Source organism: Oncorhynchus kisutch, linkage group LG27 (assembly GCF_002021735.2).
Source record: "Oncorhynchus kisutch isolate 150728-3 linkage group LG27, Okis_V2, whole genome shotgun sequence".
Lineage (NCBI taxonomy): Eukaryota > Metazoa > Chordata > Actinopteri > Salmoniformes > Salmonidae > Oncorhynchus > Oncorhynchus kisutch.
Window position 1 is genome coordinate 33,849,835 of NC_034200.2, and position 72,089 is coordinate 33,921,923.

General features: G+C 42.2%; 4 protein-coding genes across 6 annotated transcripts in view; 2 read left to right on the forward strand and 2 right to left on the reverse strand.

Moving 5' to 3' along the window:
• The first annotated feature begins 22,646 nt into the window (after window positions 1-22,646).
• LOC109871831 (neuromedin-U receptor 1-like) lies at window positions 22,647-32,100 on the forward strand. Its single transcript, XM_020462846.2, has 3 exons — window positions 22,647-22,877; window positions 29,239-30,136; window positions 30,493-32,100. Exons 1-3 carry the CDS (start codon window positions 22,800-22,802, stop codon window positions 30,900-30,902), a joined length of 1,386 nt encoding a protein of 461 aa, XP_020318435.2. The 5' UTR covers window positions 22,647-22,799; the 3' UTR covers window positions 30,903-32,100.
• An 8,803-nt stretch (window positions 32,101-40,903) lies between these two features.
• Window positions 40,904-57,964, reverse strand: cpdp (CPD photolyase). The gene is made up of 10 exons (XM_031806688.1): window positions 57,756-57,964; window positions 57,197-57,564; window positions 56,598-56,749; window positions 54,939-55,121; window positions 53,502-53,660; window positions 52,861-53,059; window positions 52,235-52,387; window positions 48,095-48,216; window positions 45,452-45,611; window positions 40,904-43,274 (listed from the first exon to the last, which is right to left on the reverse strand). Exons 1-10 carry the CDS (start codon window positions 57,764-57,766, stop codon window positions 43,126-43,128), a joined length of 1,656 nt encoding a protein of 551 aa, XP_031662548.1. The 5' UTR covers window positions 57,767-57,964; the 3' UTR covers window positions 40,904-43,125.
• On the forward strand, window positions 57,362-66,396 carry LOC109871995 (UAP56-interacting factor). 2 transcript variants are annotated; one of them, XM_020463060.2, is made up of 10 exons: window positions 57,362-57,695; window positions 58,254-58,343; window positions 58,822-58,959; window positions 59,603-59,775; window positions 60,019-60,224; window positions 60,996-61,065; window positions 61,183-61,247; window positions 61,419-61,493; window positions 64,274-64,412; window positions 65,832-66,396. In XM_020463060.2, exons 2-10 carry the CDS (start codon window positions 58,271-58,273, stop codon window positions 65,928-65,930), a joined length of 1,038 nt encoding a protein of 345 aa, XP_020318649.1. In that variant the 5' UTR covers window positions 57,362-57,695; window positions 58,254-58,270; the 3' UTR covers window positions 65,931-66,396. The 2 variants fall into 2 exon arrangements, with proteins under 2 accessions (XP_020318649.1, XP_031662549.1); XM_031806689.1 differs by lacking the exon at window positions 57,362-57,695 and adding an exon at window positions 64,894-65,078 and having other exon boundaries at window positions 58,049-58,343.
• A 5,352-nt stretch (window positions 66,397-71,748) lies between these two features.
• Window positions 71,749-72,089, reverse strand: part of LOC109871943 (TSC22 domain family protein 2-like) — a 22,608-nt gene continuing 22,267 nt past the window's right edge. For both annotated transcript variants that reach the window (XM_020462981.2, XM_020462980.2), the window contains one exon: window positions 71,749-72,089. This exon is cut by the window's right edge and continues 1,369 nt beyond it. The gene's annotated coding sequence lies outside the window, so the exon portion shown is untranslated.

Genomic DNA, 72,089 nt, shown 5'->3' on the forward strand with positions numbered 1-72,089 from the left:
GTGATGATCCGACCACATTATGTCCTTTATCAACACTTTTTAAAGTTTTGGTGCCAGAGAGAATGACATTAGAAGGTAATCAAGACAACTAGCTTGATTAAGCCTCTGCCATGTATATCTCACTAGGTCAGGGTATTTAAGCCTCCATATGTCCACTAATTCCAATATATCCTTGACATTCATGATTTCCTTAAATGCCTGAGGGTGATAGTTTGTAGTGTGATTTCCTTTAAGGTCCATAGAGGTATTTAAGATCATATTAACATCTCCCACCAAAATAATAGAGTCTAGTGTTGCTTGTAGAGATGATAAATTCTTATATATATTTTAAAAGAAGCTTGGATCATCATTATTTTGACCATATAGGTTAATAAGCCATATGTTTATTGTCCAATAATATATTTAAAATAATCCATCTAACTTGATGATCTGTTTGGGCAATTTGCACATTTGGATCAAAAATTACTGTTAATTAATATCATCACCCCTTTTGAATTTCTTTGCCCATGGGAGAAATATATTTCGCCCCCAGTCCTTTTTCCACAAAACTTAATCTAAAATTCTTGAATGAGTTTCCTGTAAACAAAATATATTATATTCCTTTTCTTTTAGCCAGGTAAATACTGATCGTCTTTTCATATTATCTGCTAAGCCATTACGATTATAACTGTCTATACTTATTTCACCACTTACCATAATGAGACACAACTTTCAATTCAATTTATAAAAATATATGTTTGTAAACGTACCATTAGAACGTAACATGATGATGGAGTGTCTATATAGCTGTACCATGATATTTGCATTGCTACTAAGTAAACCTCCAATTGGTCCCTATTATTCCACCCGCTAAAAGCCCTCCTCATCCTGAGTTGTGTTGTCATCCCAATGCCCGGCAGACCACCCCCGACCCCCCGGATCCCATAGCCCCGGAGAGAGAGGGACCCCTCCTTCGAAAAGAGCACACAGTGCCACCCACAGAACAGAAGTAGATCAACCGCCAAATGCATTTCCATCACCCTCACCTCCATTTGTATTATATATAGCCATCAAAAAATATATATTTAAAAAATCCTGTTTATCTTATTTTCCATAATTAGCTATTAATATTTCTAGTAATGTAGGCAATTTATGCAAAGGATTTTTACCTCTCACCAGTCTCGCCATGACCAAAATGACATTATTACAAGCAATTATTATATTAGTAAACAATTATTGTGAATCATCCTATATTGTCCATAACATCTTTTACTCCTTCGCAACAGTTGTGGGATACACACACACCCACACATACACACTCAACCCTTTCCCCCACAATAAACATAGACTCAGATTCTCAACAGTTGCACCATCCCAGAGCCCAACTCAAGAAATGTCTTGATTTAAGAATGCATATACAGTTGCAGCTGTATGAGAAGGCCTGCAAAACTGTGCATAAAAATGGGCAGAAATGGGGAGATTTGATTAACCAGCACTGCCACTGCCTGGGTGGGGACACCCCACCGGAATCCCCACCGGCTAGGTACAAGGTCATCAAGGTTCTCATTAGCAGCTTTGAGAATTTCCTTGTATATTATGCTCTCCCTTCAGGGGGCTTCAGGACCAAACCTGCCAAAGCAGGCTCAGAATCTTGAGGGGGCAGTGCTGCTCTAGAAACTCTCTGACCGCATTTTGGCTTCATACAGGCCACTTACAGCAGGCCCATAAAAACAGACAGGGACTTCTCCTTAGTATCTGGGTCCTACATTTTAAAAAATGTAGTTCCCCATGATAGGACAATACATAAATAAATAAGATGTATAATTCATTATAAAATGTATACCCCTCATCTGAACAACATTGAAAGCTCTCTCACAACCCCTGCTCACAGAAATACATTGGTTCTGGGATATTCAACCATTTCCTTTCTCACTCAATGCCACACTTTCCCAAACACCAAAAAACTCACACCACACCATCCACCCCCTGCTCGCCTAGCGTAGTAGTGACTACCGAACGGCAACCTGACTCACCTATTGCTGCTCTTTTGACCCCATGATCACTCGGCTACACAGCTGATGCTCCCTGGACTGTTTCAGTAACACGGTATCTCATTTTGTTTACCTGTCGGCCCCAGCCTCGAACACAGGTCCTGTATGTACCTAACTGACGCGCTCTGCCCATTCATCGCCATTTACCTGTCGGCCCCAGCCTCGAACTCAGGTCCTGTATGTACCTAACTGACCCGCTCTGCCCATTCATCGCCATTTACCCGTTGTTGTCTTAGCTCTTCTGATCAACACCTGTGATTGCTTTATGCCTCTCTCTAATGTCAGTATGCCTTGTCTACTGCTGTCTCGGCTAGTTCTTGTTGTTTTATTTCACTGTAGAGCCCTCAGTCCCGCTCAAAATGCCTTAGATAGCTCTTTTGTCTCACCCCACACACAGGTGGAGACCTCACCTGGCTTAACTGGTGCCTCCAGAGATGAAACCTCTCTCATCATCACTCAATGCCTAGGCTTGCTACCACTGTACTCACATCCTACCATACCATTATCTGTACATTATGCCCTGATTCTATTCTACCATGCCCAGAAATCTGCTCCTTTTATTCTCTGTCCCCAATGCACTAGACGACCAGTTCTTATAGCCTTTAGCCGTACCCTTATCCTACTCCTCCTCTGTTCCTCTGGTGATGTAGAGATTAACCCAGGCCCTGTAGCCCCCAGTTCCACTCCTATTCCTCAGGAGCTATCATTTGTCGACTTCTGTAACTGTAAAAGCCTTGGTTTCATGCATGTTAACATCAGAAGCCTCCTCCCTAAGTTGGTTTTATTCACTGCTTAAGCACACTCCGCCAACACTGATGTCCTAGCCGTGTCTGAATTCTGGCTTAGGATGGCCACCAAAAATTCTGAAATTTACATCCCCAACTACAACATTTTCTGCCAAGATATAGAACTGCCAAAGGGGGTGGAGTTGCAATCCACTTTCCAGAAATAAGTCTCTGACTGTTGCCGCTTGTTATAGACCCCCCAGCCGTGCCCTGGACACCATATGTGAATTCATTGCCCCTCATTTATCTTCAGAGTTTGTACTGTTAGGTGACCTAAACTGGGATATGCTTAACACCCTGGCCATCCTACAATCTAAGCTAGATGCCCCCAATCTCACACAAATTATCAAGGAACCTACCAGGTACAAACCTAAATCCGTAAACACGGGCACCCTCTAAATAAACCTCTGCTGTCTTCAACCAGGATCTCAGTGATCACTGCCTGCGTCTGTAATGGATCCGCGGTCAAACGACCACCCCTCATCACTGTCAAACGCTCCCTAAAACACTTCAGCGAGCAGGCCTTTGTAATCGTATGCTGGAAGGATATTGACCTCATTCCGTCAGTAGAGGATGCCTGGTTATTCTTTAAAAGTGCTTTCCTCACCATCTTAAATAAGCATGCCCCATTCAAAACATGTAGAACTAGGAATAGATATAGCCCTTGGTTCACTCCAGACTTGACTGCCCTTGACCAGCACAAAAACATCCTGTGGCGTATTGCATTAGCATCGAATAGCCCCCGCGATATGCAACTTTTTAGGGAAGTTAGGAACCAATATACACAGGCAGTTATGAAAGCAAAGGCTAGCTTTTTCAAACAGAAATTTGCATCCTGTAGCACAAACTCCCAAAAGTTCTGGGACACTGTAAAGTCCATGGAGAATTAGAGCACTTCCTCCCAGCTGCCCACTGCACTGAGGCTAGGAAACACTGTCACCACCAATAAATCTACGGTAATCGAGAATTTCAAGAAGTATTTTTCTACGGCTGGCCAGGCTTTCCACCTGACTATCCTTATCCCTGGTCAACAGCTCTGCACCCCTCACAGCAATGTGCCCAAGTCTGCCCCATTTCTCCTTCACCCAAATCCAGATACAGTGCCTTGCGAAAGTATTCGGCCCCTTTGAACTTTGCGACCTTTTGCCACATTTCAGGCTTCAAACATAAAGATATAAAACTGTATTTTTTTGTGAAGAATCAACAACAAGTGGGACACAATCATGAAGTGGAACGACATTTATTGGATATTTCAAACCTTTTTAACAAATCAAAAACTGAAAAATTGGGCGTGCAAAATTATTCAGATCCTTTACTTTCAGTGCAGCAAACTCTCTCCAGAAGTTCAGTGAGGATCTCTGAATGATCCAATGTTGACCTAAATGACTAATGATGATAAATACAATCCACCTGTGTGTAATCAAGTCTCCGTATAAATGCACCTGCACTGTGATAGTCTCAGAGGTCCGTTAAAAGCGCAGAGAGCATCATGAAGAACAAGGAACACACCAGGCAGGTCCGAGATACTGTTGTGAAGAAGTTTAAAGCCGGATTTGGATACAAAAATATTTCCCAAGCTTTAAACATCCCAAGGAGCACTGTGCAAGCGATAATATTGAAATGGAAGGAGTATCAGACCACTGCAAATCTACCAAGACCTGGCCGTCCCTCTAAACTTTCAGCTCATACAAGGAGAAGACTGATCAGAGATACAGCCAAGAGGCCCATGATCACTCTGGATGAACTGCAGAGATCTACAGCTGAGGTGGGAGACTCTGTCCATAGGACAACAATCAGTCGTATATTGCACAAATCTGGCCTTTGTGGAAGAGAGGCAAGAAGAAAGCCATTTCTTAAAGATATCCATAAAAAGTGTTGTTTAAAGTTTGCCACAAGCCACCTGGGAGACACACCAAACATGTGGAAGAAGGTGCTCTGGTCAGATGAAACCAAAATTGAACTTTTTGGCAACAATGCAAAACGTTATGTTTGGCGTAAAAGCAACACAGCTCATCACCCAGAACACACCCTCCCCACTGTCAAACATGGTGGTGGCAGCATCATGGTTTGGGCCTGCTTTTCTTCAGCAGGGACAGGGAAGATGGTTAAAATTGATGGGAAGATGGATGGAGCCAAATACAGGACCATTCTGGAAGAAAACCTGATGGAGTCTGCAAAAGACCTGAGACTGGGACGGAGATTTGTCTTCCAACAAGACAATGATCCAAAACATAAAGCAAAATCTACAATGGAATGGTTCAAAAATAAACATATCCAGGTGTTAGAATGGCCAAGTCAAAGTCCAGACCTGAATCCAATCGAGAATCTGTGGAAAGAACTGAAAACTGCTGTTCATAAATGCTCTCCATCCAACCTCACTGAGCTCGAGCTGTTTTGCAAGGAGGAATGGGAAAAAAATTCAGTCTCTCGATGTGCAAAACTGATAGAGACATACCCCAAGCGACTTACAGCTGTAATCGCAGCAAAAGGTGGCGCTACAAAGTATTAACTTAAGGGGGCTGAATAATTTTGCACGCCCAATTTTTCAGTTTTTTATTTGTTAAAAAAGTTTGAAATATACAATAAATGTTGTTCCACTTCATGATTGTGTCCCACTTGTTGTTGATTCTTCACAAAAAAATACAGTTTTATATCTTTATGTTTGAAGCCTGAAATGTGGCAAAAGGTCGCAAAGTTCAAGGGGGCCGAATACTTTCGCAAGGCACTGTAGCTGATGTTCTGAAAGAGCTGCAAAATCTGGACCCCTACAAATCAGCTGGGCTAGACAATCTGGACCCTCTCTCTGAAATTATCTGCCGCAATTGTTGCAACCCCTATTACTAGCCTGTTCAACCTCTCTTTCGTATCATCTGAGATCCCCAAAGATTGGAAAGCTGCCGCGGTCATCCCCCTCTTCAAAGTAGGAGACACTCTAGACATAAACTGTTACAGACCTATATCTATCCTACCCTGCCATTCTAAAGTCTTCGAAAGCCAAGTTAACAAACAGATCACCGACCATTTCGAATCCCACCGTACCTTCTCCACTATACAAAATGGTTTCCGAGCTGGTCATGGGTGCACCTCAGGCACGCTCAATGTTCTAAACGATATTATAACCGCTATCGATAAAAGACAAAACTGTGCAGCGATCTTCATCGACCTGGCCAAGGCTTTCGACTCTGTCAATCACAGCATTCTTATCGGCAGACTCAACAGCCTTGGTTTCTCAAATAACTGCATCGCCTGGTTCACCAACTACTTCTCAGATAGAGTTCAGTGTGTCAAATCGGAGGGAATGTTGTCCGGACCTCTGGCAGTCTCTATGGGGGTGCCACAGGGTTCAATTCTCAAGCAAACTCTTCTCTCTGTATATATCAATGATGTCGCTCTTGCTGCTGGTGCTTCTCTGATCCACCTCTACGCAGACGACACCATTCTGTATACTTCTGGCCCTTCTTTGGACACTGTGCTAACAAACCTCCAGACGAGCTTCAATGTCATACAACACTCCTTCCGTGGCCTCCAACTTCTCTTAAATACAAGTAAAACGAAATGCATGCTCTTCAACCGATCGCTGCTTGCACCCGCCCGCCCATCTAGCATTACTACTCTGGACGGTTCTGACTAAGAATATGTGGACAACTACAAATACCTAGGTGTCTGATTAGACTGTAAACTCTCCTTCCAGAATCACATTAAGCATCTCCAATCCAAACTTAATCTAGAATCTGCTTCCTTATTTCAAAACAAAGCCTCCTTCACTCATGCTGCCAAACTTACCCTTGTAAAACTGACCATCCTACCGGTCCTTGACTTCGGCGATGTAATTTACAAAATAGCCTCCAACACTCTACTCAGCAAATTGGATTTAGTCTGTCACAGTGCCAACCATTTTGTCACCAAAGCCCCAAACACTACCCACCACTGCGACCTGTATGCTCTCGTTGGCTGGCCCTCGCTTCATATTCGTCGCCAAACCCACGGGCTCCAAGTCATCTATAAGTCTTTGCTAGGTATAGCCCCGCCTTGTCACAGCTAACTGGTCACCATAGCAACACCCACCCGTAGCATGCGCTCCAGCAGGTATATTTCACTGGTCATCCCCAAAGCCAACTCCTCTTTGGCCACCTTTCCTTCCAGTTCTCTGCTGCCAATGACTGGAACGAATTGCAAAAATCACTGAAGCTGGAGTCTTATATCTCCCTCACTAACTTTAAGCATCAGCTGACAGAGCAGCTTACCAATCATTGCACCTGTACACAGCCCATCTGTAAATAGCCCACCCAACTACCTCATCCCCATATTGTTATTTATTTTTCTCCTTTGCACCCCAGTATCTCTACTTGCACATTCATCTTCTGCACATCTATCACTCCAGTGTTAATTGCTAAATTGTAATTATTTCGCCACTATGGCCTATTTATTGCCTTACCTCCCCAATCTTACTACATTTGCACACACTGTATATAGATTTTTCTATTGTATTATTGACTGTATGTTTGTTTATCCTATGTGTAAGTCTGTGTTGTTTGTGTCGCACTGCTTTGCTTTATCTTGGCCAGGTCGCAGTTGTAAATGAGAACTTGTTCTCAACTGGCCTACCTGGTTAAATAAAGGTGAAATAAAAAATAAATCCACACATACTGTGCCTTCTGTTTACTGTGTTTTTATCTCCACCGTTGTTGAATTAGTGCTTTTGTGTTCCAATTAGTTATATTTGTTATATATATTTTTTGTTATTACAATCCAAAACAGGGCTAGAATTGTATGTTTCATTATATGCCTCCTCTATGACAACTTTGTCATTTTTAAAATAGCCATGGGGTAGTCTTTGTGTCTCTGAACAACTGGTTATCAATATATAGTTTATAGATGACGAGAGCTATGCGTTTCCCTTTCAATCTATTTTCCTTGAAAATTGGATACAGAACTTTACGCCGTTCATGCCTATTTTCGTGCCAGCTAGTCTTTTACCAAGGTTTTTAACCATTATTTATCTTTAAAGAAAGCTAATTTGGCAACGATTGGGCGTTCAATCCTCTGCCCTCTTTGTCCAAAGTGGTGTACACAATCGAGTTGGATTTTGTCGATAGCTTCACGTGGGATCTGAAGAGCTGCAAGAAGGAACTGTCACACTACAGATTCAGGAACTTCTCCTTCTTTCTCTTGGATACCTGTAAGTACCAGATTCTCCCTGAAGGATCTAGTCTGTTTGTCAAGTAAGGCTTCTCTCAGAACGACGTTCTCCTTTTGAAGTAACTTTGGTTTCAGTCTTATTGACTGTGTCTTTTAGCTTGTTTGTGTCTTTCTCCAATGTCGCAGCTTTTTCGTCACTCATCTCAAGACTTGCCTTTAACTCTTTTATATCCTTACTGACTAGTTCAAGTATACCCAGTTTGTCATTTATTGATTTTAACAGATGGTTTTCAACCTTTACCATTCCCGGTGGTGAAAAAAATTAATTGTCTGTAGAAGAGTCCCGTTATTCGTTTTGAAATAGGTTCCCCTGTCTTACTCACAGTCATGTTTGGGTGTTGCTTGTCTTCGTAATATTTGTCAATGAATTTCTCTAGTCTTATGATTTGTTTTGTGTTATTATCCAGATTGAAGGTTATTACCCAACAGTTTGTGTAGTGCTAATATTTAGTCTAACTTACCGAAATAGAATATTACGTTTTTATCTTGAGGTGGTCTACATAACTGTGGTCAGTCCGCCATCTTCAGTAGCGGTAGATGGGCCAGCGTGTACAGTCATGGCCAAAAGTTTTGAGAATGACACAAATATTAATTTCCACAAAGTTTGCTGCTTCAGTGTCTTTAGATTTTTTTGTCAGATGTTACTATGGAACATGGAACAATACTGAAGTATAATTACAAGCATTTCATAAGTGTCAAAGGCTTTTATTGACAATTACATGAAGTTGATGCAAAGAGTCAATATTTGCAGTGTTGACCCTTCTTTTTCAAGACCTCTGCAATCCGCCCTGGCATGCTTTCAATTAACTTCTGGGCCACATCTGACTGATGGCAGCCCATTCTTGCATAATCAATGCTTGGAGTTTGTCAGAATTTGTGGATTTTTGTTTGTCCATCCACCTCTTGAGGATTGACCACAAGTTCTCAATGGGATTAAGGTCTGGGGAGTCTCCTGGCAATGGACCCAAAATATCAATGTTTTGTTCCCCGAGCCACTTAGTTATCACTTTTGCCTTATGGCAAGGTGCTCCATCATGCTGGAAAATGCATTGTTCGTCACCAAACTGTTCCTGGATGGTTGGGAGAAGTTGCTCTCGGAGGATGTGTTGGTACCATTCTTTATTCATGGCTGTGTGCTTAGGCAAAAATTGTGAGTGAGCGCACTCCCTTGGCATGACACAGGACTGATATTTTTTTCATTTTTTTTCAGGATGCCCCAAACAATCGGAAAGGGGATTCATACCTTTGCAGAATATCAGTCCGTCCCTGATGTTTTTCCTGGAGAGAAGTGGCTTCTTTGCTTCCCTTCTTGACACCAGGCCATCCTCCAAAAGTCTTCACCTCACTGTGCGTGCAGATGCACTCACACCTGCCTGCTGCCATTCCCGAGCCAGCTCTGTACTGGTGCTGCCCCAATCTCACAGCCGAATCAACTTTAGGAGACAGTCCTGGCGCTTGCTGGACTTTCTTGGGTGCCCTGAAGCCTTCTTCACAACAATTGAACCGCTCTCCTTGAAGTTCTTGATGATCCGATAAATGGTTGATTTAGGTGCAATCTTACTGGCAGCAATATCCTTGCCTGTGAATCCCTTTTTGTGCAAAGCAATGATGACGGCACGTGTTTCCTTGCAGGAACCATGGTTGACAGAGGAAGAACAATGATTCCAAGCACCACCCTCCTTTTGAAGCTTCCAGTCTGTTATTCGAACTCAATCAGCATGACAGAGTGATCTCCAGCCTTGTCCTCGTCAACACTCACACCTGTGTTAACGAGAGAATCACTGACATGATGTCAGCTGGTCCTTTTGTGGCAGGGCTGAAATGCAGTGGAAATGGTTTTTTGAGATTCAGTTCATTCGCATGGCAAAGAGGGACTTTGCAATTAATTGCAAATCATCTGATCACTCTTCATAACATTCTGGAGTATATCCAAATTGCCGTCATACAAACTGAGGCAGCAGACTTTGTGAAAATGTATATTTGTGTCATTCTCAAAACTTTTGGCCACGACTGTACATGCACATTTCCAGATGTCATCAGAAGTAATACAATCAGTTTGCATGGCAGAGGCCAGGGAGAGATCTGCAGTGTTGATTTTTTATGACATTTGAACGTGCATCAGATGGCAACAAGATCATATTGTACAGCAATTTCATTAGATAACATGAATACAAAGCCGGTGAGAGGTGGTTAGAATAGGATGGGAGGCCAAGAGTCTGTGTATCCAATAGAGAGTCCGAGTCCCGAGTGTGGGAACAAACATATTCAATCCCACGGTTGGGTAAACAAGCAAGTTCATAGTCAACAAAGCACTCAGGAGTCATGAGACACAGCTAGCCATTGTAAGTTCAAGAAGTCACTTACCCCAACAAAATAATTTGATAGAGTAGCTCTCTATGAGTCCAGTAGGTTATAAAAGTATGTGTTTAAATAAATAAATAGCAGGCCTATACTAGTTAATTAAAGTGTTTTGAGTAAGATCAAATAATAACAAATAATAACAAGTTAATTAGCCTAGCTAATATTCATATCAGTTGCTTCTCTAACACTCTGTCACAGCAGACATGGACCAATACAGTGAGGCAGACAGAGGCAGTGAACAATGTCCTGTGTTACAGGATAACCAGTGAAGTTTACTTTAAAGGACACATTTAGAGTGAGCTGCTCTGTCAACAATCACATTTGTCTAGTACTTGAAAAAGTAGGGTCTGTTCCATCTCATGATTTATAATCAGGGTGAAAAAAAAACATGGTTTGTAGATGTGTGATTTATGTGGAATGGAAATGGAAAGGTTGAGCATCACATACAGTACCAGTGGACACACGTACTCATTCAAGGGCTTTTCTTTATTTTGACTATTTCCTGCATTGTAGAATAATAGTGAAGACATCACAACTATGTAATAACCCATATGGAATCATGTAGTAAGCAAAAAAGTGTCAATATACATTTTATATTCTTCTAAGTGACCACCCTTTGCCTTGATGACAGCTTTACACACTCATTCTCTCAACCAGCTTCATGAGGAATGCTTTTCCAACAGTCTTGAAGTTCCCACATATGCTGAGCACTTGTTGGCTGCTTTTCCTTCACTCTGCGGTCCAACTCATTCCAAACCATATCAATTGGGTTGAGGTCGGGTGATTGTGGAGGCCAGGTCATGTGATGCAGGACTCCATCACACTCATTATTGGTCAAATAGCCCTTACACAGCCTGGAGGTGTGTTTTGGGTCATTCCAGCAAAATGCTGTGGAAGCCATGCTGGTGTGCCTTGAATTTTAAATAAATCACCTACGGTGTCCCAGCAAAACACCCCCATACCATCACACCTCTTCCTCCATGCTTCACGGTGGGAACCACACATGTGGAGATCACCCGTTCACCTACTCTGAGTCTCACAAGACATGACAGTTGGAACCAGAAATCTCAAATTTGGATTCATTAGACCAAAGGACAGATTTCCACTGGTCTAATGTCTATTGCTTGTGTTTCTTGGCCTAAGCAAGTTTCTTCTTCTTCTTGGTGTCCTTTAGTAGTGTTTTTTTTTGCAGCAATTTGACCATGAAGGCCTGATTCACGCAGTCTCCTCTGAACAGTTGATGTTGAGATGTGTCTGCTACTTGAACTCTGTGAAGCATTTATTTTGGGCTGCAATCGGAGATGCAGTTAACTCTAATGAACTAATCCTCTGCAGCAGAGGTAACTCTGGGTCTTCCTTTCCTGTGGCGGTCCTCATGAGGGTTAGTTTCCTCCTAGCGCTTGATGGCTTTTGCCACTGCCCTTGAAGACCTTCATCTCTTAAAGAAATTATGGACTGTCGTTTCTCTTTTCTTATTTGAGCTGTTCTTGCCATAATATGGACTTGGTCTTTTACCAAATATGGCTATCTTCTTCTGTATACCACCCCTACCATGTCACAACGCAACTGATTGGATAAATTCCACAAATGAACTTTTAACAAGGCACACCTGTTAATTGAAATGCATTCCAGGTGACAACCTCATGAAGCTGGTTGAGAGAATGTCAAGAGTGTTCAAAGCTGTCATCAAGGCAAAGGGTGGCTACTTTGAAGAATATTTTTTTAACACTTTATTGGTTACTACATGATTCCATATGTATTATGTCATAGTTTTATGTAGGAAAACAAAGAAACCCCCTGAAAAGAGCAGGTGTATCCAAACCTTTGACTGGTACTGTATTTCCACCTTTATACATCAGTACAATAACCTTGTTATGTTACAGCCTTATTCTAAAATGTATTTAAAAAAATCTTTCCCCTCAATCTACACACAATACCCCATAATGACAAAACAAAAACAGGTTTTTAGATTTTATGGCAAATTTATGAAGATAAAAAAGCTGAAATATCACATTAACATAAGTATTGTCTTCCTACACACCTGGTTTCAATCCCATTCATTACCTGTTGTGTATTTAACCCTCTGTTTCCCCTCTTGTCTTTGTCAGAGATTGTTTGTTATTCAGTGTTGCATTGAGTTTGTATTGGTGCGCGACGGGTCCTCGTACCCACTTTGTTTATTGTTACATTTAGTGTTTGGAATATGTTTTGTTTATTTGTTATTAAATAACTACATTACACCTGACTTCCCTGCCACCTATACACACACAACTCTGACAACAGCCTCGAGTCTTCTTGGGTATGTTGCTACAAGCTTGGCACACCTGTATTTGGGGAGTTTATAGACCCTGAAAGAGATTCTAGTTGTTAGATAACTTTTTGTTATCACTTTTTGAGAACAAGTCTTCTCACTCACATCTACCCCAACCCTGCCTGCACTGACACCTGTCTCCTTACGGTTGCTTGCCTCATCACAGCAAACATGGACATTTACACTGAGTGTACAAAACTATGGCAATCCTTCCTAATATATTCAGTTGCACCCCCTTTTGCCCTCAGAACAGCCTAAATTCGTCGGCGCATGGCCCATCCCACAGTTGTGTCAAGTTGGTTGAATGTCCTTTGGGTGGTGGACCATTCTTAATACACAAGAGAAACTGTTGAGCATGAAAAACCTAGCAGCATTGCATTGACACACTCAAACCGGTTTGCCTGCCACCTACTACCATACACCGTTCAAATCACTTATCTTTTGTCTTGCCCATTCACCATCTGAATGGCACATATACACAGTCCTTGTCTCAACTGTCTCAAGGTTTAAATAAAACATTTTTTTCATCTACACTGATTGAAGGGGATTTAACAAGTGACATCAAGAAGGGATCATAGCTTTCACCTGGATTCACCTGGTCAGTCTTTTTCATGGAATGAGCAGGTATTCCTAATGTTTCGTACACTCCGTGTACAGTGAACCAGACAGAGACATTGAACAATAACCTGTGTCACTGGATAACATATTAAGTTTACTTTCAAAAGGAAACATTTAAAGTGAGTTTCTGTGTCAACGATCCCATTTGACCAGGACTACATGATTCCTTCAAGCTATCCACAATGTAAATGTAGGGCCTGGTTCCATCTCATCAATTTTAACCTGGGTAAAGAAAGAGTATTAAAAGGGTATTAAATGCACTATGCATTATGTGGGTTGAATGCTATAACACAGAATACCCATGACGGTAGTGACTGCCCGTTACTGCGTATCACTTATTACAATCTGGATGGTTCGAACCCTGAACACTGATTGTCTCAAAGCCGTGGTGTATGAGACCATATACCGCGGCTATGACAAAACATTTATGTTTACTGCTCTAATTACGTAGGTAACCAGTTTATAATAGCAATAAGGCACCTCTGGGGTTTGTGGTATATGGCCAATATACCACGGCTAAGGACTGTTTTCAGGGACTCGTGCATAAGAACAGCCCTTAGCCATGGTATATTGGCCATATACCACACCCCCTCGTGTGTTATTGCCTAATTAACAATAATTTACGTCAATAAAATATTTGTTTAATTACAGTTCATCTTTATAGAGCTGCTGAGCATTCTGTCTGACAAAAATCACAATTTTAGTAGTTATTCAAAGTAAATAAGGCAAACTTTTATGACTACTGAATATCAACTATCAATCACTTAGAACATATCTATATTTTCAGGCAGGCGAAGCAGCTCCTTCCATCCTGCGTTCTCTCTTTCTCTTATGTTTTTCTGGATGTCGAGCCCGCATTTTCCATACTTGATGCATATGTGCTGCACTTTTCATCTTGCTAAAAAACTAGCTAGTTGGAGTCTACTTCCTTTGGGACCGATACACGGTAAAACAACACATAAGTTAAAATATTGAACTAATGTGGTACACAGAACGCACCGCAGCCCAGTGCTGCACTCCCAACATAGCCTTGCAGACTGCTCCATTGAAAATGTATGACTTCCACCAGAACACAAAGAGAGTGATGCATCCGGTGGACATGAGGCATCAGTCTCCGTGTCTGCTCCGCACAGGCCGGACAAGTTTAAGCAGGAATGGATTATGGTCATTGTAGTTAACTACCAGATCGCATTTGTTAAATGAGAACTTGTTCTCAACTGTCCTACCTGGTTAAATGAAGGTGAAATAAAAAAATAAGAAATCATTTCATCCTTCTCTAGCCTACTATTAAATACATTATCTTTTTCAACGGGTTTCTGTTTCATGACAGGCCAAAGCTGCAACAGTGGGTAGAAAATATCAGGTGGATGTATTGGGAACCCACCCAACACTCCAACTCTGTGCCCTTCACTTTGAAGATGAGTGTTTTTGACCGTGGTGACATGGGAAGAGTCAGCCTCACTAGACTGCTGTGCATTGTGTCCTTTTCCAGATCATCTACAAAAGCGATCACAAGACCCCAGGGAAAAACAAAGGAGTAAGGTAAGTACAGAGGTAATTGGCCATGTTTATCATGCTACACATGATCACATGTACAGACACACGCATACGCAAACAAGCGCTAGCACACGCACTGTACACACACACATACATTGTAATATTGTTGTATGGTGGTATTATACATTTTGTATTGTACATTTTGTATTGTAGATATGTAGCGGTGTAGTAATGTTATATGATGTACTGTTTTATCTTTTGGTTTATGTGTGCTGTAAGTGCCTATAATGTGTTTGGACCCCAGGAAGAGTAGCTGCAAGGCAGCAGCTAATGGGGATCCTTAATGAATACAAATACACAAACTGTGCTGAGGTTGAGGATCTTGATGGGGTAGCTGATAATGACGAAGCGACATCACTGTGATACTGGGTATGCATGAGGATATTACTTTTGTGTCAGATGTATGGTTACATCACAATGATATATCTGTGACGGTGGATGTATTTGAGGAAAATGTGGTGTCAGACTATCGATCGTGGTTATGCCGTTCAGGAAACCACTTGTGTTCCTGAACACAACTACAATGTGATGGAATTACCCAGAACACTGAACCGTAACTTGAGGTCAGTAGGAGACAAACTGTAAACATTTAGAAATAAGTAAAAAATTGTAGAAGGAAAAAACACATTTTCACTTTGTTACGTTTAGATTTGTTGAATGTGCACCAATGACGGCATCCTTCGTTCCACTGGTCTCTTTACTGCATGTTATATTCTTAACTAACATCGTCTTTGTCTGCTGACAACCCACTCATTGTCGGTACCTTGACGCGGTGAGTGGGGTTCAAACCAAGACAGACCATTCATTTATCATTTCTTTAAAATGCTCACATAATCACCTGTGTGTGTGTGCCATTTCCCTCTCCCTTCTGCAGGTGTGACTGTCACAGCTGCAACATAACTATTCAACATGACAGAGTTATTGGAAATTGAGTGTGAATTGAACTATGAACTATGAATACGGCTCCAGTGTTAATGTTATTGTGTGCCACTGGATGTGCTGTGTTTTGGTAGCTTTCATTATATTCAGGTGACCTGACTCGGACACAGTGGCAGCCCTACCCACCTGGTGGCCTGTAATTGGCTGGTATCTTATCTGCAATAAGAATGGAGGCAACAGAGACAATGGCAGGACGCCTCCCAGGAGGAAGCCCTGTAAAGAGGGACACATTTTATCCATACTTGCTCATTGGCGTGACTGTCATGTAGCATTTCTGTTCACATGCCACTTATCTGAGATCCTCGTGTGTATTCCAGTCTCATGACATCCAAAGCAACACTGCAACCACTGCTGCACCTTCAGACAACCCTTCACTAGCTACTCACGTAAACAGGGATGACCTTTTCATATTCCTTCATTAGTGGGACAGCTAACGTTGTTAATCACATGCCATTTATCCTATTCCACTTGTGTGTTCTAGGCTGCCTGTCGTGATTTATCTAAAATTCAATGAACACTTAACCAGCATGGCTACCACAGCATTCTGCAGCTATATGCCATCCTATCTGGTTTGCGTTTAGTGGGACTATCATTTGTTTTTCAACAGGACAATGACCTATCACACCTCCAGTCTGTAAGGGCTATTTGGCCAAGAAGGAGAGTGATGGAGTGCTGCAAGAGATGACCTGGCCTCCACAATCACCCACCTCTACCCAACTGAGATGGTTTGGGATGAGTTGGACTGCAGAGTGAAGGAAAAGAAGCCAAGAAGTGCTCAGCATATGTGGGAACTCCTTCAAGACTGTTGGAAAAACATTCTGGGTTCTGCTGGTTGAGAGAATACCAAGAGTATGCAAAGCTGTCAAGGCAAATGGTAACTACTTAAAGAATATAAAATATATTTTGATTTGTTTAACACTTTTTTTGGTTACTACATGATTCCATATGTGTTATTTCATATTTGTGATGTCTTCACTATTATTCTACAATGTAGAAAATATATTTTTTTTTTTATGGAAAAACCCTTGAATAAGTAGGTGTCCAAACGTTTGACTAGTACTGTAGATTAAAAAAACTACCAGCCACTCAGATTTGTTATCCCCTTCCCCCCACACAAAACAGAAAGATGAGTCTGCTTTCTAATGTTTCTAAAACAGAAGTAATGTGGTATTATTGCTTCATTTTTCTGATCTTTTAATCATTGTATGTTCAATTAAATAATTTAGATACAATAGTAAAAACAGATTAACAGTTCTACAACTGAACATCAAGAATCAACAAAGTGCCTACCGTGCCATTTTTTTAAGGAGTACATGATGTGATCATAAGTAGAAATATAGAAGTACACTAATAAATCTAGGAGAACAATTCAAGTATTTGAGTATGTTAACTAAAAGTGAATGAATAACATTTTTCGTGGGTAATCCATGCTTACTCAAGCACTATCAGTAGGTGGGACAAAAATGTTCCGCTGCTGGCTGTTACCACGGTAACTTGGGCACTTGCTTGTCTGTGATGGACTGTGTTGCCATGTTTGAGATTTTCGGGCGAATTGGGCTACATTGAAAAGGATGTCACGGGTGAAAATGTATTGGTCACGGGTTGCGTTTTTTTGTGGTTATTTCTAAGTTGCACCGTGGCCGCTATGGCATTTCTCATAAAAGTATATATATTTGACTGTGACCTGCTGTCAGGCAGCTGTTGCTGAGTGAGTGATTGGTGGGGAGGGCCAGAGGGTTGTGTGTATGGGGGGTGATTCAGGCCATAATTTAGCCTAGTGAAGCTACTGATACCTCTCACCAAGTCAGCTAACGTCTTCCTAGCGCCATAAGATACCGCCATGAATTAACATGGACTGCCAATGGAGAAAAGTTTTTTAAGGCGTCAAACTGCCGAAGCTTTCGCGTCACGTTCATGTCACGTGACACATAGTGTTCACGTTGTGCAGCGTGGCACTGACATGTCACTGTCAGTTGTGTGTAAGTTTATTATGAAAGATCTCAGCATGAATGCCTTGAACGTCTACATGACATCTACATCGGCTTTCACTTTGTGTACAAGCGACATTTACGCGTCATGTGTAAGTGATGGTTTAGTTTATTCTTAAAGATCTGACCATGAACGCCTTGAAATCTACATGTTCATTATTTTGTAAAAAATATTTTCCAGAGTAATCGAATCAATTTCATTTCTCAATTTAGCTAAAACAGACATCACCTCAAAACAAAAATGATTAGGCTAGTTGATTTGCAGCCAGATACCATTACTGTGTAGATATACCTATTTCTCACATCAATACAGGCACAAGGGCTTCTTTGTTGGAGGTAGCCCTATTCAGAGATGAGGTAGCCTAGGTCTCTAGTGGCGCATTCAGAACAACTTGGAACTCTGCAATCTCTGACATCAGTGTATTTCAGACAACTGTGAACTCAGGGGAAAAATTCGCTTAGACTGGGATTACTTTTTTTGTAACAGTCATTCAACTCCGAATTCCAATTCAGAAACACCTTTCTCTGACTTTCTGACCTGAAAATCACTGATGTCGTGAAAAGACCTATACCCCCCCCCCCCCCTTGTGTCACTGGATTTAGATACATAAAAATGGTCTCCATGAGTTAATCTGACTAGGTAAAGGGCCTCATTGCCCAAATCAATATGACACATAGCCTGGCAGTTATACTAGACCGAACGCTACGTTCACCACTGGTCTGGTTTAACCAGGCTAAGTATGACGTATCACGACTAGAAATTCCATAAAACTTATGCAAGAACCCCCTATTAAGTCTAGAGCTTCTAAGACATTATCCAGGCTAGAGAAGTTGCAGCCAGGAAAAGGACACGCTCCTTACTGTGATTTCACTCTGCCCAGTAGGGCTATGAGTGCCTGCAAACACAAGTCTTGTTATCTCCACTCACCATCAGTTCTGTACATAGTTACGTGTATTCAATCACTAGGTCTTAATCCTGTGCTGCAGTCGAGTCAACATTTATTTATCCAGGCAAGTTAATTCACTTATATTTACAATGATGGCCTGGCCATTAAGTGGCTTCCGTCGGTACTTGAGGCAACAGGAAAACAGGAAGAGAGAAACATAGGATAATTTCTTAGAAGCTCTAGACTTAATAGGGGGTTCTTGCATAAGTTTTATGGAATTTCTAGTCGTGATACATTTATACAGTATAAATAATATGGGAATAGTCATATTTTTACATCCATTTTCATGTATGTGTGTCCCCTCCTGTACTCCCTGTTCACTCATGACTGCACAGCCAGGCACAACTCCAACACCATCATTAAGTTTGCTGATGACACAACCAACAGTGGTAGGCCTGATCACTGACAACGATGAGACAGTGTATAGGGAAGAGGTCAGAGACCTGACCGTGTGGTGCCAGGACAACAACCTCTCCCTCAACGTGATGAAGACAAAGGAGATAGTGCACTACAGGAAAAGGAGGACCAAGCACGCCCCCATTCTCATTGACGGGGATGTAATGGAGCAGGTTGAGAGCTTCATGTTCCTTGGTGTCCACATCACCAACAAACTAACATGGTCCAAGCACATCAAGACAGTCGTAAAGAGGGCATGACAAAACCTATTCCCCCTTAGGAGACTGAAAAGATTTGGCATGGGTCCTCAGATCCTCAAACGTTCTTACAGCTGCATCAGAGAGCATCCTGATGGGCTGCATCACTGCCTGGTATGGCAAATGCTCGGCCTCCGACCACAAGGTACTACAGAAGGTAATGCGTTTGGCCCAGTACATCACAGAAGCCAAGCTTCCTGCCATCCAGGACCTCAATACCAGGCGGTGTCAGAGGAAGGCCCTTAAAATGGTCAAAGACTCCAGCCACCCTAGTCATAGACTGTTCTCTCTGCTACCACACGGGAAAACGGTACCGGAGCGCCAAGTCTAGGTCCAAGAGGCTTCTAAACAGCTTCTACCGCCAAGCCATAAGACTTATGAACATCTTAATCAAATAGCTACCCAGACTATTTGCATTGCCCCTATTCAGCGCATGTGTCTAATAGAATTTGATTAGATTTGTTTTGAAGAATGGGAGAAACTCAACGTCTTTCAACAGAGTACTGATTAAAAGGTTTGAATACTTAAGCTCCAAGGGGCTTCTAAACAGCTTATACCCAAACCATTAGACTCCTGAAAAGCTAATCAAATAGCTACCCAGACTATTTACACCCCTCCGCTGCTGCTACTCTCTGTTATTATCTATGCATAGCCACTTTAATAACCTTACCTGCATGTACATAATTACCTCAATATTACCTTGACACCGGTGACCTCGCACATTGACACTTCGTCTCTGTACCGGTACCCCCTGTATAAAGCCCCGCTATTGTTATTTATTGCTGCTCCTTAATTATTTGTTTTTCTTATCTCTTACTTCTTTGGGGGGTATTTTCTTAAAACTGCATTGTTGGTTAGGGGCTTGTAAGTAAGGTAGTTCTAGACCTGTTGTATTCGGCGGATGTGACAAATAAATGTGTTATTTGATATGAAGGAAGTTAAGAGGTTGTTTTTTTAGAACCTAAGCTAACTAGCATTAGCGCAATGACTGGAAGTCTAGAGGAACAGCTCTAGCAATTGCGCTAATGCTAGTTAGCAACTTCCTTCAATCTGCATTCAAGTACATAAACATGGTATCCGAACTATCCCTTTAAATTTGAAATGTGACGGTTGGAATAAGACTACCATTATACATCAGATCCCATGCACTGAGGATGTGGTGAGAGAAATGTAATTTCTTGGACATGACATAGTTTGTGGGAGGCATTGTTATGAAATAAATAGGTGTCATTCAGTGTAGGGTAAACGCACGTAAATGCCTTTTGTGTGATCTCTTTCCCACCGATCGTGAAAAAATGAATTGAAAGTATAGGGGAGTGTTACTTTAAATTAAGCACCAAACCTTTTTTTTTACCACAACATCACTGGCGTCATTGTTATCCGGTGATCTAAGATGTCTCTCACAAACTATCTCAGTGGGTTCTTTTCAGGAAACCTTCAGTACCTGTCCTTCCTCGTTCACTCAAAAAAAAATCTTAACTTTTCTGCAGGATAATGCTGAAGGACACTGCAGCCTGCAGCCGAGAGAGTCCTGTCAGTCACACAATATAAGTAGGATACAGTGCCTTCAGAAAGTATTCACGCACCTTGACTTTATCGACATGTTGTTACTTTTTTATATTGAACCTTTATTTAACTAGGCAAGTCAGTTAAGAACAAATTCTTATTTACAACAACGGCCTACCGGGAACAGTAGGTTAGCTGCCTTGTTCAGGGGCAGAACGACAGATTTTTACCTTGTCAGCTGAGGGATTTGATCCAGCAACGTTTCAGTTACTGGCCCAATGCTCTAACCACTAGGCTACCTACCTCCCCTCCACTCTAACCACTAGGCTACCTACCTCCCCTCCACTCTAACCACTAGGCTACCTACCTCCCCTCCACTCTAACCACTAGGCTACCTACCTCCCCTCCACTCTAACCACTAGGCCTCCTACCTCCCCTCCACTCTAACCACTAGGCCACCTACCTCCCCTCCACTCTAACCACTAGGCCTCCTACCTCCCCTCCACTCTAACCACTAGGCTACCTGCCTCCCCTCCACTCTAACCACTAGGCTACCTGGCTCCCCTCCACTCTAACCACTAGGCTACCTGCCTCCCGTCCACTCTAACCACTAGGCTACCTGCCTCCCCTCCACTCTAACCACTAGGCCTCCTACCTCCCCTCCACTCTAACCACTAGGCTACCTACCTCCCCTCCACTCTAACCACTAGGCCTCCTACCTCCCCTCCACTCTAACCACTAGGCCTCCTACCTCCCCTCCACTCTAACCACTAGGCCTCCTACCTCCCCTCCACTCTAACCACTAGGCTACCTGCCTCCCCTCCACTCTAACCACTAGGCTACCTACCTCCCCTCCACTCTAACCACTAGGCCACCTACCTCCCCTCCACTCTAACCACTAGGCTACCTACCTCCCCTCCACTCTAACCACTAGGCCACCTACCTCCCCTCCACTCTAACCGCTAGGCTGCCTACCTCCCCTCCACTCTAACCACTAGGCCTCCTACCTCCCCTCCACTCTAACCACTAGGCTACCTACCTCCCCTCCACTCTAACCACTAGGCCACCTACCTCCCCTCCACTCTAACCGCTAGGCTACCTACCTCCCCTCCACTCTAACCACTAGGCCTCCTACCTCCCCTCCACTCTAACCGCTAGCCTCCTACCTCCCCTCCACTCGGAACATTGGGCTTGCAGTACAGAGACAACTTTTTTCTAAGCATTTTCACGATTGATGTTTTACAGTTCACGTCTTCTTCTCGTTTATTTATTTGGCTGTTGTTGTATAGAAGCGGTCATTGGGTGAGTATTTAGTCGGAACATCAGCTTTCACCCTGGACAACGTGTTGAAGAGGTAAAATAATAGAGGCCATCTTGTCAAGGTAAACTCTATTTTTGTGTGTGACATCACTGCCCTTTTTACTGGGGCCGGGCTCTGTGTGTGTGTGTGTGTGTGTGTGTGTGTGTGTGTGTGGTGTGGGGTAATAAAAGTTGAACCTTTTTTAAATTGGTTGCCACTGTGAACAAAAGATCAATCAAACATCACTACATCAGATGTCAATTGACACAGTCAGTGGTTCACTGCAGGTCAAGGACTCAATCTTACAAGGTGTGTGGTGCAGTTAGGAGATGTACATAGGGGATGTGACCAGAGGGAGGAGGAGGACAGAGAGCTGAGCATCATTTACTCTCCCAGAGAAAAATAGAGAGAGAGAGAGAGAGAGATTTTATTTTTGGTGCTATGCTCTCCAATTCACGAAGACAGAGGAGAGAGCAGCGCTCTTTGTCTCTTCACTCCGTCAGTTCAGGAGGTTTTAACATGGGGAACCTAACTGGTAAAGTATAGGAGGACGTCATCGTTGAAAAGTTGAAATCCAAGCAGTGGAGGACAAATGACGAACATCAATGTGCCCTTTTTCCCCTCTCCTTTACATACATCCGTGTCTGAAGAGAAATAAGAAGAGGACATTTAAAAAGGACAAGGTAAGTTTTCCATCTTTCCATCCATGGCACATGACTATGGAAGAACATTTCTGCAATGACTACCATTAATGCTTATTATAAACAAATGCCCATAAAATAGGTGCATTAGTGTCCATTAGTGTTTCTTGTTAGACAAAGACAAGAAACAGGCCCACTGTACTTTCCCAAATTATACAAATATATACAGCTATGGGTTCAACACTGTTTATAGTACCTATATCGCTAAAAGAATGTCAAAATGACCAGTATACTTTATACATTTATACAGTATAAATAATATGGGAATAGTCATATTTCTACATCCATTTTCATGTATGTATTTTAATACCTCTCATAGCTAATTATCTTGAACTTGATATGAATTTGGATGGGAGAGAGCAGTAGGTTGTTGTTTTGAATTAATTATGACTTCGTCCAGGCTGTGTTTATGCAGTTGGATCCGTGGCTGGTTTGGAGCCAAATATTTTTAACTGAATTGCTACTATTGTTATGATTATTATAGTTTACATTGGTTATTTGGAGTGACAAAATCCATTTGGATCTTTTAGCTTTGTTTAGAAAAATGTGTAATGATGATTTATGACAGGTTGGTCACAGATACCTTAAAAAATAAGTATGGGCTTCGCATAGAGTTGATCAGGCTGTTGATTGTGGCCTGTGGAATGTTGTCCCACTCCTCTTCAATAGCTGTATGATGTTGCTGGATATTGGCGGGTACTGGAACACGCTGTCCTACACGTTGATACAGAGCATCCTAAACATGCTCAATGGGTGACATGTCTGGTGAGTATGCAGGCCATGGAAGAACTGGGATATTTTCAACTTCCAGGAATTGTGTACAGATCCTTGCGACATGGGGCTGTGCATTATCATGCTGAAACATGAGGTGATGGTGGCGGATGAAAGGCACGACAATGGGCCTCAGGATCTAGTCACAGTATCTCTGTGCATTCAAATTGCCATTGATAAAGTGTAATTGTGTTCATTGTCGTTAGCTTATGCCTGCCCATATCATAACTCCACCTCCATCATGGGGCACTCTGTTCACAACATTGACATCAGCAAACACGACGCCATTACATGTGGTCTGCGGTTGTGAGGCCGTTTGGACGTACCAAACTCTCTAAAATGGAGGCGGCTTATGGTTGAGAAATTAACATTACATTCTCTGGCAACAGCACTGGTGGACATTCCTGCAGTCAGTATGCCAATTGCACGCTCCCTCAAAACTTGAGACACCTGTGGCATTGTGTTGTGTAACAAATCTACACATTTTAGAATGGGCTTTTGTTGTCCCCAGCACAAGGTTCTCCTGTGTAATGATCATGCTGATTAATCAGCTTCTTGATAAGCCACACTTGTCAGGGGATGGATTATCTTGGCAAAGGAGAAATGCTCACTACTAACAGGCATGTAAACAAATTTGTACACCACATTTGAGAGTAATAATGTATGAACCAATGCTGGAGTAGAGAAGCAGGCACGGAGTCCACATTTAAATAAAGAACAGATACAGAACAAGACTGGAACAGCGTCAGCACACAGGTAACACAACGACATACAACAATTAATCATGAAGCGGGGAACAGAGCTTGGGGACAGACAGGGGGGAGAACAAGAATTTGATAACCTGCAAAATCGGCAGTGTTTCCTACTTACAAAGCATGTAAAGGTCTGTAATTTTTATCATAGGTACACTTCAACTGTGATTGAGTGTGTGGACAGGTGTCTTTTATACAGGTAACGAGTTCAAACAGGTGCAGTTAATACAGGTAATGAGTGGAGAACAGGAGGGCTTCTTAAAGAAAAACTAACAGGTCTCTGAGAGCCGGAATTCTTACTGGTTGGTAGGTGATCAAATACTTATGTCATGTAATAAAATGCAAATTAATTACTTAAAAATCATACAATGTGATTTTCTGGATTTTTGTTTTAGATTCCGTCTCTCACGTCTCTGTACCTATGATAAAAATCACAGACTTACATGCTTTGTAAGTACGAAAACCTGCAAAATTGGCAGTGTTACAAATACTTGTTCTCCCCACTGTATATAGGAGAGGTAATGACACAGGTGATTGAGTCCAGGTGAGTCCAATAATTGCTGATACGCGTGACGGGGGAAGGCAGGTTTGCGTAATGATGATGGCAGGAGAGCGTAATGCTGGGGAGCCTGGCACCTTCGAGCGTCAGGGAGGGGGAGAGGGAGCAGTTGTGACAGTATCCCACCCTCTAGGGGCACCACCTGGCGTCCCACCTGGGCAAGCCTGATGGGCCAGGCAAAGGCCTGGACAAGCTGGTTGGGGCGTAAAAGCCAGACAAACCAGCTGAGGCATGGGAGCCTGACGACCCGGTTGAGGCATGACAGCCTGATGATCCCGCTGGAACATGGGAGCCTGTCGACCCGGTTAAGGCATGACAGCTTGATGATCCCGCTGGAACATGGGAGCCTGATGAGCCGGCTAACGTGTAGACGCCTGGCGAGCCGGCTGAGGCGTAAAACCCTGGTGATCCGGCTGAGGCCTTACGTGGGATGGGTGCCTGCAGAGCCAACCGGGACAAGAAACCCCCGAGACAGCTAGGACGTGGAAGCCAGACGAGCTTAAGCACCCCCGGTTACATCGGCGGCGCCCCCCCAGACCCGATGTCACCACCAACCGGAAAGCCAGCACTCCCCGATGCTTCATTTGATGGCTTACGGATTCTGTAAGAACCGATGCTGTAGTAGAGGAGCTGGTACGGGGAGTCAACATTTAAATAAGGAACAGACATTGAACCAGACAGGAACAGCGTTAGCACATGGGTAACACAACGACATGCTACAATTAATCCTGAAGCGGGGAACAGAGCTTGGGAACAGACATATATAGGGGAGGTAATGACACAGGTGATTGAGTCAAGGTGAGTCCAATAATTGCTGATGCGCGTGATGGGGGAAGGCAGGTGTGCGTAATGATGGTGGCAGGAGAGCGTAATGCTGGGGAGCCTGGCGCTTTCGAGCGCCAGGGAGGGGGAGCGGGAGCAGGTGTACCAAATAAGCCTTTTGTGCATATGGAACATTTTTGGGCTCTTTTATTTCAGCACATGAAACATGGCAACAACCCTTTACATGTTGCATTTATATTTTTGTTCAGTCTGGTGAACCAAGTGCATGTGATGATTAACCTTGTCTGGGACATTGGCTTTAGCACAGAAGGCTAACACTGCCAGGAGAACCAGGTCACGCCACCAATATAACCGAGGTCTCCTGTGAGCCAACACAAGTTCTCATGCAAGAATTAACCATCATGCGAGCTTGGTTCCTGTGTTACATTTTGCAATGTGTGTTAGCAAAGTTATATTAGATAGACAAGATGTATTCACTCCTTCATGAAAGGTTATATCTTCCTGCTACAGACCAGAAAATCTGTAATCAATCAATCTCACCTGGAAGAGGAAAATACAACACTAGCGCCATTTTGGTATATTCATTCAGTATGAAATGTAGCATAACTCATAAAAAAAAAACATTTTAATGGGAAAGCAAATAAACAATTATTTTTCTTTTATGTCAGTAAAAAAGTATCATTTTTTTGCTCCATCCAGTACATCGGTTGGTGCATGAAAGGTTTTCTAAATGGATGAGGGCATAGCAAGGCATCACATTACAGAAGAGGTATGCAATCACAAGTTAATGGCTCCTCCAAAATGTATCTACTGTGCCACTTGATTCAATCAAACCGTGTTCTGTTGTTCATGAAAAAAAATTGTAACATGAATTTGTAAAACCCCTGAGGGTAAATTTGTAAAACCCCTGATGGTAACACGTTTGTAATCTTCGGATATTAAATCAGTTTCAACCTGTATTATGGGCAACAATGAAATATGGAGAAATTATAAAAAAATAAAAGAAATCGGTAACACTTTATTTGAAGCTTATCTACGTATCTGTAGTTACACTACAGCTCAAAAGTTTGGGGTCATTTAGAAATGTCCTTGTTTTTTAAAGAAAAGCACATTTTTCGTCCATTAAAATAATAATAAAATTGATCAGAAATACGGTGTAGACATTGTTAATGTTGTACATGACTACAAAATTATTTATTATGGAATATCTACATAGGCGTACAGAGGCCCATTATCAGCAACCAGCCCTTGTGTTCCAATGGCACGTTGTGTTAGCTAATCCAAGTTTATCCAAGTCATTCTGTGAAATGAAGGCATTTCCATAAGAGAAATTGCCAAGAAACTGAAGATCTCATACAACGCTGTGTAGTACTCCCTTCACAGAACAACGCAACCTGGCCCTAACCAGAATCAAAAGAGGAGTGGAAGGCCCTGGTGCACAACTGAGCAAGAGGACAAGTACATTGGTGTCCAGTTTGAGAAACAGATGCCTCACAAGTCCTCAACTGGCAGCTTCATTAAATAGTACCCACAAAACACCAGTCTCAACGTCAACAGTGAAGGGTCGACTCCGGGATGCTGGCCTTCTAGGCAGAATTGCAAAGAAAAAGCCATATCTCAAACTACCCAATAAAAAGAAAAGATTAAGATGGGCAAAAGAACACAAACACTGGCAGAGGAAGGTTGGAAAAAAGTGTTATGGACAGACAAATCTAAGTTTGAGGTGTTCGGATCACAAAGAAGAACATTCGTGAGATGTAGAAAAAATGAAAAGATGCTGGAGGAGTGCTTGACGCCATCTGTCAAGCATGGTGGAGGCAATGTGATGCTTGAGGGTGCTTTGGTGGTGGTAAAGTGGGGGATTTGTACAGGGTAAAAGGGATCTTGAAAAAGGAAGGGTATAACTCTGTGGACAGCGCTTAATTGGAGCCAATTTCCTCCTACAACAGGACAATAACTCAAGGCACAGCTCCAAACTATGCAAGAACTATTTAGGGAAGAAGCAGTCAGCTGGTATTCTGTCTATAATGGAGTGGCCAGCACAGTCACTGGATCTCAACCCTATTGAGCTGTTGTGGGAGCAGCTTGACCGTATGGTACGTAAAAGTGCCCATCAAGCCAATCAAACTTGTGGGAGAGGCTTCAGGAAGCACGGGGTGGAATCTCTTCAGATTACCCCAGAAAACGACAACTAGAATGCCAGAGGTCTGCAGGGCTGTAATGGCTGCAAATGGAGGATTCTTTGATGAAAGCAAAGTTTGAAGGACTTTTTTATTTCAATTTAAAAAAATGTTTTATAACCTTGTCAACGTCTTGACAATATTTCCTCTTCATTTTGCAACTCATTTCATGTATGTTTTCATGGAAAACAAGGATGTTTGTAAGTGACCCCAAACTTTTGAACGGCAGTGTAAATTCGAGACACTCCACTTAGTAAGACATGTCAAGTTTCATATGGTATGTATTAATTTGTGGATGTCCATCACACATTTTGTATAATATGTTCCGAACTACAATTCCAATTATATTTTTTTCGAATTGCAATTCGTACAATATCTTACGAATTTTCAAATGTTACGAGTTCCAATTTGTTGTGGCTAACGTTAGCTAGGTGACTAGGTCGCTAAAGCCAACGTTAGCTAGGTGGCTAACGTTAGCTAGGCTAGGGGTTAAGGTTAGGAGTTAGGTTAAAGGGTTAGGGCTAGCTTACATGCTAAGTAGTTGCAAAGTAGCTAAAAAGTAGTAAGTAGTTGAAAAGTTGCTAATTAGCTAAAATTATGAGATTTGAACATGCAACCTTAGCGTTACACGCCCACCCATCCCGACCAACCAACATCCTTTCATTTTGGCCTTAACTAACCTTCAGTCTTATATAACCATACCAAACCTAACATTTCAAACTAATTTGAATGTCCCAGGTTTACATTTACTATGTTTCGTCCAGTTTTTGAGACCAGGCTGCGTCATAACACCTCATAACCATGTCATAACAGCTGTCATAGCCTGTCGTACATAACATTGTAACACTGTTTTCACACAGACGTTTTGTTGAATAAAATGTACATGTTAATGTTGTGCCATACAGTATATTGTGATATTTTATAACCTGGTTATGACACCTACATAAGTGTCAAAACCCACAAAAACCTACCACACAAGGAAAACCATTCAATTACACCAAACTTGTAGTAGGCTTTGTTAGATAACATTTCCTGGAATTAGCATTGTAATTGCAAGCACATTGATATTAGACATACAGTACCTACACCAATGCTCATTTGCTGATGACTGGGATGAATTCAGAAGCGAGACAAGACACCCTCATTGTGACATATGACTGACATATGAGCATGCACGTAATAGGTCACGTCATAATCACCAACTGCCAAATGTTGTTTGTTCAGACTGCAGCTAAACTGTCACCTACACTGAACCAAGCAAAACATTCCATTCCTATTATTTCCATTCTCCCCCTCAGGTGTTGTGTCCCCATAAACCAATGGCTCAGTATAACTGTTCCTCTCTGGGTCTGCCTGCCACCACTCCTGACCAGCTTGGTTGGAATGTGTCCTGGGCCCTGGGCAACGTCAGTGCTGATGACATGGAGAACATGTGCCTGAATCGGAGTCAGTACCTGGAGAAGTTTCGAGGCTTACAGCGGTCGCCTGTTTTCCTGCCGGTTTGCATTACCTTCCTCATCATCTTCGCTGTGGGAGTGTTAGGTAACGTGCTCACCTGCGCCGTCATCGTGCGCTACAAGGTGATGCGGACGCCAACTAATTACTACCTGTTCAGTCTGGCCGTGTCCGACTTATTGGTCCTAGTCCTGGGTATGCCGTTGGAACTCTACGAGATGTGGAGCAACTACCCGTTCCTGTTCGGCGCTGGTGGCTGTTACTTCAAGACCTTCCTGTTTGAGACGGTCTGCTTTGCATCCATTCTCAATGTAACGGCACTGAGCGTGGAGCGCTACATCGCCGTGTTACACCCGCTGAAAGTCAAGCACGTGGCCACGCACGCCCATGCCAAGCGTGTCATCCTGATGCTGTGGGTCATGTCCATGGTGTGCGCCATGCCAAACACCAGCCTCCACGGTTTGGCCGTGTTGAGGCCTCGATTTGGCCTCCAATTCCCAGAGTCGGCCGTCTGCATGATAGTCAAGCCCATGTGGATGTACAACCTGATTATTCAAGTGACCACGCTGGTCTTCTTCCTGATACCTATGCTCACCATCACTGTGCTGTACCTGCGCATCGGCCTGCAGCTCAGGATGGAGAGGGGCATGCAGGGGTTCGGGATCGGGCAAGGTTTTGGTCCTGATCGCCACTGCAGGCACCAGCAGAGGGTGCGCCACAGACAAGTCACCAAGATGCTTTGTGAGTTCCACATCCACTTTCTCTATAGTGCCTGAAGGGTAGAGAGGAGATGTCCAGGAAATGACAGATTACAGACCGATCTCTCTATTGAATAGGGATTTAGAATTATTTGCTGAAGTACAACCGTTCCTAAACATGTCTGTTGTTACTTAACCATTGCTCTTGCTCTCAGAAGATAAGATGTTCTGGAAATTGACAAATTATATTTGGTTATTCATTTTGAATTGGGACTTAAAATGTGCTAAAGTACAAACCAAAAGATTAGTGTCTAAACATGTTCATTGTCACTTAAACATTGCTCTTGCTCTCAAAAAATCTGCAGATGTCTTGTCTTGTCTGTCCAACTGTCTACGCAGGCGTACTGGTGATAATTTTTGGCATCTGCTGGGCTCCCTTCCACATTGACCGTCTCATGTGGAGCTTCATAAACTCCTGGACTGGCCACCACCACCTGGTCTTCGAGTACGTCCACGTCGTCTCCGGGGTCTTCTTCTACCTCAGCTCGGCGGTCAACCCCATCCTCTACAACCTCATGTCCACCCGCTTCCGGGAGATGTTCCAGCAGATCACGTGTCGCTCCGGCCTCTGTGGCGGCGACGTGCGCATGCTGAACGCCCGTAGCACCCAAATGACCCTACGTAGTATCGTCTATGAGAAGCCACAACATAATGGGACCCCAGAGAGAATCACCCCAGACAGAGAGGAGCAGAATGTGTACGTAAACCCCCACGGCCAGCATGTATATGACAATACAAGCCCTGATTAGATAGAGGGTGATGGGGTGGGGGAACCAAAACAATGTACAAACATGAACTAAGATTGGGTACCAAAATGAGAAAATGTATATCTGATTGAACATGTACAACGAGAGTTTGGATGGAAAGCAACAGAGTGAAGTTTTGCCCTAGACTTTGGATTTAAAGTGGAATTCTCACTGGGCGATACCAAAATTAACCAGGATGAGGTACCAAAATGTAATTATTAAATCGATCACTGATTGAATGTGTAGCAGGTAGGTATTTATTGGGATGACTCATGTACTGAAGGCAGCTTTGAGTAGACACTAGTTGGCACAGCCACAAAGTCATAAAATCAGATTTTAAACCTAACCCTAACCACCCTGCTAACCGTATGCCTAACCCTAACATATAGCCAATTTTGACTTTGCAGCCGGCCCATCTAGTGGAAATCGCTTAGCTCTGCCTCCAGAACACGACATCTCAATAAACATCAACCAGCGACTGTGTACAGCCAGAGTGGATAGAGAGAAAGTAATAAAGTTTAGTCCTTCGACTTTGAATTTATAATGGTTTTCCCACACACATACAATTAGTTATATGTGGGATATTCAAATGTTTATTCTGTGCAGATGAACGTGTTCTTCAACCGGAAATTAATATTCAGATTGAACACATTATTTATATAAGCGTATTTTGAAAAAGAAACAATACCCAGCTTTGTAAAATATCTTATTAATATAATACTGATCTTATTCTGTTCATATGTTTCAGGAGACACGATTAAATTGTAACCGTCTTCTTCCATGCGTTATTGTACTCGGTACACTATCAAAATCCCACTCACTATGAATGTATATCACAGGCAATATTGAAAGTATATGAGAGATAGAAATGTCATGACACAAGAATTGGAAAATGTGATGTACGTATGACATCCTTAAAGAAATGTAAATGGGGCAGGATTTCCATCAGCAGTAAGTAAATACGTAAACTACAGCTAAACAAATGCTGTGTGCCTTTTTAGTAATACTCCACAATGCACAGCTTCAAGTGCTTTCTGAAAACTGACATTGTTTTATTCCTGTGTAAACTGATTTCAAAATTAATATTTTAGAAGGTTTCTGCATCACGTACATTTCCATTGCTAAACAGAAGTTAAATCATACAGTATTAAGTCATTACTTGCTCCCATAACGTCTCAATAGACCATTCAAAAACACTTATGAAAATATATACAGTGCCTTGCGAAAGTATTCGGCCCCCTTGAACTTTGCGACCTTTTGCCACATTTCAGGCTTCAAACATAAAGATATACAACTGTATTTTTTTGTGAAGAATCAACAAGTGGGACACAATCATGAAGTGGAACGACATTTATTGGATATTTCAAACTTTTTTAACAAATCAAAAACTGAAAAATTGGGCGTGCAAAATTATTCAGCCCCTTTACTTTCAGTGCAGCAAACTCTCTCCAGAAGTTCAGTGAGAATCTCTGAATGATCCAATGTTGACCTAAATGACTAATGATGATAAATACAATCCACCTGTGTGTAATCAAGTCTCCGTATAAATGCACCTGCACTGTGATAGTCTCAGAGGTCTGTTAAAAGAGAGCATCATGAAGAACAAGGAACACACCAGGCAGGTCCGAGATACTGTTGTGAAGAAGATTAAAGCCGGATTTGGATACAAAAAGATTTCCCAAGCTTTAAACATCCCAAGGAGCACTGTGCAAGCGATAATATTGAAATTGAAGGAGTATCAGACCACTGCAAATCTACCAAGACCTGGCCGTCCCTCTAAACTTTCAGCTCATACAAGGAGAAGACTGATCAGAGATGCAGCCAAGAGGCCCATGATCACTCTGGATGAACTGCAGAGATCTACAGCTGAGGTGGGAGACTCTGTCCATAGGACAACAATCAGTCGTATATTGCACAAATCTGGCCTTTATGGAAGAGTGGCAAGAAGAAAGCCATTTCTTAAAGATATCCATAAAAAGTGTCGTTTAAAGTTTGCCACAAGCCACCTGGGAGACACACCAAACATGTGGAAGAAGGTGCTCTGGTCAGATGAAACCAAAATGGAACTTTTCGGCAACAATACAAAAAGTTATGTTTGGCGTAAAAGCAACACAGCACATCACCCTGAACACACCATCCCCACTGTCAAACATGGTGGTGGCAGCATCATGGTTTGGGCCTGCTTTTCTTCAGCAGGGACAGGGGAGATGGTTAAAATTGATGGGAAGATGGATGGAGCCAAATACAGGACCATTCTGGAAGAAAACCTGATGGAGTCTGCAAAAGACCTGAGACTGGGACGGAGATTTGTCTTCCAACAAGACAATGATCCAAAACATAAAGCAAAATCTACAATGGAATGGTTCAAAAATAAACATATCCAGGTGTTAGAATGGCCAAGTCAAAGTCCAGACCTGAATCCAATCGAGAATCTGTGGAAAGAACTGAAAACAGCTGTTCACAAATGCTCTCCATCCAACCTCACTGAGCTCGAGCTGTTTTGCAAGGAGGAATGGGAAAAAATGTCAGTCTCTCGATGTGCAAAACTGATAGAGACATACCCCAAGCGACTTACAGCTGTAATCGCAGCAAAAGGTGGCGCTACAAAGTATTAATTTAAGGGGGCTGAATAATTTTGCACGCCCAATTTTTCAGTTTTTTATTTGTTAAAAAAGTTTGAAATATCCAATAAATGTCGTTCCACTTCATGATTGTGTCCCACTTGTTGTTGATTCTTCACAAAAAAATACAGTTTTATATCTTTATGTTTGAAGCCTGAAATGTGGCAAAAGGTCGCAAAGTTCAAGGGGGCCGAATACTTTCGCAAGGCACTGTAGTTCTAGATGATATATTAGATGTAACCTGTCATGTGGGTTCAGAAAGGACTTGATTTTTTTTATAGAATACTAATTCATGTGTTATGTTGCTTTTAAGTAGCCTACTGTAAAATCTGAACATTATTTAGTAAAACACAATGGTTTTACTGACGAGCTGCATGACAAATCTACATGAAAAATCGGTTTCAATTGCAGTATAATTTACATTTGATAGAAAAAATCGTGGGGATATTATAAAGCCAATCTAATAGGAACACATTTCTTCAAGACGAATCTCTTGAGCTTTCTGTGTGCCATTGAGAATATTTCATTTAATATAGGAATAGCTAATTATATTCACAATCTCTCTGTTTGAATGACAGCTCTGAGTGAACAGTGCAGCATGAATCTCACACACTTCCCCATTATTACATTTGACCCGGATCCATCCGGACAATGAGTCTAGTGACGGCTGTGCTGACTTTCTACTCTCCTAATCAACACTTCTTTATTCGCTTTCTAGCTAACGACAACACCGATCGTAGCATCTCAGATTCACAGTCCGTCTGGTTGAATGACCCGAGGACACAATATAAAATGTCCCAAAGTTCCCGGGATTATGACTTTTTACCCTGAGCCATCTGGGGTAATGACTCCGCCGACTGCCTCGTCTGGCTTCACTGTGCTCTGGGGCAGAATACTTACCACTCAGACGTGTGTGTGGAGCAAACTTCAGAAATCCACACAGTCCCTGGGGAATTACAATAGGCGTAAGTTACGGAAAATGATAAAAATGTGTGTCTGGCACAAGTTGAGGTGACCTAGGAATTGAATAACAAATATAACAATGAAGCCAAAACCAATGCCATTGAAACACAGTGCAGGTGTAGCTGTGGAAGTTTGCTAGTTTTTGTCTGGCGATAGCGTGCTCCGTCAGTGGTTTGACAAAGAGAAGTGTAACCTGGTTAAGAAAATGATCACAATCTATTAGTAGTTTATCATAATTATTATAGTCATGTGATGTCCATGGAGATACCATGATTAATTAGATTTATTTGTTTGATAATAATTTTAACCTTTATTTTCCCAGGTAAGTTGAAAACAAACTCTCATGGACAATGATGACCTCAAATCAAATACAGACAGCAGCAAGAACAAAAACAGATCGATGAAGTAAAACTGTAAAACAGCACTAAAGTATAGTCTGTGTACTACACATTGTTAAGAGTTCAGGAAATTGGAAATGTAAGTGCCAGAGGCAATATTCTCTGCTTCTCCACCTGGGGCGGCAGGGTAGCCTAGTGGTTAGAGCGTTGGACTAGTAACCGAAAGGTTGCAAGTTCAAATCCACGAGCTGACATGGTACAAATCTGTCATTCTGCCCCTGAACAGGCAGTTAACCCACTGTTCCTAGGCTGTCATTGAAAATAAGAATTTGTTCTTAACTGACTTGCCTAGTTAAATAAAGGTAAAATAATAAATAAAAAAATCAACTGGCTGAAGTTGCTCATCTTAATGACTGCACACACTGAACACCAGTTTTATTGATTGACAGGTACCAACTCCAGAAGGTTTTAAGCTGAAAGTTAAAGCTATGTCCTGTCTACGAGACTCATGGGCCAGAGGCAATACCATCACAGTGAGATAGCAATAACCAATCACACAATGAACTGGCTAAAGTTAATCACTTTCGGCTAAATGTGATTGGCTGAACATCACTGTTATGAATTTACTTCTAACCCCAGAAGCTGTAACCTCCTTTATCACCTAAGGCCTGTTTACAAAATTCATTAGTACACTCTCTGGAGAGTCCGAACATCATCGGAGTGTAAATAACTTGTGGAGTTCTCAAAAAAACATGTTATGAGATCAACTTTTTTATAAGTAAGAAGAAAATAATACTCTTATAGGGAGAATATTTGGTATCTCGTTCATATATTTAAGCAGGCTTATTTTAGACATTGCAGAGGCAAACTTTAGGATTCACCAGGGCACCATCAAGATTCTGCTGTCATTGTATGGTCTATAAACTTACACTCATCAAAACTTCTGTGGTGAGGAAAGAATTTTCTCAGTGCCAAAAGAGAGAACTTTCTTCAAATTCGATTTTTATCTTCAAATCGCTATACATGGAAAAGGTTCTTCTAAGCCTGGTAAAAACCAGAGATCTTTGAATCAGACTTTTACAATCAACTTGCTTGGTGCCCACAAGAAAGAGCCATCAGCTACCCTTTCACACTACTGAGCTGTGCCCAACTGTATTGTGTGGCCTGGTCAGACATCCAGCATAATTGCTGAAACAATGCTGGAGAAGACAACATGAAAGGAAAACATCAGAGCCTGCACTGTACAGTAGAGTTTGGCATTGTAAAAGGGGGTGAGAAGGGTATAAGAGAGGAGCTGGGATGAAGATTTTCTTTGAGCTTCTCTGTTTACATTATTAGTGCCAACAGGGCTATTCTCCGCCCCGGATGGCTGGAAAAACGTATTTATAAAACATTCTACCAGAACCCTCTGCACTCTATGAAATAAACAGCACCTCAAATCATTTTAAAGCACACCACCAATGTAAGGCACGTGATAATGAAAATACATTATGTGTGGCTTCTAACCCCTTTGGCATCACATCCACTCTGCGTGTAAACCCACACAGCATTACGCTTTAATTAAACACCTCAATACATGAAATAAAACAATCTATTCAAGTCAGTAGGTTGCATGCCTCTGAGTTAAGATGTCCATATATGGTCATCCTTCACAACTCTAAGACACACCTCCAAAGGAAGAATCTGGGGTTATCATACCTTATGAGTAGTTTAAGCAGACATAATACAAGCAAGCGTGTCATGCGATCGCATAGAAACCAGGCCTGTAATTTTGTGATTTTAGGGGCAAGGCCATTTGGCTTTGAAGATGTGCACAATCTGCCAGGCAACTAGCAAAAATATAAAATTAAATGTATTTGAAAACTGAAAAAAACACTAGCTATTCTGTTAAGGCATATAAATAATTAAGTGTAGGTGATAGTCTATGTGTATTGGCTATATTCGGTCATGTCAAAACTGATGCTAACATGAGGGAGAGGCGCCTGAAAATGTAGCCAGACTTTTAATTACAAACTAATATATATATATATATACACACACACACATCCAAATACATTTAAACTCAGTTTTTCCACAATTCCTGACATTTAATCCTAGTAAAATTCCCTGTCTCAGGTCAGTTAGGATCACCACTTTATTTTAAGAATGTGAAATGTCAGAATAATAGTAGAGAGAATTATTTATTTCAGCTTTTATTTCTTTCATCACATTCCCAGTTGGTAAGAAGTTTACATACACTCAATTAGTATTTGGAAGCATTGCCTTTAAAAATGGTTAAACTTGTGTCAAACGGTGCAGGTAGCCTTCCACAAGCTTCCCACAATAAATTGGGTGAAGTTTGGCCCATTCCTCCTGACAGAGCTGGTGTAACAGAGTCAAATTGGTTGGCCTCCTTGCTCGCACACACTTTTTCAGTTCTGCCCACAAATGTTCTTTAGGATTAAGGTCAGGGCTTTGTGATGGCCAGCCACTCCAATACCTTGACTTTGTTGTCCTTAAGCCATTTTGCCACAACTTTGGAATTATGCTTGGGGTCATTGTCCATTTGGAAGACCCATTTGCGACCAAGCTTTAACTTTAACTGATGTTATGAGATGTTGCTTCAATTTTTCCACGTCATTTTCCTTTCCCATGATGCCATCTGTTTTGTGAAGTGCACCAGTTCCTCCTGCAGCAAAGCACCCCCACAACATGATGCTGCCACCCCCGTGCTTCATGGTTGGGATGTGTTCTTCGGCTTGCAAGCCCACCCTTTTTCCTCCAAACATAACAATGGTCATTATGGCCAAACAGTTCTATTTTGGTTTCACCAGAGGACATCTCTACAAAAAGTACGACATTTGTCCCCATGTGCAGTTGCAAACCGTAATCAGTTTTTTTTTATGGCAGTTTTGGAGCAGTGGCTTCTTCCTTGCTGAGTGGCCTTTCAGGTTATGTCGATATAGGACTCGTTTTACTGTGGATATAGATACTTTTGTACCCGTTTCCTCCAGCATCTTCACAAGGTCCTTTGCTGTTGTTCTGGGATTGATTATTTGCACTTTTCTCACCAAAGTACGTTCATCTCTAGGAGACAGAACGCGTCTCCTTCCTGAGCGGTATGATGGCTGCGTGATCCCATGGTGTTTATACATGCATAGTATTGTTTGTACAGATGAAAGTGGTACCTTCAGGCATTTGGAAATTGCTCCCAAGGATCAACCACAAAAATCTGAGGTCTTGGCTGATTTCTTTTGATTTTCCCATGATGTCAAGCAAAGAGGCACTGAGTTTGAAGGTAGGTCTTGAAATACATCCACAGGTACACCGCCAATTGACTCAAATGGTGTCAATTAGCCTCTCAGTAGCTTCTAAAGCCATGACATTTTCTGGAATTTTCCAAGCTGTTTAAAAGACACAGTCAACTTAGTGTATGTAAACTTCTGAACCACTGGAATTGTGATACAGTGAATTATAAGTGAAATAATCTCTCTAAACAATTGTTGGAAAAATGACGTGTCATGCACAAAGTAGATGTCCTGACCGACTTGCCAAAACTATAGTTTGTTAACAAGAAATTTGTGGAGTGGTTGAAAACCGAGTTTTAATGACTCCAACCTAAATGTATGTAAACTTCTGACTTCAACTGTAAGTATATACAGTGGGGCAAAAAAGTATTTAGTCAGCCACCAATTGTGCAAGTTCTCCTACTTAAAAAGATGAGAGAGGCCTGTAATTTTCATCATTCAACTATGACAGACTAAATGAGAAAAACAATTCCAGAAAATCACATTGTAGGATTTTTAATGAATTTATTTGCAAATTATGGTGGAAAATAAGTATTTGGTCAATAACAAAAGTTTCTCAATACTTTCTTATATACCCTTTGTTGGCAATTACAGAGGTCAAAAGTTTTCTGTAAGTACCAGTGATGGTACCCCCTAATATTAGGATTAGGGGGTACAATCACTGCCATAGTGGAAACCCTTGCAACCCCCGGAAGGTGGAGGGTCCCACAAACTCCGGGGGCCCATGTGCTCATCATCACACACCTGTCTACATTTTAAATAAATAATTTTGACATTAACCCTCCTTTTAAATTTCAATGTGTAGCAAGTGAAGTATTTGTGATGTCCAGTCTACTTGGGTAGTAGGTGAGGCAGACAAACAATATAGTTGTGATGCATCTAATTTGCCTATTTTCCAGTGGCAGGCTATAGGCCTACAGGACAGTTGTATTTGTTTTACAATAATAAGTTACTGATTAGTATACCTGTACATTTATGGGAAAATATAAAAATAACTGTCCTGATGTACAGAATAGTAAGAGGATTGCATATTTCAAAATATCTCTCTCTGTGGGACACTTTGCAAAGTATACCTAGGCCATTGCTAATGACTCATCTCCACTAGATGGCCACACAACACATGTCAAACTCAAGGCCTCATCTACAGTGTACAAAATATTAGGAACACCTGCTCTTTCCATGACAGACTGACCAGATGAATCCAGGTGAAAGCTATGATCCCTTATTGATGTCACCTGTTAAATCCACTTTAAATCAGTGTAGATGAAGGAGAGGACAGGTTAAAGAAGGATTTTAAAGCCTTGAGGCATGGATTGTTTATGTGTGCCATTCAGATGGTGAATTGGCAAAACGCCAAAATGTAAGTGGCTTTGAACAGGATATGGTAGTAGGTGCGAGACGCACCAGTTTGAGTCAAGAACTGCCACACTTCTGGGTTTCACGCACAACAGTTTCCCGTGTATCAAAAATGGTCCACCACCCAAAGGACATCCAGTCAACAACTGTGGGAAGCATTGGAGTAAACCATGGGCCAGCATCCCTATGGAACACTTTCGACACCTTGTTCAGTCCATGCCACAACAAATTAAGGCTGTTCTGATAACACCCTTTATGAAACTTCTATTAGCTAAAATAAGCCTCACGTATCAAAATAAAAATTAATTGCCTTCTTGACTAAATTCAACTCTCATTGCCACACATACAAACACTCTTCACTTGTTTAATAATGAATTATCTGCTTAACGTGGACAGATTTAGCGTGGAGTGAACTCTCTCGCTTTGCCTCTACATCTCTGGCACTAACCAGTGGAAGTGGGAATGTTTGTATGGAGGTCAATGGGAGTGTCAAAATTGGTCAATAGAATCAAGTATTAGATGCAAGTCTTATTTGATTGAAGTTTCTAAATGGTTAGGTTGTTACAAATGTACTAATTTAAAAAAAAATCTGGCACATGGCATCACATCAACTTTGAGAAAACCAATGTTATCATAGTTTTTGGGGCGGCAGGGTAGCCTCATGGTTAGAGCGTTGGACTAGTAACCGAAAGGTTGCAAGTTCAAATCCCCGAGCAGACAAGGTACAAATCTGTCATTCTGCCCCTAAATAGGCAGTTAACCCACTGTTCCTAGGTTGTCATTGAAAATAAGAATTGTTGTTCTTCTTAACTGACTTGCCTAGTTAAATAAAGATTTTTTTTAAAATAGTTGTGCCCATTGTTCACATGCTCCCACCTCCACCCGGTTTGCAGACATTAGTATTGTTAGACCATCGAGTCCTGCATCTTGTCCTTATATAGATCTTTGTTTTACTCAGCGATATGACGTTGCCACAAGCAGCACCACAGATGAGCGCATACTTTGTGATAATCCTTGAGTGTATCTGCACATGTGGGTTCGCTTCAATAGCTACAGGATGGCTGCAGGACCGGAAACAGAGGAGAAGTTCAGTCTGGCAACGCTCTTAGTTGTTGTGGAAATCGACCCAATATTGCTGATTACTTTGTGCATCGCTGACTGACTATCTTTAAACTTATTTTCTGTTGTCTATGCAACAGCAGGGCATGGTCAACAACGTCGAAAACTTTCAGGTAGTCAATAAAAAGTGATACGCAATGCTCTTTTTTGTGCATCCTGAAGATCACTGATCACCTTGGTTACAGCTGATTATACTATGTTTAGCTCTGAAATCAGACTGGCTTTGGGATATGACAATTACTGTAAGAGAAAATCTTTCAGCTGTGAATTCATCAGGTTTTGAAGTTTTACAAATGTTATATAAAGAGTTGAGGTTGGGATAACATTATAGAATAATACATTTATTGGACACAGAACACTATACTAAAAACAAATGACAACTTTATTCAAAAATACAACGCACAATGCTAATCTCTTCGTAAGACAACTGTGACACAAAACAATAATGGTAACACTTTACTTGACACCAAGCGCCATAACATGTTATAACACCTTCATACTACTGTCATGACCAATATATTTACACGTGTTGTGACATATTGTGTTACCACGCTGGCTGTCACGGAAAGTGTTACCACGCTGGCTGTCAAGGAAAGTGTTACCACGCTGGCTGTCAAGGAAAGTGTTACCACGCTGGCTGTCAAGGAAAGTGTTACCACGCTGGGTGTCAAGGAAAGTGTTACCACGCTGGGTGTCAAGGAAAGTGTTACCACGCTGGGTGTCAAGGAAAGTGTTACCACGCTGGGTGTCAAGGAAAGTGTTACCACGCTGGGTGTCAAGGAAAGTGTTACCACGCTGGGTGTCAAGGAAGATGTTACCAAAATAACACTAGGAAATACACGTGAAATAAAAACATCAGTGATGTTCTTGACAAGCCAAAGAAAATCAATCACGCAAAACCGTAATACATGTACATACACTAGCATAATTTGCATAGTCGCTTAGATACCAGATACAAATGAAATGGAGTATAATTACCTTTTGACCTCAGAAGAGTGTTTGACATCCTATTTGACACGTTTGATCTGCTTCCCAACCAAACACATATTGATATATTGCTATAGCTACAGTATGTTCCATTTAACAGATTCATTTAACTAAAGCGACTTACAGTTGTGTGTATAACATTGTTTCTGCAGTCCATGTAGTTTTATATAAACCTGAAATAGCAGCATGCTGTGGCTGAAAACCCCCAGCTGTGCGCAGTAGGGGGAAAACAGAGTGAAACGGAGAGGTACTACCTGGGCCCGTATCAACAAAGCGTCTCAGAGTAGAACATTGGTCGCAGGTGCTGAGAATGGAGACATTTTTCTCCTTCTCTCCTGGGTAAAAATAAAAGCTATGCGTGAAGCCTCTTTAGTCACAAGAGTCCCACCTAGTCGGCAGATATTTAGGAGACCTCATGAGCTGTCCTAACCAGTTAAGAGTTACCAGCAGGTGTCTTGAAAACAGTAAAGGACAGTGGTTCCTGCGCCATAGACAAGCAATGATCTGGAGTTGAAAGAATAGTTTGATATTTCTATACGATTAGCCCATAAATAATATAGACCTTCATGCAACAGTAGGTATTTCTTGCGCTTTTGACAATGATTTTACACGAGGCCTAATTCACATTATGATATGCCTAAATACTTGATCACATTTTTCTTTTTGACTATTTCATTAACCTACATGTTTTTTTTTTTATTATTTTTTTTAACCTTTATTTAACCAGGCAAGTCAGTTGAGAACAAATTCTTATTTTCAATGACGGCCTAGGAACAGTGGGTTAACTGCCTGTTCAGGGGCAGAACGACAGATTTGTACCTTGTCAGCTCGGCAATTGACAATTGACAGCATCTAGGGGCTGTCTAGGGGCTGTCTAGGGGCATCTAGGGGCTGTCTAGGGGCTGTGCTTTTGGTGGTCAATGATAGACCTTTCAAAATATTTTAGGCAACATTATCGGCAAGTGACTTGATGCCTACTGTGCTAAAAGAGATTCAGAGTTGTTGAAGGAGAGAGATGAGTGGGTTGATATAACAGTAATATAATGAAAATTCTGCTTTTAACAACCATCATATTGTATGATTCAGTGCAATGCCTTTCAAATAAAAAATCTTCTTTGTAAAAATCTTTGTAAAAAAATAAAACATTTAAAAAAGAAGAAGTTATTCATGCCAACATATTAGGCAAGAATTAAGAGTCGTTTTTGGTTGTTGTCTTAAAACAAGTGTACAGGATTCCTAGGACCTTTCCTAAGATGCTTTGTGGATACGGGCCCTGAACAATAAGAACACAGATAAAGATACATGTGCTGTGCCGAACTTGACCCCATCTTAAAGTCTGGAGTAGGTTCGAGAACAAGGTAGTATTCACTAGGCACCAAAACAGAAAGAAACGGAGGGACCACCTGAATATGTAATAATAAAGGATTATTTTCATTTTTGCATTGAACAACATTTTGATACGTTTTTGCCCTTACGAATATGACCCAGGTATGGGATATAAAGGCTCCCAGACTCTATACACTCTTCCCCCAACTTGCCTCAGCTCCTATCCTCATTACAGGTCTTTGGGGCAGTACTTCCTCTCAAACTGTGCCACGTCAAACTTGCGGGTGCAGCCTTTGTAGTTCATGTACCGTATCTTTCCGAAGATGGGTCTCTCGGCCCAGCCCTGGTCATGGACCCCACATATGGACCACATACAACCTACAGAGAGATAGAGAGGGTTGGGGGAAAAGAACGTTGCAGTGTAAAACAGACATGGTCACAGTCGTAAGAACAAAGATTCAGCACGAGGCAAGCAGGTAGAGGTTGTCATGACGTTGCCCTCTTTGGGTACAGCAAGCCCCATCCCCCTCTCCCTGCCTCCCCCTTTCCTCATTCAACTAGGCTGCTGTGGTCAGAGAGAGGTCGTAAATTCCTGAGGATCTCCTCATGGCCACACAGTATAGAGATAGAGTGAAGTTTCATAGAGAACAAAGGAATTTCTTCCACCTCACCGAACTTGAGGTCCAAACAACGTTTATGTTCCGGAGAAGGTATAAAAGATCGGTGAAGAATCCAGCTACGAACTGGTCCGTTTGTTACAACTTGGGGAAGCTCATGGGAGACGGTGTGGCCACATTACCATAACGCTGTTTATATAATAGCCTCAGATATGAGGTTTACATTTAATTGTTGTATAAGATGAATGAGTGAGTATGATACTGTTTGTAAAATTGTGTAATGTGATTTTGGACTGTTTAATGAAGGAAACCCCAATTCCCTTTTGAGTTGAACTAAATCAGAGGACCGCCCCTGAGCCCAGTTAGGGTCAGGCATCCTGGGACAGCCCCTTTTCTGCAATTCCAAATAAAACCCCAATCTTGAAAATTCCTCAAGTAGACCATGTTTCTCTCAATCATGTTTCTCTCAAATGAAGGTTGCAGACCATTGCTGAATCTTTTAACCATACTACGTGGTTAAACTCTTAGACTATTGATACCGACAGAATAAGAACAAGTCTTTGATATTAATTACTAGTCTGCAGCTAGGAATTCGGTATCATTGGACACGAAGAACGACAACCGCCGAAACATCCATTCTATAACGAATGAATGAATGTCACTCTGAACAATCAACTCTAACCACAACAGAGAGAGAGAGAGGACAAAAACTCTCCAACAGAAACTAACTTTTCAACGAAGATCCCGGCGACACACTGAGCGTAAATATATATTGATTGCAATTGTTCCCGAATGAGTGAGCGTTCATGTGCAAAGGATTAGCATTTCAATTGTTATAATTATCAACTTTGTAGTGTCTCATCTTAGTCGACCCCCACTTCCCTTTTGTCTAACAAGCCGCCATGCCAGTTTAGCCCACTAGGGCACATTCCCCTATCATTTCTTGTAACCATATTTACTGTTTGTTTATGCAGTTCTGTGAATTAGTTAGTTAGTAATAAATAAATGATTTAAGACAATTGATGTATGGATGACTCATAGTGAAGACTGGGTTCATGCAGATAACCAACAATTTCCAACGTTTGGAATGAGACTAATGTGAGGTAAAGTAAATAATTCATTAATTGGAAGACTAATTGATCAGATATAAAATATTTGAAAGGTTATATTGGGAAATTATAACTTTGTAATCTGAATATTTTCCTTGGTGCCTCGACTTCCTAATTAATTACAGTTACATGATTAAATCAGTTTGATCGCGTAATACTAATTACAGAGAATCTTTGATAAAAACCAAGTCTTCAATTTAATGATAGTAAAGACACGACAAGGTGCAAATGGATGTTGGTTTAATTTACACAGCGCTGGTGATGACAGTTAGTTAATATAGTTAATATATTTAGAAAAAGGTTTGCTTTCCAAATGTCAGCATTCAAAAGACATTTTTTTTAAATAATAACCCCTTAAATGAGGCGCAGTCTACTAGGTTCAGATGCAGCCTCCCCATTAAGGTACCAAAATCAAAAGAACATACCCAAACAGTAGAGCTGCACAATTAATCAAAATTGCGATCTAGACATGCGCAATATCCATAATCGCAAATCTGCAATATTTTTTAAATGCCACTTAGCCGTTAGCCATCTTTAAAACCCGTTTATTTTACTTTTGATTTATTGCTCGAGTTGACGGAGATCCCCCTCCATCTCTCCTCTTTAGGCCGGAGATCAAAGGTACTTAATCTTTTGTACTGCCCATTCACCTTATTTAAAATATATATAATATATTTGTTTTACCTTTATTTAACTAGGCAATTCTATCAGATCTAAGAACATTGAAGGGGTGTAGGAAGGGGCTAGGTGCAGAAATGGAACCTGGCCTTACACCAAAATAATAGGTGCTTTGGGTAAGAATTGAACCAACCACCAGTGAGTCACTTACCTACGAATCCATTGGGGTCCTGCCCATCCAACTCGTATCGGTCGTTGAGGTAGATGGCGATGGAGAGCGCTCCCTCTGGTGAGGAGGTCCACTCCAGGATCTTCTTGGCCCAGTACATCCTTAGGAAGCCATGCATCTTACCCTCAATCACCATCTGGTACTACAGGAGGAAGGATACAAGATGGAGAACTTATTTACAGTGATATAGGGCTGTCCCGGTCAACAACAAAAAAATCTTGGTTGACTGAGTCGTCGTTCTTTCAACCAATCGATTAGTCTAAATTTAAAAACGTGTATTTTTTCATATACAGTGAATTCGCAAAGTATTCATACCTCGACTTTCCACATTTTGCTACGTTGACTTATTCTACAATGGATTAAATTGTTTTTTTTCCCCCCGTCAATCTACATACAATAGCCCATAACAACCAAGCAAAAACAAGTTTTCGAAATCTTAGCAAATTTATTCAAAACATTTAAAAAACTGAAATATCACATTTACATAAGTACTCAGACCCCTTTACTCGGTCCATTGTTGAAGCACCTTTAGCAGCGATTACAGCCTCAAGTCTTACTGGGTATGACGCTACAAGCTTGGCACACCTGTATTTGGAGAGTTTCTCACATTATTCTCTGCATATCCTCTCAAGCTCTGTTAGGTTGGATGGGGAGCGTAGCTGCACAGCTATTTTCAGGTCTCTCTAGAGATGTTCGATCGGGTTCAAGTCCGGGCTCTGGCTGTGCTACTCAAGGACATTGAGATTTGTCCCAAAGCCACTCCTGTGTTGTCTTGGCTGATGGAAGGTGACCCGTCACCCCAGTCTGAGGTCCTGAGCAGGTTTTTAATCAAGGATCTCTCTGAACTTTGCACCGTTCATCTTTCCCTCAATCCTGACCAGTCTCCCAGTCCCTGCCGCTGAAACACATCCCCACAGCATGATGCTGCCATCACCGTAGGGATGATGCCAGGCTTGGCATTCAGGACAAAGAGTTCAATCTTGGTTTCATCAGACCAGAGAATCTTATTTCTCATGGTCAGAGTCCTTTAGGTGCCTTTTGGAAAACTCCAAGCAGGCTGTCATATGCCTTTTACTGAGGAGTGGCTTTTGTCTGGCCACTCTACCATAAAAGGCCTGATTGGTGGAGTGGTGCAGAGATGGTTGTCCTTCTGGAAGGTTCTCCCGTCTCCACAGAGGAACTCTGGAGCTCTGTCAGAGTGACCATCGGTATCTTGGTCATCTTCCTGACCAAGGCTCTTCTCCCCCGATAGCTCAGTTTGGCCAGGCGGCGAGCTCTATAAAGAGTCTTGGTGGTTCCAAACTTCTTCCATTTAAGAATGATGGAGGCCACTGTGTTCTTGGGGACTTTCAATACTGCAGAAATGTTTTGGTACCCTTCCCCAGATTTATGCTTCAATACAATCCTGTTTCGGAGCTCTAAGGACACTTCCTTCGACCTCATGGCTTTGTTTTTGCTCTGACATGCACTGTCAACTGTGGAACCTTATATAGACAGGTGTGTGCCTTTCCAAATCATGTCCAAATCAATTGAATTTACCACAGGTGGACTACAATCAAGTTGTAAAAACATCAAGAATGATCAATGGAACCAGGATGCATCCGAGCTCAATTGCGAGTCTAATAGCAAACGGTCTGAATACTGATGTAAATAAAGTATTTTTGTTTATTTTTAACACATTTGCAAACATTTCTAAAAACCTTTTTTGTGTGTAGAGCAGGTGTCCACATACTTTTGGCCATGTGTATATGGATGATTTATAAAGCCAGGCACATTTAACAGTTAGGCTTTTGATTATAGAGCTAATTAAAGTTGGGGTTCTCTCTCTCCTCACTTCTCTTAGACAATTAAGGCAAGGGCTGTTTTCTCCTCAACTTCACTGCTGCCTACGCCACATTGTTCTCAACACCAATATGCTGGGTAACTTTGCTATTATGCACATAGCAACATGGTCTAGGAAGAGGTGTCAATTTAACAGCGTGTTCGTTTCAGAAACGCGGCCAGGGACCGCTATCCAACGCGGAAGTGCATTTGTTAAAAAATTATATATTTTTATTAGTGTTGCTCCATTGTTCTTATGTAATATAACCATATACAATTTCAGTAGTGCACGTCTTAGCGTGATGGACTTTGCCATCCCCACGGCCTCCACAATGGATTAGTCCACTCAGACAGGTGTCTTGTACACCGATTTTTTCAGTCGAAGCAGTAGCAATCTCGGTCGACCAAAAGCTTATCGACAAAACAATCGTAAATGGAGTCAGCCCGACAGTGAGTTGACTTGATTGAAGACTGAGCTTCTTTTTGACTTCCCGGTGTAGTTTTTCTGGGCATTGCTAACCAGCAAACGGTTAGTAGTAAACGACACCAGATGGAAGTCAAAAATTCTCTTTAATCCTTCGCAATTTAACAGTAGTGAGTGCATTCATACGTGTCAAAGTGATTGGAGTTGTTTTCATGCACTCACTATATTATAAGTTGCTCTGGATAAAAGTGTAAACTGCAGATTTTATTACATGATTTATGTTAATAAATAAATACAAGTCTTGTTGTTGTTCTGAGACTTGCTGAATTGGCTGGTTTGCATGTTGATAGTCTATGGGCGGTCATCACTGTAAACGATACCTGGGCTGCGTTCCAGAGCTTGTCGTGGGTTTGGGCTTTCTCCAGCTGCTCGCGGGTATAGACGTATGGCCTGGGGTCTTTGGCGTGATCTTTCAACGTTTTCTGGGCCCAGTCATTTGCACCTAGATCAAATACAAGGATCATTAATGTTAACTTCGCAGAACAGAACGGAAACATCCCTTCCCCTTTAAAATGTCACAATGATCTTTAAATTGTTGCAATGTCTAAAACCCTGCACATAATCTACCATGTAGATACTAATCAAATGTTATTTTAAATGCTTACGGGCCCTAAAACAGAGAGAAAGAAAATAGAGATATTAAAGTAATAACACGTAATAATAAAAACTTAATGAGTAACGATAACTTAGCTTTATACACAGGGTACCAGTGCCGAGTCGATGTGCAGGGTACGAGGTAATTGACGTAGATATGAACATAGACAGTACCAGTCAAAAGTTTGGACTCACCTACTCATTGCAGGGTTTTTCTTTATTTGTACTATTTACTATACTCTGGAATAATAGTGAAGACATCAAAACTATGAAATAACACATATGGAATCATGAAGGAACCAAAGAAGTGTTAAACAAATCAAAACATATTTTATATTTGACATTCTAAGAAGTAACAACCCTTTTCCTTGACAGTTTTCCACACTCTTGGCATTCTCTCAACCAGCTTAATGGGGTAGTCACCTGGAATGCATTTCAATTAACAGGTGTGCATTGTTAAACGTTAATTTGTGGAATTTCTTAACCTTCTTAATGCGTTTGAGCCAATCACTTGTGTTGTGACATTGTAGGGGTGGTATACAGATGATAGCCCTATTTGGTAAAAGACCAAGTTCATTTCTGGCAATCTCTATGGGGGTGCCACAGGGTTCAATTCTCAGGCCGACTCTTTTCTCTGTATATATCAATGATGTGTCGCACTTGCTGCTGGTGATTCTCTGATCCACCGCTACGCAGACGACACCATTCTGTATACATCTGGCCCTTCTTTGGACACTGTGCTAACAAACCGCCAAACGAGCTTCAACGCCATACAACACTCCTTCAGTGGCCTCCAACTGCTTTTAAATGCTAGTAAAACTGCTCTTCAACCGATTGTTGCCCGCACCCTCTCGCCCGACTAGCATCACGACTCTGGGCGGTTCTGACTTAGAATATGTGGACAACTACAAATACCTAGGTGTCTGGTTAGACTGTAAACTCTCCTTCCAGACTCACATAAAACATCTCCAATCCAAAGTTAAATCTAGAATTGGCTTCCTATTTCGCAACAAAGCATCACTCATGCTGCCAAACATACCCTCGTAAAACTGACCATCCTACCGATCCTTGACTTTGGCAATGTCATTTACAAAATAGCCTCCAACACTCTACTCAGCCAATTGGATGCAGTCTATCACAGTGCCATCCGTTTTATCACCAAAGCACCATGTACTACCCACCACTGCGACCTGTATGCTCTCGTTGGCTGACCTTCACTACATATTCGTTGCCAAACCCACTGGCTCCAGGACAGCTATAAGTCTTTGCTAGGTAAAGCCCCGCCTTATCTCAGCTCACTGGGTCACCATAGCAACACCCACCCGTAGCATGCGCTCCAGCAGGTATATTGCACTGGTCATCCCCAAAGCCAACACCTACTTTGGCTGCCTTTCCTTCCAGTTCTCTCCTGCCAATGACTGGAACGAATTGCAAACATCTCTGAAGCTGGAGTCTTATAGCTCCCTAACTTTAAGCATCAGCTGTCAGAGCAGCTTACCGATTGCTGCAGCTGTACACAGCCCATCTGTAAATAGCACACCCGACTACCTCATCCCCACATTATTACTTACGCTCTTGCGCCTTTGCTCCTCAGTAGCTCTCCTTGCACATCATCATCTGCACATCCATCACTCCAGTATTAATGCTAAATTTTAATTATTTTAGCCTCTAGAGCCTATTTATTGTCTACCTCCCTACATTTTCACACACTGTACATCGATTTTTCTATTTTTCTTTTGTGTTGACTGTAAGACACTGTAAGTTCAAGTAAGACACAACATCAACTGTTCTGAGGAGACTGCGTGAATCAGGCCTTCATGGTCAAATTGCTGCAAAGAAACCACTACTAAAAGGACACCAATAAGAAAAGGAAGAGACTCACTTGGGCCAAGAAACACAAGCAATGGACATTAGACCGGTGGAAATCTGTTCTTTGGTTTGACAAGTCCAAATTTGAGATTTTTGGTTCCAATCGCCGTGTCGTTGTGAGACAGAGTAGGTGAACGGATGATCTCCGCATGTGTAGTTCCCACCGTGAAGCATGGAGGAGGAGGTGTGATGGTGCTTTGCTGGTGACACTGTCTGGGATTTATTTGCAAGTTACACTTAACCTGCATGGCTACCAAAGCATTCTGTAGCGATACGTGGGAGTATGATTTTTTTTTTCAACAGGACAATGACCCAACACACCTCCAGGCTATGTAAGGGCTATTTGACCAAGAAGGAGAGTAATGGAGTGCTGCATCAGATGACCTGGCCTCCACAATCACTTGACCTCAACCCAATTGAGATAGTTTGGGATGAGTTAGACTGCAGAGTGAAGGAAAAGCGGCCAACAAGTGCTCAGCATATTCCTTCAAGACTACTGGAAAAGCATTCCAGGTGAAGCTGGGGAAAAAAATAGCAGCAGTTGTGGCCTTTAGCTCAGCCCGAATGTTGCCTGTAATCCATGACTTCTGGCTGGGATATGTACATACAGTCACTGTGGGGACGACGTCATCAATGCACTTGTTTACGAAGCCGTGATTTCCTGCCATGGCCAGCGAAGAGCCCGGATCTCAATCCCATTGAGCAAATCTGGGACCTGTTGGATCGGAGGTTGAGGGTTAGGGCCATTCCCCCCAGAAATGTCAGGGAACTTGCAGGTGCCTTGGTGGAAGAGTGGGGTAACATCTCACAGCAAGAACTGGCAAATCTGGTGCAGTCCATGAGGAGGAGATGCACTGCAGTACTTAATGCAGCTGGTGGCAACACCAGATACTGACTGTTACTTTTGATTTTGACCCCTCCTTTGTTGAGGGACATATTATTCCATTTCTGTTAGTCACATGTCAGTGGAACTTGTTCAGTTTATGTCTCAGTTGTTGAATCTTATGTTCATCCAAATATTTACACGTTAAGTTTGCTGAAAATAAACGCAGTTGACAGCGAGAGGACGTTTCTTTTTTTGCTGAGTTTAGATTAAGTCTCTCTTCATAAATAGTCTACAGCTTATCGTGAGGTATTCTACCTCAGGCACCAGCTGTTGTTCAGAAAGAGAAACGCACCCCTCACTTCAGCTTAACTGGGGCTTCCGTTTGATCCTGCAGATGCATAGAAAAACCAGCTAGACATATTATCCATGTCCTTGTTCAACCATGACGGACTCTGAGAAACATAGGATATTACAGTTCTTCTGGTCCCATTGATAGGATAGTCTCGAACGGAGCCATCCAGTTTGTTCTCCGGTGATTCGCCAATAGAACAGAGGGTAAAGGCAGACTATTTATTCGTCAGGGTGCTCGCATGTCGGCCTCCCTTATGCCGTCTCTTTTCCGAGTCCCTGGGATTAGGTCCTGATCCAGGGCGAGCAGTGTGCCCTGTTCCACAGATTTGTTTATTTTCCGAGTCCCTGGGATTAGGGCCTGATCCAGGGTGAGCAGTATGCCCTGTTCCACAGATTCGTTTCTTTTCCGAGTCCCTGGGATTAGGGCCTGATCCAGGGCGAGCAGTATGCCCTGTTCCACAGATTCGTTTATTTTCCGAGTCCCTGGGATTAGGGCCTGATCCAGGGTGAGCAGTATGCCCTGTTCCACAGATTCGTTGAAGTAGAAATCTGAATCCAAATTGAGGTTAGCGATTGCTGTTCTGGTGTCCAGAAGCTCTTTTCGGGAATAGTAAACTATGATCAGCACACACAAAAAAAACTGCAGAACTGGTCATGAGCCTGTAGAACAGACCTGTAGCCTGTATCCAATCGCAGCGCAATTCTAATCAGGTATTTGCTTGGGGCTCTGGTCAAATGCAGTGCACTACATAGAGAACAGGGTGCCATTTTGGATGCCGATCACGTCTTAACTCAAGAGAACTCAGTCCTCCTCACTCACCCTTCACACTGTCATAGCTGGGGTTGTAGAAACAGAAGTTATCGGTCAACTCTCTGCGCACCACCAGTTCTTCTGTGAAGGAGAAAACAGACTCGCCAGCACTCTTCCCACAGCACTTTACCTGCAGCACCACACGCTGGGCAGACAAGTGACCTGGAGATAGGTAGGGATGGAGGTAGGGATGGAAAGAGGGTAGAAAGGGGAGAAGGAAGTGGATGGAGGGATAGAGAGCAGGAGGAAGAGAAGGAGGGACAGTCAGTGGAGTCCACCTTGAGCTTCAGAAATAAGTTTGAAAAACATTTGCATACAAATAACACTGGATACGAGCAGGCCTGCAAAGCCTGTGTTTCTTTAGGTGGGAGTGGGGCTTCACACCGGGTGGGTGGGATTGGGGCTTCACACCGGGTGGGTGCTAGGTGTATAAGGTCATAAGAGGTGTGTTTGTAGGCTGGTATCAGGTGAACACTGTGTTTTGAGTTGGCATGTTGAATTTAATTCAACATTTAGAAAGGGGAGAGCTGACACAGGTGTGTATTACAAGCTCATAGTGGGTGTGTGATTATAGGCTGAAATAATCCTATAGTTTGTATTGGCACAAATTCCAGTAAGCGGCTTCCCCAACTGACCGAAGCGGATCCACGGCGAGAGCTGACTAACGGCAGAAGAATTGGGGTTGTTCCTCTGCGTGGCAAAGTTCTTGAGGCGAAGGTCGATGAAAGATTCCAACATGGCTATGCCTGCTGCAGTGCCAGACTTGGCCCAATCCACCTCCTCCACCGTCCTGTCCACCTCCAGAGAGGACAATGCCTCTGCCCAGTCTACTGGCTGGAAGGAGAGAAGAGCTTCATTTATTTAAGGTTGTGAAAAGTTTAATATATATGGAGTGGCCTATACCAACAGAGGAGGAAAGACGATGGGAAAGATATGAGGAAGAACTTAGGTCTTCTCTAAAAACAACATCAAACTTACTTCCACTTTGGTGTTTGCAGGTCTGGAGGGACTTGATAGGTGTAAGCAATACAACAGAAGCTCCATTGGAAGGCTTTGCAAAGTCATCACCTTATTGCTTACGCCTATCCTGTGCATTCTGCTAATACGGTGGAAGGGAGACGGTGGGGGCTATGGGTTGTTTTCTGATCAGGCAAGAATTTAACCAACCCAGAGACCAACTCATTAACCAACCCAGTTTAGTGGATTGTGTCAATACAAATACCATTAAGGAATCCCTCATCTTAATGAGGCCCACCTTCTATAAGCAACCTCTTACTTTGGCGGTTCGGAGAGCAGTGTGTGGGTGTTTGTCCACTAAAGGCATCTCTGTGAGGAACTCCTTCAGAAGCTTGGTGATCTTGTTACGGATCGTCCTGGCAGAATACTCCAGCTTGTCTGATGCCACCCAGCAGGGCACCACGTTATGGGCATCGACCTGTGGTAGTGACAGGAAGACGTGGTAGTTGACAGACTGGAAATCCTTTGTTAATATAGCCTGAGAAATTGAATGAAGAAAGCTATACAGGAATTCAATAGGTGTTCAGTGTTGGTATAACAGAGTGAGTTCCATCCCTGTCTACCCAACACGGGACACAAACCTCCTAACACAAATCTTTTGCACAATGATACTCTAGAAGCTCCGGCCCCCAATAACACTGACCCAGAAAAATAAATGCATCTGGGTGCGACTTTCATCTGACTTTTACCCCATAATGTTCAATCAAGCCACAACACACCGTCTGTGCATTTTTGTGATACATTTGACAAAAATGTTCGCAAATTGCCATGCAAAATATCAGAATTGCTGCAGCAAAATAAAGCACTTTTGCGCGCAACTAATCACATTTTTTTTTTAAACGCAAAGTAAATCCTGAAGGGACTGATCTGCATACTTGTACGAAGGGGATATCACACAATAAACGCAACACGAAACCGAAACCGGCTGAGCGCGTGCACCATCGTGCATAAATGTATTTGTCCCCTTACACCAAACGCGATCACGACACACAGGTTAAAATATCAAAACTAACTCTGAACCAATGACATTAATTTGGGGACAGGTCAAAAAGCATTAAACATGTATGGCAATTTAGCTAGTTAACTTGCACTTGCTAGTTAATTTGTCCTTTTTAGCTAGCTTGCTGTTGCTAGCTAATTTGTCCTGGGATATAAACATTGAGTTGTTATTTTACCTGAAATGCACAAGGTCCTCTACTCCGCCAATTAATCCACACATAAAACGGTCAACGAAATTGTTTCTAGTCATCTCTCCTCCTTCCAGGCTTTTTCATCTTTGAATTTATATGGTGATCCATCTACACTTTCATAGTATTACCACGACAACAGGCAAAACAGTTCGTCTTTCTATCACCCACGTGGGTATGACCAATGAGGAGATGGCACGTGGGTACCTGCTTCTATAAACCAATGAGGGGATGGGAGAGGCAGGTCTTGCTGCGCGATCTGCGTCAGAAATAGGAATGACTTCTATTTTAGCCCTTGGCAACGCCGACGCTCGTTGGCGCGCGCTAGCAGTGTGGGTGCAATAATTGAATAACATGGATTTCTAAATTTATTTTGCGATGCTCGCGCACGCGACATGTCCGGTCTAGTCAGCATGTAAGTAATCCTGAAGGGACTGATGTTCACACTTGTATGAAGGGGATATCACACAAAAAATGCTAAGTATTCCTGAAGCGACTGATCTTCATACTTGTATGAAGGGGATATCCGACGGAAGCCCCTTTTTGACCTCCTCCACCCACTGCAGCGGTGTCCTTAGAGGGGAGAAGTCGGTCACTACTGCCCCAAAACTCCAGTCCGCCACAAACCCTGGCAGCAATTCTCCAACGGAGCCCTGGAGCAGGTGGAACTGAATATCCAGGGCACTGCAGTCCTGTGAAAGGGGGGGACAAATAAGTGCATGGGACAAGAAGGAAGCAGGTATAGAGGAGAATCTCAATTGGAATATCTCGATTCCTTTCGCCACCTAGCATCCACTCGAGTAGGAGGAAACGTGGAAAGAATTGCACTTGTAAGAAATGAGTCTGTCCTCCTCTATCACTCCATCAGGCAAATTACATTTACAGAGGTGGAATCTCAAAATACTCATGTCTAAAGTGGTAAAAAAAAAAATGTATTGCCAGTTATGCTAGACATTTTATAGATAAAAAGATAAGTAGCGTATAGTTTTTAAATGTGTGCATGCTTTTCTCATCTGAGAAAATAACAGCTGTTCTTTGAGGGCGCATTTCAAAACTCTTCCTGGGGTAGGACACACCTGAGCATCCTACACCGGAGGCAGCAACCAAGGAGAGGAGCAACGTCCTCCCTTCACCCATTAACAAACTGACACTCTCCTACATACGGCAGCCACGTATAGGTTTCCGAGTCACGGAAGAGAGGAGGACAGAGTTGAAGAGAGGACAGACTTTTTGCCAATTGAGAATCTCCCTCGGGTGACTGATTGGGCCAAAAACAAGTGTAAGAATTGAGGGGAGCCAGGCTGGGATGTCAAGATGACGACCCAGATGTCATATCCTCACATATATTTGTTTACAATCATAACATGAGTAACCTGCTTAATTGCTAAGTTAAAAAGGTCTGAAGTATCAAAGTCCACTTGCATTAGGATCACACAGGACACATAATTCTCAAAGGCCTCGAACTCAAGACACAGCGCATAACAATCGTAGGGGGGGAATGTAGGAGTGCGGCCACGAGGCCGGATACCAAGACAAAAACTGCACACTAGAAAAGACAAGCACTTGACCTCGGCTCAATTTATTTTTAATTTGCTGTGAATCAACAAACAGATTCGCATACAGATTCTTCAGCTTTGTGTTTCTTGATTCACTGAAAATGTAAAAATCAACAGAACTTGAGTCAAGGTTGGTCACCTGTCTTTTCTAGTGTGTGGTTTTTACATTTGTTTTACATTTGTTTTAGGATAGGTTTATCTCCATCTCAAAGTCTCCCAGCAGCTGTTATTTTCTCAATTGGGAAAGCTATTTGAGCCAGTACCTAGATGCAGGTTGTCTTTTTTTCCATCATGAATCTTGGAAGGAAGCTCTGCTTCAAAATCATAAAATCTGATTGTAAACCTAACCTAACCACACTGATAACCCTAATGCCCAACCTTAAAATGAAGACTGAAAATAATGTTTGTTTTCATGAATTTCTACAATACAGTCAATATTGACTTTACAGCTGGTCTATCTAAGGGGGGGGGGATAAAATAAAAATGTACTCAGTTCTGCCTCCAGGGAAAGACTCATGACAATTAAAGTCAACCTACTCCCTAGATAGAAAGAACAGGGAAGAGAACACACAAGTCATTTTCACCCCAGACAACAATGGAGGGTTTCTCTACCTTTGCAACTTCCTCCAGTCCCCTCAGCATGAAGCCAAAATGGCGGATGGTGGCCAACTCTGAGTTTTGTGGTACCACCAAACAGAAACAGATATGCAGGGGCAGCTTCTCTTCGAGGGCAAGCTGCTGGGCATAGATCAACGCCCAGTTATCTACAGAAATAGTAAAAGAGAGAAGCAAACATTCTGTTACTGGTGAATATGGCTGCAAATACTGAAAAGAATCCACCAAAAAAATTCCCACTACAATGTCAACCCAAACTATACTGGCTTGAATAGATTATTTTTCCATTGTAATTTCGAGCATGGTGGATGCAAACCAGGCCATAACACAGCTCAGCAGTGTGAAAAGGCTGTACTTTCTATTGGACATTCTTATTTACAATGACAGCCTATTCCGGCTAAACCGGGATGACGCTGAGCCAATTGTGCACCGCTATGGGACTCCCAATCACAGCCGGATGTGATACAGCCTGGAATTGAACCAGGGACTGTAGTGGTGCCTCTTGCACTGAGATGCAGTGTCTTAGACCACTGCGCCACTTGGGAGCCCACTGTATATCCACTGTTATTGGTAGTGGATATACTGGAGATTCTCACCTTGGACCCTGTGATCCCGGTTCATCCAGTAGACTACTCCCTCTGAACCTTGCTTTATCTTCTGGGTTTGGGACAGAAAACGGAGGCGCTGCTTGTTGAATTTCAAGTCCTTCTTCTCCTTCCGTTGCTCTGCCACCACATCCTGCAGCCAGCCCTCTACTCTCTCCCTCTTCCCCTCTTTTACAGCCTGCAGCTTCTGCCGTTTGGTGTTGTCCATTTTGACCAACGTTGCCTTGCGTTTTTCTGCTGGCATGGTGGTTCGATTATTAATGCTGCTTGGGCCTACTAATTTGGTAAAGGAGCAGTGTCTTTGGCTCTCGAGTGTCACAAACTTCCAAATGTGCTTGGATGCTGGAATGAGCAACAAACTGGATAGAGGGAAGCATTGGAGGATAATTACTAAAGAAATATCACTTTTTCATCTTCAATACATTTTCTAATAATGCAAGCAACCATGGCAAAACAGGATGTTATCATGCAGACCAAGACACCATTTGATGTAAGCCAGGAAATAATTAAATGACAATCGCACTGAAATGTTTGGCAAGAAATGCCTTACCTGCGATGCATACAGATTATTGTAAACGTGTATCGCAGTCCTCTTCAGAGTTAAACTGAGGCTTCTTGATATGTATGTATTCAAACAACAGCAGACGTACACATTTACACGCGTGTCGTGTTCTTTTTGTTTTGTAAGAGAAGATGTTTTGTAAGAGCAGGTATTACGACAACTACACATCCCAAAATGCCATTCGTGTCTCTAATCGTCACCAGTTACCACAGCCACAAAGTATTAAGCTCCCCATGTCTAAAATTGATATTCTTAAAATCTGATTTTAAACCTAACCTTAACCACACTCCCAACCTTATACATACCCCTAAATTAAGACCAAATAGCAAAAATGTTTAACGAAATAGCACATTTTTTCTTTGTGGCTGTTGTATCTAGTGACAACCGTTTAGACGGGGGGGATATTTGACGTCACTAGATAGCTAGGCTGGCTAGCTAGCGTGCTAATTTTTGTGAATTTTATCCAGAATATTTTCCTGTGTGTAGCTACAGATTTCCACAGTATGAGCAACGTTGGTTTTTCGGCTACACGGGGGATCAGCTCCGGCGGACCTGATAAGGTCGACATGTCTTTAGGTAAGGCCGCTCGCGACACCGTTGATGTGGGTGGGTCACCGGCAGCTCGAGCTTGGTTGTTGTAGCTTGCTTGCTAGTTTGCTAAATGTTCGCATAATATGAATCGTTATCTAGCTAATTATATGCATTTTTTTAAAAGATACATTACACTGTATATTTAAAACGACTTACATACTACTCTGGGCAACTTTGTTTGCTAACCGCTAGCTGCGTTCATTCAATGCGACAAAGCCAATTAGCCACTACTACTCAGTTAAGGAACTGCTAGCTAACGTTAATTGTTATGCAGGTCTATTGGCCCATCCAAATGTCAGCGAGAATGATTAATGTAGTTAGTTAACTAGAATGTACAAATTCAGCCAAGACTTCCAAGAGCCAGACAAACTTTAATTCATAAGTATGGCATACATAACGTTAGATTGACTGAAAGAGCTCACTGACAAGTAAACGTATGGTTTTGTTCATCTTACTGTCCTAGATGATATAATTCGTTTGAACAAGAAAGAGCAACAAGCAAGGAGGCCGGGCCCGGGGAACCGCAGGCCACTACAGAAGGGGAAGGTCTTTGTCCAAGGGAAGCCAGTTGGAGCGAGGACCAGGGGACAGACTCAAAGACGTGTGTACAGTAGTTTTGTTTGTGGTGCTCTTCACTGCAACTAGTTCTCCATTGTTGACCATAAACTAGGTGGTTCGAGCCCTGAATGCTGATTTGGTTGACCGTCGTGGTATCTCAGATCATATACCACGAGTATGACAAAATATTTATTTTTACTTCTCTAATTACTAAGGGCTGTATCCAGGCACTCTGCTTTGCGTCATGTGTAAGAGCCTTTAGCCACATTGGCTATATACCACACCCCCTTGGGTGGCAGGTAGCCTAGTGGTTAGAGCGTTGGGCCAGTAACCGAAAGGTTGCTAGATCGAATCCCCGAGCCCGCCAGGCCATGTTTCTCTTCCACAGGGGCCTCAAGGTACACACTATTGGCCCATAGGTGTCTCTGACCGTATGTAGACTTCTACTCCTGAATAAGGCAGTTAACCCACTGTTCCTAGGACATGATTGTAAATAAGAATTTGTTCTTAACTGACTTGCCTAGTTAAATTAAGGTTAAATATACATATATACATTTTAAATATTGCTTAAATAACTTAATATAATCATGCTTGGGATATTTGAAATGCCAGTGAACTAGTTAGACCTTCCAATACATCACATCAATTGAATTCTCCACATGAATAAGAAGCCGTGTCATTTCCAGGAGGTGGTGTACCAAGAGGTGCGATAACGAGAGCGGGTTTTGGAAGAGGCCGAAAGATTCCCTCTCCGGTTGTTCGAAGCCGGGGTCAAGGGGTTATCACTGGACTGGCAGCCCGAAAGACTGCAGCACTACAGAAAGGCATCAGTCCGCTCAACCGACCTGCTATCAACCGGGTACTAAGGGCTCATACATCTGGGACATTTTCATTAGGGCACACTGTAGCAAAACGTGCATCAGAACCAAAATGAGCATCCCTTATTGGACAAGTTAAGATAATACCTCGCTGTTTTGAACTGTTTTCCTCCGTTTCATGCCAAGTTAACATGACCCTTGTTGGGATCAAAGAGGAGAGAGTTAGTTTCCAAAGAAGACTGTGCTCCTCTGTTCACCATTTCTATTTACATTTTCTCTCTCAGAAGTTACAGCCCTTCAACAACCGATCACGGCCCTTCAACAACCGATCACGGCCCTTCAACAACCAATCACGGCCCTTCAACAACCAATCACGGCCTTTTATCCAACCAGCCCAATACAGACAGGTGCAAGGCCAAAGGAGGCCCTATAGACAGACAGACGTACAGAGAGGCCTCGACTCGACGAGACCCTTTCAGCAGCGGAGACGGTGAGGAAATAAATTTTGCAGCATTACTCCTGGATGACTCCCCTCCATGGAATATCACTATGTCACATCATCAGCTGGTCCCAGACCGCTATCTACCCCTTCTTCCCTTTGCCATAACCGTTCAATGTTTGCAGATCTGTATGTATTAAAGGGCAAATCAGCCGTTGAAACAATAACAAAGTGTTCTCCCTGCTACTGTTATTAATGAACAGCTGAGGGATTTGGGGTGAAGAAATGTAACCATTCTAAAATGCATACAGCTATGGGATGCAAGGACTTGACCATCCATTATAATCAAAAGTATAGTTTTAACCGTGTTGAAGCTATATGGTGTTTGTTTACATTTACTTTGTTTGCAAACATTGGAGTTAAACAAGCTTATATTTTGGGTTCTGATGGGGTACGACTGTTGAACTAAACTCATGAGGCCTTTATAATATATTACTATATTCAAGAATCGATGGGTACATATAATTCATTTACAAGTCCAAAAAGGGATGTAGCAACTGCAGATTTCCTCTTTAAGTAATGTGGGGGAAGCGCCATATACACTGATTATACCTATATAGGCCTATAAGATCTGCAAATATCAAAGGGTTAACATCAAAGCAAAGTGGTAGGGAACAAATTGTCCCTGGCTCTGTTTAACGCTGAGAATCACTGAAGCGTTGTTCCAAGTGCTCTCCAATGACATTGCACAAACAAAGGACATCATGGAACATTTCCATCTCCATCCTTAGACCAACCATCTATTTTGTCTTCTCCTTGTAGGCCCTTGCCCCCTGTCCAAACCCAGAGAGAAGCCCGCCAGGCCACATTTCTCTCCCGCAGGGGCCTCAAGGTACACTCTATTGGCCCGTAGGTGTCTCTGACCGTATGTAGACTTTTTTAAATGTATTGGACACAATGCATGGAAAGTCCTGTCTTTGTCTCACCTGTACATTCTTCCATACTGCAGGTTCACGCCCAGGTCCCGAAGCCGACTTTAACCTCTATATCCCCTGCCCCAGTTAGAACCCGCCAGTGAGTATTTGACGTGTGGGTGTGTGTGTGTGTGGGTGTGAGACTGTCGCCTCTTGACAGACGGCATTCCACTCTATAATATAGTGCACAATCTTGAAGACTACACATCAAACCTTTGCTCATCATTATCCACAAGTCGTCTAACCATATGTGTGTATATCTGTCCACCAGGTGGCGCACGTCAACAAACAGCAGTGGGATCCTGACCGTTTCCATCGACAACCCCACTGCCATGACACAGTCTGAGTGAGTCACATTATGAAGCCACACATACCACTATATGAGCAGAGACTGACTAAATACATAGGGCCAGTAGTTACCATACCAAATAACCTCATATTAACTAAGGGCCAGTAGTTTTTCCTAATCCGTTCAAGTGGTACGAGGGTGGCAGGTAGGTAAGAGCTTTGTGCCATTAACCGAAAGGTCGCTGGTCTGAATCCCCATGTTGGCTAGGTGAAGAATCTCTGTGCCCTTGAGTATTGCCCTTAACCCTAATTGTTCCTGAAAGTCGCTCTGGGTAAGAGCATCTGCTAAATGACAAAAAAATGTAAATACTCCTGGCCCTATGTATACAGTGGCGACCAAATATATTGGCACCCTTGGACTTTTCTTACATCATTTGTTACTTCTTCTAAAATAATTGAATAAGTCAGTCCTGCAAATTTCTGCCCTGCTAGTGCTGCCCCGGTCAACTATAAGTGCTGTTGTCAAATCTTCTTCGTCACATAATCGTGATTGATGGCTGTAATTCTGGGTGTAGCGAAATGCTTGTGAAGTGGAAACATCTAGGAGCAACAACGGCTCAGCCGCAAAGTGGTAGGCCACACTAGCTCACAGAACGGGACCGCCGAGTGCTGAAGCACGTAAAAATTTGTCTGTCCTACCGAGTTCCAAACTGCCTCTGGAAGCAACGTCAGTACAATAATTGTTTGTCGGGAGCTTCATGAAATGGGTTTCCATGGCCGAGCAGCATGTGCAATGCCAAGCAACGGCTGGAGTGATGTAAAGCTGCCGCCATTGGACTCTGGAGCAGTGGAAACGCGTTCTCCTGTGTGACGAATCACGCTTCAACATCTGGCAGTCCGACGGACAAATCTGGGTTCGGCGGATGCCAGGAGAACACTACCTGTCCCAATGCATATATTTAAATGTAATCTTTATTTAACTAAGCAAGTCAGTTAAGAACAAATTCTTATTCACAATGACTGCCTACACCGGCCAAACCCGGACGATGCTGGGCCAATTGTGCACAGATCTATGGGACTCCCAATCACGGCCGGTTGTGAGAGCCTGGAATCTAACCAGGGTGTCTGTATTAGCGCCTCAAGCACTGAGATGCAGTGCCTTAGACCGCTGCACCACTTGGGAGCTCCCTGTAAAGTTTGGTGGAGGAGGAGTAATGGTCTGGGACTGTTTTTCATGGTTTGAGCTTGGAACATTTGTTCCAGTGGCTGAATAGAAGCAAGTCCCCGCAGCAATGTTCCAACATCTAGTGGAAAGCCTTCCCAGAAGAATGGAGGCTGTTATAGCAGCAATGTTCCAACATCTAGTAGAAAGCCTTCCCAGAAAAATGGAGGCTGTTATAGCAGCAATGTTCCAACATCTAGTGGAAATCCTTCCCAGAAGAATGGAGGCTGTTATAGCAGCAATGTTCCAACATCTAGTGGAAAGCCTTCCCAGAAGAATGGAGGCTGTTATTGCAGCAAAGGGGGGACCAACACCATAATAATACCCATTATTTTGGAATTAGATGTTTGACAAACAGGTGCCCACATACTTTGTCATGTAGTGTAACAAACTCTTCTTATAGCAATCAATGAGCTTGCTGCACCTTTCGACTGGCAATTTGGCCCACTTTTCGGCAGGAAACAGCAAGAATTCTTTAATGTTTCAGGGATGCCCTCCAACTACTTTTTTCAGATCTCACCATAGGCTTTGGATGTGATTCAGGTCTGGATTCTTCCCTGGCCACTCCAGGACAGTCCAGCTTTTCTTCTTGAACCATTCCAGGGTGCTTTTGATGTGTGTTTGGGGTTGTTGTCCTGCTGGAAGTTCCACAACCTTGCACTCTTTAACACCTTGATAATCGGCTGATTTCATGATGTCTTGCACACATTCTAGGCCCCCAATACCAGAGGCAGCAAAGAAACTCCACGGCATTATCAAACCTCCCATGTTTGATTGTAGGCAGGGTGTTCTTTTCAGTAAACTGTCAGTAAACACAGTGCTGATCTGTATTGCCAATGTACAATCATTTTGTTTCATTGGTCTACAGAACATTTCCTCCAGGATTAAAGCTTGTTAGGTGGGTCTTTGAGAAGTTCAATCAGGCTTTCTTGTCTCTTTCAGTAGTGAGGTCTTCCTATGTTTACCAACAACCAAATTAAGCAGATTGCTTTGCTGCCTCTGGTATTGGGGGCCTTGAATGTGTGCAAGACATCATGAAATCAGCAGATTATCAAGGTGTTTTGGAGTGCAATGTTCAACCCACTGTCCAAAAACTGTGTTTGTCTGAAGGTTGTGGAACTTCCAGCAGTTAAACAATCCCAAACAAATGTTAAAAGCACCCTGGAATGGTTCAAGAAGAAATGCTGGACTGTTCTGGAGTGGCCAGTGAAGAGTTCCAATCGGAATCACATCCATAACCTATGGCTAAAGCTGACAACTGCCATTGGTGGAGGGCACTCCTCAAACATTGAAGAATTAGAGCAGTTTGCTGCTTTAAAGTTAGCCAAATTGCCAGTAGAATGGTGTTACAAGCTCATTAATGGCTACAAGAAGCGTTTGTCTGCAGTTCTTGTCCAAAGCCTGTGCCACCAAGTACTAGTTCCGGGGTGCCAATAATTGTCCATTCATCTTTTATTTTCTCAAATCTAAACTTACATTTACAAAAAATAAAATTGTTTCTGCAATGTAGTTTTAGAATAAATAGGGAATTATTTAAGAAAAGTGCATGGGTGCCTTTATATATTTTCGGCAACTGTCCATGACCACTCGCCATATTTTCTTCTCTGTTGTCCCAGGCCTCCTTGTGCTTGGTCCCTGCACCCCTCGGCCCCCACCAGCTCTGCCCCAGTCAAGATGAAGGTGGAAGAGGAGAAGAAAACGGAACCACCTAAAGGAGTCCCCTTGCAGTTTGACATCAACAGTGTGGGGAAACCGGTGAGAATAAGATAGAATTAGGCAATTGTACACAAAGGCTACATTTACAAAGGCAGCCCAATTCTGATGTTTTTGCACATTTTTGGCAAAAGATCTAATCTGATTAGGTAAAATATCAGAATTAGGTTGCCTGTGTAAACACAGCCCAAGTTGTTTCAGATCATGTCCTCTGAGCCTCAATGTACAAAACATTAGGAACAGCTGCTCTTTCCACAAGACTGACCAGGTGAAAGCTATGATCCCTTATTGATGTCACCTGTTAAATCCACTTCAATCAGTGTAGATGAAGGGGAGAAAGAAGACAGGTTAAAGAAGGATTAGGCCTTGAGACAATTGAGACATGGATTGTGTATGTGTGCCATTAAGAGGGTGACTGGGAAAGATTGAAGTGCCTTTTGAACAGTATGGTAGTAGGTGCCAGGCACACTGGTTTGAGTGTGTCAAGAATTGCAACATTGCTGCGTTTTTCCATGATCAACAGTTTCCCATGTGTATCAAGAATGATCCACCAACCAAAGGACACCTAGACAACTTGATACAACTGTGGGAGGCATTGGAGTCAATATGGGCCATCAGCCCTGTGGAATGCTTTCGACACCTTGTAGAGTCCATGCCCTGACGAATTGAGGCTGTTCTGAGGACTAAAGGGGGTGCAACTCAATATTAGTAAGGTGTTCCTAATGTTTTGTACACTCCGTATAAATGTTATGAATGGTTGTTTGATGTAAATAGTCTAACTCTCCCTAGTGGTTCAAGATCTAAGTTTCCCCTTGTGAATTGGTGAATAGTGTCATTCATTAGTGCACGCCGAAGCAAAAAGGTTTAAAAACGTGCAATGTTAACAAACTTATTGAAGTTCAGATAGTGTCTCCCTGATTCAGTCAGTTTGTTTTCTAGTGAACTGGACCCAGTAATACTGTATGTACACACCATTATATGCAAATGTATTATATGTGCACAAGTCAGACTTCTCTCTGCTACCACACGGCAAGTGGTACCGGAGCGCCAAGGCTAGGTCCAAGAGGCTTCTAAACTGCTTCTACCCCCAAGCCATAAGACTCCTGAACAGCTAATCAAATGGCTACCCAGACTATTTGTATTTTTTGTTGTTGTATTTTCTTAAAACTGCATTGTTGGATAAGGGCTTGGAAGTAAGCATTTCACTGTAAGGTCTACACCTGAAAGTATTCAGCGCATGTGACAAATAACATGGTGTCCGACCATTGCTAGTTATAATTAAAAAATTGTTTTTCAAAAGTATTATTTATAGGTATTACTGCACTGCTGAAGCTAGAAACCCAAGCATTTCGCTGCACCTGCAATAGCGTCAATGTACACGACTAAAACATTTTTGATTTTGTGTGAAGCGAATTGAATGTTTTTCTGACAAGCTTTCTCTCCCAACTGTTGTCACATCAGACTGCGATGACTTTGAATGAGCGATTCCGCATCCTGAAAGACGAGCGCGTCGCCACTGCGCAGACCAGCAAAGGCAGCCGATTCATCACTGTGGGTTAAGACAATGACGCAAAGGAGAAGGGGGATCCCCAAAACCTTTGTGTCCCAGACAGACACACACACACACACACACACTGATCCCCACCTATCTGATGATATAGAACCGTTTTAAAAGGACCCTGAGCTGATCGTAAGCTGATCCTCCTGAGTGATTTTCCTTATGGAGCAGACTTGGGGTAGAAAGAGAGTGATGCATTCTCAGTAGGATGAGCCTAGTATGCTGATATTTGTTGCTTACTTGCATTCATTTTTATGAAAACAGTAGGCATACGTTCTAAATTGTATGCCGTTCGAGTAAATATTAGGCAAACCAGTTTTGGACACCGCCTTTTGGATGTAAAATAATGATGGTAGAATGTTTTTTATATGTATAGATATGGGATACTGTTCTATAGGAAATGTTATACTTTTAAATGTTTTCATACTAACTAAATTCATTTTGTTGAATAAATCCCTAATTAACGTACGAAAAGGCTTTTTTAATCATTATTTCTGCGTAATCACGGTAAGCCTGCAGCGCATATCCAGTGTTAAATATAGAAAATAGATTAATTAGGGGAAAAAAATGTAAGAGGTCTATCTTGTCTGTACCTGCACTGATGCAGTTGCTCTAGGATAGTCACCTGATGTTTGCTACCCAATTTATTGTTTTAGGAGCGCAGTAGCCTAAGCCTGCAAAAGTTTGGTAGGTATCAAAGAGAGGGGGGAATTGGTAGGCTCCCAGCCATATTATTGTTCTTCTGTAGCAATTGTTGATTTTTGTCTTTGACCTTGCATGCAACAGAAATCGCAAAAATATAAGACCGTCACTGCCCAAGTGGCACCCTACCCCCTACATTGTGCACTACTTTTGACATTTGGGATGATGTCGTGGCCAAAAGTTTTGAGAATGACACAAATAATAAAGTCTGCTGCCTCAGTTGTATGATGGCAATTTGCATATACTCCAGAATGTGATGAAGAGTGATCAGATGAATTGCAATTAATTGCAAAGTCCTTCTTTGCCATGCAAATTAACTGAATCCCCCAAAAAACATTTCCACTGCATTTCAGCCCTGCCACAAAAGGACCAGCTGGCGTCATGTCAGTGATTCTCTCATTAACACAGGTGTGAGTGTTAACGAGGACAAGGCTGAAGATCACTCTGTCATGCTGCTTGAATTTGAATAACAGACTGGAAGCTTCAAAAGGAGGGTGGTGCTTGGAATCATTGTTCTTCCTCTGTCAACCATGGTTATTTGCAAGGAAACACGTGCCGTTATCTTTGCTTTACACAAAAAGGGCTTCACAGGCAAGGATATTGCTGCCAGTAAGTTTGCACCTAAATCTACCATTTATAGGATCATCAAGAACTTCAAGGAGAGCGGTTCAATTGTTGTGAAGAAGGCTTCAGGGCGCCCAAGAAAGTCCAGCAAAGTCCACCGTCTCCTAAAGTTGATTCAGCTGCGGGATCAGGGCACCACCAGTACAGAGCTTGCTCAGGAATGGCAGCAGGCAGGTGTGAGTGCATCTGCACGCACAGTGTGGTGAAGACTTTTGGCGGATGGCCTGGTGTCAAGAAGGGCAGCAAAGAAGCCACTTCTCTCCAGGAAAAACATCAGGGACAGACTGATATTCTGCAAAAGGTACATGGATTGGACTGCTGAGGACTGGGGTAAAGTCATTTTCTCTAATGAATCCCCTTTCCGATTGTTTGGGGCATCCGGGAAAAAAGCTTGTCCAGAGAAGACAAGGTGAGCGCTACTATCAGTCCTTTGTCATGCCAACAGTAAAGCATTCTGAGACCATTCATGTGTGGGTTTGATTCTCAGCTAAAGGAGTGGGCTCACTCATAATTTTGCCTAAGAACACAGCCATGAATAAAGAATGATACCAACACATCCTCCGAGAGCAACTTCTCCCAACCATTCAGGAACAGTTTGGTGACGAACAATGCCTTTTCCAGCATGATGGAGCACCTTGCCATATGGCAAAAGTGATAACTAAGTTGCTTGGGGAACAAAACATTGATATATTAGGTCCATGGCCAAGAAACTCCCCAGACCTTAATCCCATTGAGAACTTGTGGTCAATCTTGGACACTGTGTTTACAACCCTCCAGATGAGCTTCAATGCCATACAACTCTCCTTCCGTGGCCTCCAACTGCTCTTAAATACAAGTAAAACTAAATGCATGCTTTTCAACCGAACGCTGCCTGCACCTGCCCGCCCGTCCAACATCACTACTCTGGACGGTTCTGACTTAGAATATGTGGACAACTACAAATACCTAGGTGTCTGGTTAGACTGTAAACTCTCCTTCCAGACTCAAATCAAACATCTCCCATCCAAAGTTAAATCTAGAATTGGCTTCCTATTTCGCAACAAAGCATCCTTCACTCATGCTGCCAAACATACCCTCGTAAAACTGACCGTCCTACTGCTCCTTGACTTTGGCGATGTCATTTACAAAATAGCTTCCAACACCCTACTCAATAAATTGGATGCAGTCTATCACAGTGCCATCTGTTTTGTCACCAAAGCCCCATATACTACCCACCACTGCGACCTGTACGCTCTTGTTGGCTGGCCCTCGCTTCATACTCGTCGCAAAACCCGCTTGCTCCAGGTCATCTACAAGACCCTGCTAGGTAAAGTCCCCCCTTATCTCAGCTCGCTGGTCACCATAGCAGCACCCACCTGTAGCACATGCTCCAGCAGGTATATCTCTCTGGTCACCCCCAAAACCATGTCTTCCTTTGGCCGCTTCTCCTTCCAGTTCTCTGCTGCCAATGACTGGAACGAACTACAAAAATCTCTGAAACTGGAAACGCTTATCTCCCTCACTAGCTTTAAGCACCAACTGTCAGAGCAGCTCACAGATTACTGCACCTGTACATAGCCCATCTATAATTTAGCCCAAACAACTACCTTACTTCGCCACCATGACCTTTTTTGCCTTTACCTCCCTTATCTCACCTCATTTGCTCACATTGTATATAGACTTGTTTTTCTACTGTATTATTGACTGTATGTTTGTTTTACTCCATGTGTAACTCTGTGTTGTTGTATGTGTCGAACTGCTTTGCTTCATCTTGGGCAGGTCGCAATTGTAAATGAGAATTTGTTCTCAACTTGCCTACCTGGTTAAATAAAGGTGAAATAAAATAAAAAATCCTCGAGGCGGGTGGACAAAGAAAAACCCACAGCTTCTGACAAGCTCCAAGCATTGATTATGCAAGAATGGGCTGCCATCAGTCAGGATGTGGCCCAGAAGTTAATTGACAGCATCCCAGGGCAGATTGCAGAGGTCTTGAAAAAGAAGGGTCAACACTGCAAATATTGACTCTTTGCATCAACTTCCTGTAATTGTCAATAAAAGCCTTTGACACTTATAATTACACTTCAGTATTCCATAGTAACATCTGACAAAAATATCAAAAGATACTGAAGCAGCAAACTTTGGAAATTAATATTTGTGTCATTCTCAACTTTTGGCCACGACTATACATACCGTAGTATTTTATTTGGCCTTTACGGTAGACTTTCACAAATCCTGTGAAATAGAGTTGGTGGAGTCTACCGTGGAGTCTACCGTGTCCGGAAGTGACTCCACCATTCATTTTCTGGATTAAATTTCACTCAAAAATCATTTAAAGCTTTGTTTTACTATTGACAGTTACAGATGATTTCGGGATTGTATATCGATTGGCTCTCCTTAAATATGTCATCTGATGTATTCGTTTGTTTCTTAATTGTTTAATCGAACTTTTCGTTGCATGTAAACTACACTTCCCTGAATTAGCATAGTGCCCATGTGCGCCCAACTATAACCCTTTCCAAGCTTGTTTTCCCGCGCTAAACTATGCTAGTTTTCGTCATTGCGAAACTTCAATACTAAACCTCAACTTCAAAACGCCATTGCTCGTTATACAATCATGTAACTAAGAAATTGGCTGGAAATAAACTTACGTGTTGTTTTGTTGAATAGTCACGACTAGTTCGAGCAATCCGTCTTGTCGTAACAATACATTGACTCTCATTGTTACTTAACGCAATATCGGTGCCATGGTGCCCTTATGGTAGCCTAGACTGATTTGCTCTGCTAGTTTTATTGAAATGTATTAAGTGTTTATATGTGCATTGTTTTTGATTAACCTTTTTTGTTTTGGGGTAGCTAAATAAAAGTATTGATACTTTTTTACCTCAGCGTGGAAATTGGACAATATATTCCAGGTGATTTGTTTTCTTCTGATTACCAACATTGAAGAGTCACCTATTGGGTGCGTTAGTAAATTCACTCTGGCTATCTACTCTTTTTTCAGAGCACAGAATAACTTAAGAATTTACAAACGCTCAACACCCGTTGAATATAGCGGTTGTCAGTAAACATCAGCAAAAAAAGTTGTTGCCAGCAACAGTCACCAACGATAACATGAAAACAGCTTAACCAGCTCTGCTAGGGCAAGTAAAATGGTCAGTGAGGTGTTCTCTCATTTATGTCTGGAAGTAGCTGGCAAGCGAACAAACTTTAGACAGTTAGCTTGGGTGCTCGCTCTACTGCCATTGTGAGGTCAGAAAGTTTGGATCAACTATACTCCTCGCCCAGACGCAACATGCAAAGTGTTGGTTTCATGAGCTAAAATAAAAAATCCCAGAAATATTCTATACACAAAAACTGCACAAATTTGTTTAAATCCTTGTTAGTGAGCATTTCTCCTTTGCCAAGATAATTCATCCACTTGACAGGTGTGGCATATCAAGAAGCTGATTCAACAACATGATCATTACATAGGTGCACCTTGTGCTGGGGACAAAAGGCCACCAAAATGTGCAGTTGTGTCACACATGTCTCAAGTTGAGGGAGTGTGCAATTGAAATGCTGAATGCAGGAATGTCCACGAGAGCTGTTGGCCAGATAATTTAATGTTAATTTCTCCCCCATAAACTGCCTCCAATGTCTTTTGGAGAATTTGTCAGTATATCCAACCGGCCTCACAATGACAGACCACGTAACCATGTCAGCCCAGAACCTTCACGTCCGGCTTCTTCACCTGCAGGATCGTCTGAGACCAGCCACCCTGACAGCTGATGAAACCAAGGACTATTTGTCTAATAAAGCCCCTTTGTGAGAGAAAAAAATAATTCAGATTGGCTTGGCTCCCAAGTGTAGGCCTATGCCCCTGCCCAGTCATGTGAAATCCATAAATTAGGGCCTAAAGGATTTATTAAATTGACTGATTTCCTTATATGAACTAACACAGTAATATTGTTGCATATATATTTTTGTTCAGAATAAATGGTGGATACTCATCTTTTATTCAGGAGGATTCCTTCATCTTTAAGAGGATAAAACAAACCCTTAGTAAAAGGAGCTCAACTTGAATCCCACAAGAAAAGCTTAAACATTGACTGTGGCAGTAGGAAATCCATTCATAAGACAGAACTGTTCAACTCCATCTTCAGTGCAGATCATACAGACAGCAAGTGAGAAAAGAAAAATAAATGTATAAGTTCCACCTCTCACTCAGGCCACTTTCAGAGTGGCACTGTTTAATGGCAGTCACTGACAAACACGACTATCACAATAGTTCGTCAGTAACAATGGCCTGGGACTGTTTGATGGAACTAATCAAATGAAAACTACCAGGTTAACAAGTCAGTCTTGTTGGAAGGAAATTACTCAATGGTCAAGTTGTGAGGCTTGCTAGAAGCTAACGAATACAATACTACATTTTGTATTTATGTAGAGAAACTAAATACACATATAATTTAAATTGTCACAATTGTGTCTCAGTCTCCTGTAGTTTCTAATGGGTAGTAATCTCACAGAAAAAAATGGAATCTGAATATTGCATTTATTTAAATACATTAAATTTGCAATGTAACAAAACTATTGGCATATGAAATTCAAATACCATTTAAATGAACAAAGCATGGCTCACTTCATTTTCTGTAGCTAGTGTACTTAACACTTGTTTGTATCGCTCTACCAAAACCCTAGCTCTTTGTCTCCATGTCTTTCCCCCCCCCCATTGACATTGTTCACAGACTACTATCTTACAATAAGAGTGCTGAATAAAAATATGAGGTAAGAAAGTGGTTTGAAAATTACAGATCATGCAGAACATGCTAAACAGCAACAAAAACATTTTGTTGTGAAAGTGAGAAGAAAAAAAA

What these genes read in the sequence shown, in the direction of transcription:
- LOC109871831 (XM_020462846.2), top strand. Translation starts at nt 22,800, where the DNA reads ATGTGCCCTTTTTCCCCTCTCCTTTACATACATCCGTGTCTGAAGAGA. An exon ending in GGACATTTAAAAAGGACAAG is followed by an intron (nt 22,878 to 29,238) that starts GTAAGTTTTCCA and finishes TCTCCCCCTCAG; the next exon opens with GTGTTGTGTCCCCATAAACC. An exon ending in ACAAGTCACCAAGATGCTTT is followed by an intron (nt 30,137 to 30,492) that starts GTGAGTTCCACA and finishes CTGTCTACGCAG; the next exon opens with GCGTACTGGTGATAATTTTT.
- cpdp (XM_031806688.1), bottom strand. An exon ending in CCGGGATCACAGGGTCCAAG is followed by an intron (nt 56,750 to 57,196) that starts GTGAGAATCTCC and finishes CTATTTCTGTAG; the next exon opens with ATAACTGGGCGTTGATCTAT. An exon ending in CAGCTATGACAGTGTGAAGG is followed by an intron (nt 48,217 to 52,234) that starts GTGAGTGAGGAG and finishes TATTTGATCTAG; the next exon opens with GTGCAAATGACTGGGCCCAG.
- LOC109871995 (XM_031806689.1), top strand. Translation starts at nt 58,271, where the DNA reads ATGAGCAACGTTGGTTTTTCGGCTACACGGGGGATCAGCTCCGGCGGA. An exon ending in TAAGGTCGACATGTCTTTAG is followed by an intron (nt 58,344 to 58,821) that starts GTAAGGCCGCTC and finishes TTACTGTCCTAG; the next exon opens with ATGATATAATTCGTTTGAAC. An exon ending in TCAACAGTGTGGGGAAACCG is followed by an intron (nt 64,413 to 64,893) that starts GTGAGAATAAGA and finishes CATGATCAACAG; the next exon opens with TTTCCCATGTGTATCAAGAA.